Source organism: Coregonus lavaretus, assembly GCF_964263955.1.
Source record: "Coregonus lavaretus genome assembly, contig: HAP1_SCAFFOLD_891, whole genome shotgun sequence".
In the NCBI taxonomy this organism is placed as follows: Eukaryota; Metazoa; Chordata; class Actinopteri; order Salmoniformes; family Salmonidae; genus Coregonus; species Coregonus lavaretus.
Window position 1 is genome coordinate 392 of NW_028165241.1, and position 72089 is coordinate 72480.

The following is a 72089-nucleotide window of genomic DNA, read 5'->3' on the forward strand; positions in this document are numbered from 1 at the left end:
ACCAATAGAACTAGCATGGAACACTACACTACATGGGGCTGTCAGTATACCACTGTCTTGATGAACTAGAATGGAACACAACACTACATGGGGCTGTCAGTATACCACTGTCTTGATGAACCAATAGAACTAGCATAGAACACAACACTACATGGGGCTGTCAGTATACCACTGTCTTGATGAACTAGAATGGAACACAACACTACATGGGGCTGTCAGTATACCACTGTCTTGATGAACCAATAGAACTAGCATAGAACACAACACTACATGGGGCTGTCAGTATACCACTGTCTTGATGAACTAGAATGGAACACAACACTACATGGGGCTGTCAGTATACCACTGTCTTGATGAACTAGAATGGAACACAACACTACATGGGGCTGTCAGTATACCACTGTCTTGATGAACCAATAGAACTAGAATGGAACACAACACTACATGGGGCTGTCAGTATACCACTGTCTTGATGAACCAATAGAACTAGCATGGAACACAACACTACATGGGGCTGTCAGTATACCACTGTCTTGATGAACTAGAATGGAACACAACACTACATGGGGCTGTCAGTATACCACTGTCTTGATGAACTAGAATGGAACACAACACTACATGGGGCTGTCAGTATACCACTGTCTTGATGAACTAGAATGGAACACAACACTACATGGGGCTGTCAGTATACCACTGTCTTGATGAACTAGAATGGAACACAACACTACATGGGGCTGTCAGTATACCACTGTCTTGATGAACTAGAATGGAACACAACACTACATGGGGCTGTCAGTATACCACTGTCTTGATGAACTAGAATGGAACACAACACTACATGGGGCGGTCAGTATACCACTGTCTTGATGAACTAGAATGGAACACAACACTACATGGGGCTGTCAGTATACCACTGTCTTGATGAACCAATAGAACTAGCATGGAACACTACACTACATGGGGCTGTCAGTATACCACTGTCTTGATGAACTAGAATGGAACACAACACTACATGGGGCTGTCAGTATACCACTGTCTTGATGAACTAGAATGGAACACTACACTACATGGGGCTGTCAGTATACCACTGTCTTGATGAACTAGAATGGAACACTACACTACATGGGGCTGTCAGTATACCACTGTCTTGATGAACTAGAATGGAACACTACACTACATGGGGCTGTCAGTATACCACTGTCTTGATGAACTAGAATGGAACACAACACTACATGGGGCTGTCAGTATACCACTGTCTTGATGAACTAGAATGGAACACAACACTACATGGGGCTGTCAGTATACCACTGTCTTGATGAACCAATAGAACTAGAATGGAACACAACACTACATGGGGCTGTCAGTATACCACTGTCTTGATGAACCAATAGAACTAGCATGGAACACAACACTACATGGGGCTGTCAGTATACCACTGTCTTGATGAACCAATAGAACTAGAATGGAACACAACACTACATGGGGCTGTCAGTATACCACTGTCTTGATGAACTAGAATGGAACACAACACTACATGGGGCTGTCAGTATACCACTGTCTTGATGAACTAGAATGGAACACTACACTACATGGGGCTGTCAGTATACCACTGTCTTGATGAACTAGAATGGAACACAACACTACATGGGGCTGTCAGTATACTACTGTCTTGATGAACTAGAATGGAACACAACACTACATGGGGCTGTCAGTATACCACTGTCTTGATGAACTAGAATGGAACACAACACTACATGGGGCTGTCAGTATACCACTGTCTTGATGAACTAGAATGGAACACAACACTACATGGGGCTGTCAGTATACCACTGTCTTGATGAACTAGAATGGAACACTACACTACATGGGGCTGTCAGTATACCACTGTCTTGATGAACTAGAATGGAAGACAACACTACATGGGGCTGTCAGTATACTACTGTCTTGATGAACTAGAATGGAACACAACACTACATGGGGCTGTCAGTATACCACTGTCTTGATGAACCAATAGAACTAGAATGGAACACAACACTACATGGGGCTGTCAGTATACCACTGTCTTGATGAACTAGAATGGAACACTACACTACATGGGGCTGTCAGTATACCACTGTCTTGATGAACTAGAATGGAACACAACACTACATGGGGCTGTCAGTATACCACTGTCTTGATGAACCAATAGAACTAGCATGGAACACAACACTACATGGGGCTGTCAGTATACCACTGTCTTGATGAACCAATAGAACTAGAATGGAACACAACACTACATGGGGCTGTCAGTATACCACTGTCTTGATGAACTAGAATGGAACGCTACACTACATGGGGCTGTCAGTATACCACTGTCTTGATGAACTAGAATGGAACACAACACTACATGGGGCTGTCAGTATACCACTGTCTTGATGAACTAGAATGGAACACAACACTACATGGGGCTGTCAGTATACCACTGTCTTGATGAACTAGAATGGAACACTACACTACATGGGGCTGTCAGTATACCACTGTCTTGATGAACTAGAATGGAACACAACACTACATGGGGCTGTCAGTATACCACTGTCTTGATGAACCAATAGAACTAGAATGGAACACAACACTACATGGGGCTGTCAGTATACCACTGTCTTGATGAACTAGAATGGAACGCTACACTACATGGGGCTGTCAGTATACCACTGTCTTGATGAACTAGAATGGAACACAACACTACATGGGGCTGTCAGTATACCACTGTCTTGATGAACTAGAATGGAACACAACACTACATGGGGCTGTCAGTATACCACTGTCTTGATGAACTAGAATGGAACACTACACTACATGGGGCTGTCAGTATACCACTGTCTTGATGAACTAGAATGGAACACAACACTACATGGGGCTGTCAGTATACCACTGTCTTGATGAACTAGAATGGAACACAACACTACATGGGGCTGTCAGTATACCACTGTCTTGATGAACTAGAATGGAACACAACACTACATGGGGCTGTCAGTATACCACTGTCTTGATTAACTAGAATGGAACACAACACTACATGGGGCTGTCAGTATACCACTGTCTTGATGAACTAGAATGGAACACAACACTACATGGGGCTGTCAGTATACCACTGTCTTGATGAACTAGAATGGAACACAACACTACATGGAGCTGTCAGTATACCACTGTCTTGATTAACTAGAATGGAACACAACACTACATGGGGCTGTCAGTATACCACTGTCTTGATGAACTAGAATGGAACACAACACTACATGGGGCTGTCAGTATACCACTGTCTTGATGAACTAGAATGGAACACAACACTACATGGGGCTGTCAGTATACCACTGTCTTGATGAACTAGAATGGAACACAACACTACATGGGGCTGTCAGTATACCACTGTCTTGATGAACTAGAATGGAACACTACACTACATGGGGCTGTCAGTATACCACTGTCTTGATGAACTAGAATGGAACACAACACTACATGGGGCTGTCAGTATACCACTGTCTTGATGAACCAATAGAACTAGAATGGAACACAACACTACATGGGGCTGTCAGTATACCACTGTCTTGATGAACTAGAATGGAACGCTACACTACATGGGGCTGTCAGTATACCACTGTCTTGATGAACTAGAATGGAACACAACACTACATGGGGCTGTCAGTATACCACTGTCTTGATGAACTAGAATGGAACACAACACTACATGGGGCTGTCAGTATACCACTGTCTTGATGAACTAGAATGGAACACTACACTACATGGGGCTGTCAGTATACCACTGTCTTGATGAACTAGAATGGAACACAACACTACATGGGGCTGTCAGTATACCACTGTCTTGATGAACTAGAATGGAACACAACACTACATGGGGCTGTCAGTATACCACTGTCTTGATGAACTAGAATGGAACACAACACTACATGGGGCTGTCAGTATACCACTGTCTTGATTAACTAGAATGGAACACAACACTACATGGGGCTGTCAGTATACCACTGTCTTGATGAACTAGAATGGAACACAACACTACATGGGGCTGTCAGTATACCACTGTCTTGATGAACTAGAATGGAACACAACACTACATGGAGCTGTCAGTATACCACTGTCTTGATTAACTAGAATGGAACACAACACTACATGGGGCTGTCAGTATACCACTGTCTTGATGAACTAGAATGGAACACAACACTACATGGGGCTGTCAGTATACCACTGTCTTGATGAACTAGAATGGAACACTACACTACATGGGGCTGTCAGTATACCACTGTCTTGATGAACTAGAATGGAACACAACACTACATGGGGCTGTCAGTATACCACTGTCTTGATGAACTAGAATGGAACACAACACTACATGGGGCTGTCAGTATACCACTGTCTTGATGAACTAGAATGGAACACAACACTACATGGGGCTGTCAGTATACTACTGTCTTGATGAACTAGAATGGAACACAACACTACATGGGGCTGTCAGTATACCACTGTCTTGATGAACTAGAATGGAACACAACACTACATGGGGCTGTCAGTATACCACTGTCTTGATGAACTAGAATGGAACACAACACTACATGGGGCTGTCAGTATACCACTGTCTTGATGAACTAGAATGGAACACAACACTACATGGGGCTGTCAGTATACCACTGTCTTGATGAACTAGAATGGAACACAACACTACATGGGGCTGTCAGTATACCACTGTCTTGATGAACTAGAATGGAACACAACACTACATGGGGCTGTCAGTATACCACTGTCTTGATGAACTAGAATGGAACACAACACTACATGGGGCTGTCAGTATACCACTGTCTTGATGAACTAGAATGGAACACAACACTACATGGGGCTGTCAGTATACCACTGTCTTGATGAACCAATAGAACTAGAATGGAACACAACACTACATGGGGCTGTCAGTATACCACTGTCTTGATGAACTAGAATGGAACACAACACTACATGGGGCTGTCAGTATACCACTGTCTTGATTAACTAGAATGGAACACAACACTACATGGGGCTGTCAGTATACCACTGTCTTGATTAACTAGAATGGAACACAACACTACATGGGGCTGTCAGTATACCACTGTCTTGATTAACTAGAATGGAACACAACACTACATGGGGCTGTCAGTATACCACTGTCTTGATGAACTAGAATGGAACACAACACTACATGGAGCTGTCAGTATACCACTGTCTTGATTAACTAGAATGGAACACAACACTACATGGGGCTGTCAGTATACCACTGTCTTGATGAACTAGAATGGAACACAACACTACATGGGGCTGTCAGTATACCACTGTCTTGATGAACTAGAATGGAACACTACACTACATGGGGCTGTCAGTATACCACTGTCTTGATGAACTAGAATGGAACACAACACTACATGGGGCTGTCAGTATACCACTGTCTTGATGAACTAGAATGGAACACAACACTACAAGGGGCTGTCAGTATACCACTGTCTTGATGAACTAGAATGGAACACAACACTACATGGGGCTGTCAGTATACCACTGTCTTGATGAACTAGAATGGAACACTACACTACATGGGGCTGTCAGTATGATAGACTAGCATCCTGTCCAGGGGCTTACTTGACTACTTACATTACTGCTTGTGTCTGAAGAGCAGGATCAACCTAATTTTATTTTTTAAATTTTTTATTTCACCTTTATTTAACCAGGTAAGCCAGTTGAGAACAAGTTCTCATTTACAACTGCGACCTGGCCAAGATAAAGCAAAGCAGTGCGATAAAAACAACACAGAGTTACATATGGGGTAAAAAACATAAAGTCAAAAATACAACAGAAAATATATATACAGTGTGTGCAAATGTAGCAAGTTATGGAGGTAAGGCAATAAATAGGCTATAGTGCAAAAATAATTACAATAGTATTAACACTGGAATGCTAGATGTGCAAGAGATTATGTGCAAATAGAGATACTGGGGTGCAAAAGAGCAAAATAAATAACAATATAGGAATGAGGTAGTTGGGGTGGGCTAATTTCTAATGGTCATAAGACTGCTATGCAACAGTAGGCTAATTTAACCTGAGAGACAGTGCTTGTCGAGAATGAACACAACAGTCTATTGTACACACACACACACACACACACACACACACCATGAATGGGCTGAACAAATAGCGTGGAGAGGGGGGGGGGCAGGGTTGTTCTGAACCACATTGACATTACCCGCCCCCCTTGCATGACGGGCTGTTCCCATTCAACGCAGAGCGTACGCGGGTCTACAGTGCAGCTGCTCGAAACAGACAACCAGGGGGGTGAAAAAAATACGCCAGCATTAAACTGTCAACCATCGTGTCTAACTATCTATCGCCATGATCATCATAATCGAAGATAAGGTGAGGTACCGTTCCTTGGATCGGGCCATTGGCCCATATCGATTTAGCTATGATATAGTTAGCGTTTGGCAAACGGCAAAAAAGTTTACAATCCAGTGTGCTGTAGCTAGTTAGATTTGGACGAGGACCAGACTTCCTGAACATGGTCAGGATATGCAGACACGTTGTTGCAAACCTCCCCCGCTGGACAGGTTCAGCATGTTTTGGTCTTTTTCAATAAAAAACTAACGTTAGCTAATTTCTTTAGTTAACGACTTGAGAGATGCACAATGACATTTTTGAATGTAAATGTATTAACATGTAACGTAGATAAGTGGCTATCAGCAGTCGTGTCGTAGCGCGGTTTCGGCCAAACCGTATTCGCCATGTTGAGAAATCACCATTTTAAAAACAACTTATACTCCAATCAAAACGATACTATTAAAAACACGCCAATTTATTTCATACACAAGTATTTAATACATCGCTTTTGTCGCGATGCATACAGCTAATAATGTGAGTCGGGTGTTATTGATATAAGAACAGTTATCTATAATGTGAGTCGGGTGTTATTGATATAAGAACAGTTATCTATAATGTGAGTCGGGTGTTATTGATATAAGAACAGTTATCTATAATGTGAGTCGGGTGTTATTGATATAAGAACAGTTATCTATAATGTGAGTCGGGGTGTTATTGATATAAGAACAGTTATCTATAATGTGAGTCGGGTGTTATTGATATAAGAACAGTTATCTATAATGTGAGTCGGGTGTTATTGATATAAGAACAGTTATCTATAATGTGAGTCGGGTGTTATTGATATAAGAACAGTTATCTAGAAAGACTGGAGATATGAGAGAAACGAGTCATCTTTCCTCGGTTATTATGTAAACGGGTTAAAACAGGAATACTGCAGAGTCATGGTGATACTTTGAGCCCCATCTAATCCATATATAACAGGCCGTTAAACTGCTAACTATATACAATGGGATGGCTGGTTGTGATTTTTAGCGAGGCATTTTTAATTAATTAACTAGTTGCATCTTTTTTTTCCGCTCTGTCTTTGCCATTTACAGCAAAGTTAAACTTGGGAGCCAGAACTAACTAACATGCTAACTAGCTGGTTTAGGTAGGTAGCTAACGGAAGTTAGCAGCAGTAGTTAGTAGTAGTTAGTTAGCTAGCTACCTAGAACTACCTAACTAACGAAACGTTTCAGGAAAGGCAACTAGCTAGTTAGCTAGCTACACGGTTTAGAATAATGTCTCCATCTTATGTCGCTCTGTACATTTTTAGAAAGATGGCTAACTATCTAAACCCCTTTACATGTGGCTCAAATTGCGGACACCACAAGATCAACGAATCGTGTGCCAAAGTGGGATGAGTATTTTAGCTAGTTAACCCTATCGTCAAAAGACAGAAGTAATAAGTCAAGATTTATCCCGATCCGACATTTATCCCGGTCTGTGGGCCTGCTGGCGGTCTCATTCATTCTATACTCTGTAGTACCATTCTTCTTCCATGAGGTTTAACGGCGGTCGGCATCCAATAAATGTTGCATTACCGCCCCCTACCGGTGTATACCTCCCTTATAATATGCTTTAAAAACAACAACAAATACCCTACCATCTAACCCTACACTCACTAAAAACCCACTACCCTGCTCCACTATTTTACATCTATTTAGTCGTACCTCAGGCTAACAGCCTGAAAAGCCAGGACACATGGTCCCTCTGTAGCTCAGCTGGTAGAGCACGGCGCTTGTAACGCCAGGGTAGTGGGTTCGATCACCGGGTCCACCCATACATAAAAATGTATGCGCACATGACTGTAAGTCGCTTTGGATAAAAGCGTCTGCTAAATGGCATATTATTATTATTACCACCACTCAACACACCCTGTAACTCTTCTGATGTCGTCTCCTACACCCAAATACCTCTCTGCAGCTGCCACCACAAACCTCCATTTTCTGCGACTTACGTTCCATCCCTGCAGTACAGTTGATAACCATTGCTATAAACGCAAAAAAATTCCAATCTTACTGAAGCATATATCCCTTGTTGTCCTATCCCTCTGTACTGGTACAGATCTACTACTCACCACCACTCCCCCCCCCCATTGACCCCTGACCCCCTTGACCCCATCTTCCTCTACTTTCTTCCCTGCCTCAGCATTCGACAACATCTGCACTACTCTAACCCTGGAAACCTCAACCTGCCTCTCTCTCGCACCAGACATTTCTGATCCCCAGCCCCCCGTGGGCACCCCTACAATTAACACACAATGAGATTCTTCTTGCATGCCACTACCTACTGCGCTGGGGTGTGATGTCACTCAATTTCATCATGACTGATTTCTATATTGCTCACGGTCTGACTAATTCTGTACATCATGGCTGATTCTGAGCCTCGAGCCTCTCTCTCTCTGTACCTGGCATCCACCAAACGCTGCACTGTGTTCTCCCCCCCCACAATTACAGCACTTAGCCTTCACATCACTTCCACATTCACTGTAATCATGTCCCCCTCCACACTTGGCACATCTTCTCTTTCCTTTACAATGAGCAGCTAGCTAACATGTCTCGTTCTTTGGCGTTTTTAAAACACCGCAGTGCATATATTGGACATATTCTCTTAGCATTGAAACTAAGGAATCCCATCTGTACTTTTTTTTTTCCTCCAGGCAAAACCTTCTCAAACCTCAGCATCACTGATAAGCTTTCACTTCTTTGACCCTCTTTCCTACTGATCAACCTTTTGGCCTCAACCACTCTGCCGCCCTTCATGTTTTCTTTAATGTCATCGATGGACGTGGATATTGAGACCCCAGTGATGACTCCCCTCGACCTAGCATAAGCACCAGGGACATGGCTTTTAACCTTCTTCCCATTTTACGTTTTTTTTTTCTCAATTTCCAGAATCTTCCCTTGCTGAGCCTGGCTACCACACAATATTAACATATATCTACAATTTTTCAATGAACCGGGCTAGTTTGACTTCACCTACCTCTTCCTCTACGGCATTAGTTAGTCGGATAGGGGTGTAAGTGAGGCTCTGTGGTCTCATCCAACACCATCACCACTTTCCACTCCCAACACATCACTACTCTTGCTTCCTACCTTGGCCCTCTTTAGGATTTCTTTACTAGATGCTCCACTGCTTTCTGTATCAGGATCTCTCTTCTTCCTGTGTCTTTCTGTATCTGGATCTCTCTTCTTCCTGTGTCTTTCTGTATCAGGATCTCTCTTCTTCCTGTGTCTTTGTGTATCAGGATCTCTCTTCTTCCTGTGTCTTTCTGTATCAGGATCTCTCTTCTTCCTGTGTCTTTCTGTATCAGGATCTCTCTTTTTCCTGTGTCTTTCTGTATCAGGATCTCTCTTCTTCCTGTGTCTTTGTGTATCAGGATCTCTCTTCTTCCTGTGTCTTTGTGTATCAGGATCTCTCTTCTTCCTGTGTCTTTCTGTATCAGGATCTCTCTTCTTCCTGTGTCTTTCTGTATCAGGATCTCTCTTCTTCCTGTGTCTTTCTGTATCAGGATCTCTCTTCCTGTGTCTTTGTGTATCAGGATCTCTCTTCTTCCTGTGTCTTTCTGTATCCGGATCTCTCTTCTTCCTGTGTCTTTCTGTATCATGATCTCTCTCTTCTTCCTGTGTCTTTCTGTATCATGATCTCTCTCTTCTTCCTGTGTCTTTCTGTATCAGGATCTCTCTTCTTCCTGTGTCTTTCTGTATCAGGATCTCTTCTTCCTGTGTCTTTCCACTACAGACCATTCGGATCCTGGACCCTCATCCTCCCGCTCCATATCATCAGAACGGTCTCCCCATATTGATCTCATTCCAGCACAGCTGTTGCTTCTCCAGCCTTTTCTCCCATGTCCTCCACTTCGTCCTCACTACTCGCCGCCGTTTCCTCCACTTCGTCCTCACTACTCACCGCCGTTTCCTCCACTTCGTCCTCACTACTCGCCGCCGTTTCCAACCCATCCCGTAACGTGAGATTCAACCGTAATAGCTGGAAATGTGGTCCGGAGGCTCCCTACAGAGGGTGTGACGTAATGTCAAATTCCCAGAGACTTGCGGAGGCCAAAAATCAAGCTCCATACCGCATCGCCATGTGCCTCCCAAATGTTTTAACGATGCGGAGGGTTCCGTATAGCTCCGCATTGACATGATTGGTTGAGGGTATGGTGGGGGGGCGGGAGGACCTGTCTAAAACACAAACTCACTTCCTTGACAACCTTCCTTGACAACAGCTCTGCTCCGCGAAGCGCGAATATGACTTCTGCGGAGTCCGTGTCGCCTGTAAATGCTGTTCAGCCGCTGCAGACGTCGGATTGACCAGTGTTGCTTCCGTCGTCCCTCTCCTCGCCCCTACCTGGGCTCGAACCAAGGGACCCTCTGCACACATCGACAACAGTCACCCTCGAAGCACCGTTACCCGTCGCTCCACAAAAAAAGCCGCGGCCCTTTGCAGAGCAAAGGGAAACAACTACTTCTAGGTCTCAGAGCGAGTGACGTCACCGATTTTGAAACGCTACTAGCGCGCACCGCTAACTAGCTAGCCGTTTAGCACCGGTTATACACATGTAGAGACTTTTACTCAGCACCGGCATCTCAATCCCTAGCCAGCAGGATCCGACCCACCTGCTTACAGCTGCACTAGGGTCAGACAGCCGTCCTGTGTAGATTTAAGACGCAGCAGAGCCAGCGTGAGATATGACTCGGGGAAAACGTTCCTCAATCCAGGGATGAGAAATGCGTTCTTACTCCGAATTATCCCAACTGTTACACCCAAGAAGATTTGAACGACTGCTCCGAAATCCCCCCCCCCCCATGCTTTAATCCCAGAGTGCTGGTAACATGATGATGTGGAGCCGCAACGTTAGCCTGCTCTCCTGTTGACGGTTCAGATTCAAATCTGTCATCTCTTTATTTCTATTCAAGGGATTGATGCTTGGGTTAGTACCTGTAGTGCTGATGTAACTAGTAGTTATCTTGGTGTGTGTGTGTGTGTGTGTGTTTCCCAGGAGGGCTTTGACAAGGCCCTGGAGGAGGCAGGAGATAGACTGGTGGTAGTGGACTTCACAGCCACGTGGTGTGGCCCCTGTCAGAGCATCGCCCCCTTCTTCAAGGTGACGTTCTAAACCACCATGCAGCCGTTATGGAAACCCTTACTGAGGTGGTGGAGGAGTGTTGATGAGTTCAGGGAAACAGGATGTGGAGTTTCATCTGACGTGTTCATCTTCCTCCTCCTCTTCTTCTTTTCTCTCCATTCTTATCCTTTCTCTACCTCTCTGTCTCTCTCTCTCCTACACTCTCTCTCTCTCTCTCTCCTACACACTCTCTCTCTCTCTCTCTCCTACACACTCTCTCTCTCTCCTACACACTCTCTCTCTCTCCTACACACTCTCTCTCTCCCCTACACACTCTCTCTCTCCCCTACACACTCTCTCTCTCCCCTACACACACTGTCTGTCTGTCTGTCTGTCTGTCTGTCTGTCTGTCTGTCTGTCTGTCTGTCTGTCTGTCTGTCTGTCTGTCTGTCTGTCTGTCTGTCTGTCTGTCTGTCTGTCTGTCTGTCTGTCTGTCTGTGTCTCTCTCTGTCTGTCTGTGTCTCTCTCTGTCTGTCTGTGTCTCTCTCTGTCTGTCTGTGTCTCTCTCTGTCTGTCTGTGTCTCTGTCTGTCTGTGTCTCTCTCTGTCTGTCTGTGTCTCTCTCTGTCTCTCTCTCTCTGTCTCTCTCTGTCTCTCTCTCTCTGTCTCTCTCTGTCTCTGTCTCTCTCTCTCTGTCTCTCTCTCTCTGTCTCTCTCTCTCTGTCTCTCTCTCTCTGTCTCTCTCTCTCTGTCTCTCTCTCTCTGTCTCTCTCTATGCTCTCAATTCAATCGCTCTCTCTTTCTTCTCTCTCCAGGGTCTGTCTGAGACATACCAGAGCGTGGTCTTCCTGAAGGTTGACGTGGACGACGCTCCGGTGAGCAACAGATCTGGGATTAGCCTTTAACCATACAGCAACATTAATAACACTGGTCTGATGTAACCAACTTCTCATTCTCTGTCCTTCCGTTCTCTCTCTCTCTCTCCTCCCCCTCTGTCCTTCTATATCTCTCTCCTCCCCCCTCTGTCCTTCTATATCTCTCTCCTCCCCCTCTCTGTCCTTCTATATCTCTCTCCTCCCCCCTCTGTCCTTCTATATCTCTCTCCTCCCCCTCTCTGTCCTTCTATATCTCTCTCCTCCCCCTCTCTGTCCTTCTATATCTCTCTCCTCCCCCTCTCTGTCCTTCTATATCTCTCTCCTCCCCCTCTGTCCTATATCTCTCTCCTCCCCCTCTGTCCTTCTATATCTCTCTCCTCCCCCTCTGTCCTTCTATATCTCTCTCCTCCCCCTCTGTCCTTCTATATCTCTCTCCTCCCCCTCTGTCCTTCTATATCTCTCTCCTTCCCCTCTCTGTCTTTCTATATCTCTCTCCTCCCCCTCTGTCCTATATCTCTCTCCTCCCCCTCTGTCCTTCTATATCTCTCTCCTCCCCCTCTCTGTCCTTCTATATCTCTCTCTCTCCTCCCCCCTCTCCTCTCTTTCCTTCTCCTCAGGATGTGGCCAGTTTCTGTGACATCAAGTGTATGCCAACATTCCACTTCTACAAGAACAAGAACAAGGTAGGAACCTGCTTGTAATCTTAAAGCGGCGGTCAGCACTTCCTCATCTTAACCACCTCGCGACACATTCTGCTGTAAAAAGGCTCTGTTGAAACCGAGTCTCAGAGATCTGAGGTGAGACGACGCTACAGCGTGACAGGAAACAGCAGAGACGTTTACTCACGCTTCAAATCTCGTAGTTGTGGAAATCAACCCCGTATTGCTGTTTTACTTCGTACATTGCTGGCTCTACTTATGCATACAATTGGTTGATTTTTGATTTGTTGAATAAGTGATTTGATTCATTGATTGGTTGATATTGAATGGTTTTATTGATTGATTGGTTGTTGTGTTCCAGGTGGAGGAGTTCTCAGGGTCCAATCAGACCAAGCTGGAGGAGCTGGTTAACACTCACAAATAAATACACAACTGTCTGAGGATATCCTGAAGCCTTCCACCCTCCTCTCCTCCTCCCACCCTCCTCTCCTCCTTCCACCCTCCTCTCCTCCTTCCACCCTCCTCTCCTCCTCCCACCCTCCTCTCCTCCTCTCCTCTCCTCCTCCCTCCCACCCTCCTCTCCTCCTCCCTCCCACCCTCCTCTCCTCCTCCCTCCCACCCTCCTCTCCTCCTTCCACCCTCTCCTCTCCTCCTTCCACCCTCTCCTCTCCTCCTTCCACCCTCTCCTCTCCTCCTTCCACCCTCTCCTCTCCTTCTTCCACCCTCTCCTCTCCTTCTTCCACCCTCCTCTCCTCCTTCCACCCTCCTCTCCTCCTTCCACCCTCTCCTCTCCTCCTTCCACCCTCTCCTCTCCTCCTTCCACCCTCTCCTCTCCTCCTTCCACCCTCTCCTCTCCTCCTTCCACCCTCCTCTCCTCCTTCCACCCTCTCCTCTCCTCCTTCCACCCTCTCCTCTCCTCCTTCCACCCTCTCCTCTCCTCCTTCCACCCTCATCTCCTCCTTCCACCCTCCTCTCCTCCTTCCACCCTCTCCTCTCCTCCTTCCACCCTCTCCTCTCCTCCTTCCACCCTCTCCTCTCTCTCGATTCACCTGAGACCCTGAAGCCTTCCAGCCTCTCCTCAACTGATTTGACAGGATGCCTGAAGCCTTCCAGCCTCTCTCACCCCCCCCCCATCGAAATAGCCTGATTCTATCTAAATAGAATATGCCTTTCACCTTCCTCTGTTCTCCCCCCCCGTCTCCCCCCCCCCCCCCCCTCCCTCTCTCCTACCCAGGGATGGATCAATAATGTATGATAATAAACCATTTGTATTAAAATTCAGTCTCTTTCCTTAAACTTATATTTTCATTAATGTACATAGTGCTATACATTTTAATTAATTTTGGATTTGCAAAAGAATGTAACCAACAATGATATCATGCTATTACCACAGATACAGATATAACCGTCTAGTGTCATTCTGCCAAACCTGGTTGTTGTCACACTGCCCTCTCCTGGTAGCACTGCAAAACATCACTTAATCAAATAAAATAATAAAAATCCACTTTTACCAGATGGAATATGAATTTATGGGCTGAATACTTAACCTTGCATTAAGTGTACGAAGACTTGTATATGAAACCAAATGTTTGACTCCATTCCAATAATTCCATTCCAGCCATTAGAAGGAGCCCTTCCTCCTATAGCTCCTCCCACCAGCCTCCTCTGCCACAGACTACTGAAATAGGAAGTACATTTATAAGGAAGTATGGTTGAAGAAATTTTTTTTGAGGTTTGTAACGTTCATTTACAATTTAATGTAAAAAAGTGTTTTTGAGAAGTTATACTATTATAGAGAGTTGATTTAGGGGGTAAAGCATCCGCAGAATTGTAAAGTTATACAATACTGATATCAACTTTCAAGAATAATAATTTTAGGTATATGTTGATTAATATATTGGTTAGCCTAATCAATATGATGTGATAGACTAGTAGGGTATTATTGTTATAAGTGATTGACAGCACATTATCATGATTACGCATGATACACAAGACGGTCAAAACTTTAATTTCTTTAACTTCCTGAAGGAAGACGTGCATCGGATTTCTTTGTAAAGCTTTCGCTAAAGAAACTAGTCCGTCTGGTCAAGTAAAAGTCACATGCAGCTATGGGCATAAAAACTAAACCATACGGGTTACTAAACGATACGGGTTACTAAACCATACGGGTTACTAAACCATACGGGTTACTAAACCATACGGGTTACTAAACGATACGGGTTACTAAACCATACGGGTTACTAAACCATACGGGTTACTACTAAACCATACGGGTTACTAAACGATACGGGTTACTAAACCATACGGGTTACTAAACCATACGGGTTACTAAACCATACGGGTTACTAAACCATACGGGTTACTAAATGATACGGGTTGGGAGCTACCTACATATGTTCAATAGAAACTCTCGCTGTCGTCCAAAAACCTTTTCTGTTGCGAAATGTTTTGGTACTGTCGTATCGGGTGAATGCTGCCAATTATTGCCGATAAACAAAGGAGTCCGCTCATACTGAACTTGGATCATAAGGTTTATTCATATCACAAGCTTCAGCATAAGTGACAGATGTCATGACATCCGGAGAACGGCGTCCCAGATTGCAATGGCCGTTCTGCCCTCTCTTTGTCTAGCCCCTATTTATAAACAATGCAAAAAGATGGATGCTCCCTCTTGACCAGTCACCTGTCTCCCCTGGGGCGTCACCCTCCAAACGGCTACATTTGACCCCGACCCTGACTATGTATTGGTTTACCAACCTTTCTCAATATATTTTTCAATGATGAATTCTCACACACAGGGGCCATTTTGAGGCAGAACCATTCTGTGTCAGTTTTGAGCCACAGCACTTGTCAGTTGCACTGCAGAGACTGGGTTAAGATGTCAACAAACCTGTCTTGGGGTTGATGAACATGGCAGGTGGCATGTTGAGACAGTCAACCTGTCTCTTAAAGTCATCCAGTTCAGCAGTGGTGAGCTCCCTTCACTTACCTGGAACATTAAGTCATTATAGTGAATACACATGACTTCATTTAGTGAATTACATGACTCATTTCTTTATTTTATTCAGTTCAATCCAATTCAATTAAACTGAATCCAATCCATGCAATTCAATTCAACAGAGTCCAATCAATTCAATTCCAATCCATTCAATATGATTCAATTCAGTTGTTACTGGAGATTTCCAGAGAGGTGTAGGTGTGTCCATGGATGGTGGTTGTAGTCTGGGTCAGATAACAGTCTGGACAGGTAGACAGGAAGATGGTGGTGGAAGAGACAACGAACACTGTGAAGACAGACAGACAGACAGACAGACAGACAGACAGGCAGGCAGGCAGGCAGGCAGGCAGGCAGGCAGGCAGGCAGGCAGGCAGGCAGGCAGGCAGGCAGGCAGGCAGGCAGGCAGGCGCACACAGAGACAGGTCTAAAGTAGTGCACTATAAAGGGAATAGGGTTCCAGGTCTAAAGTAGTGCACTATAAAGGGAATAGGGTTCCAGGTCTAAAGTAGTGCACTATAAAGGGAATAGGGTTCCAGGTCTAAAGTAGTGCACTATAAAGGGAATAGGGTTCCAGGTCTAAAGTAGTGCACTATAAAGGGAATAGGGTTCCAGGTCTAAAGTAGTGCACTATAAAGGGAATAGGGTTCCAGGTCTAAAGTAGTGCACTATAAAGGGAATAGGGTTCCAGGTCTAAAGTAGTGCACTATAAAGGGAATAGGGTTCCAGGTCTAAAGTAGTGCACTATAAAGGGAATAGGGTTCCAGGTCTAAAGTAGTGCACTATAAAGGGAATAGGGTTCCAGGTCTAAAGTAGTGCACTATATAGGGAATAGGGTTCCAGGTCTAAAGTAGTGCACTATAAAGGGAATAGGGTTCCAGGTCTAAAGTATTGCACTATAAAGGGAATAGGGTTCCAGGTCTAAAGTAGTGCACTATAAAGGGAATAGGGTTCCAGGTCTAAAGTAGTGCACTATAAAGGGAATAGGGTTCCAGGTCTAAAGTATTGCACTATAAAGGGAATAGGGTTCCAGGTCTAAAGTAGTGCACTATAAAGGGAATAGGGTTCCAGGTCTAAAGTAGTGCACTATAAAGGGAATAGGGTTCCAGGTCTAAAGTAGTGCACTATAAAGGGAATAGGGTTCCAGGTCTAAAGTAGTGCACTATAAAGGGAATAGGGTTCCAGGTCTAAAGTAGTGCACTATAAAGGGAATAGGGTTCCATTTGGGACAACATGTTCTACTAACTCCAGCTTAGCATGTGGTCTTCCAGAGTCAGGGGGAGGTTGTTACTACAACATCTGGAGCCCTGTCTAAAGAGAGGAGGAGGAGGAGGAGGAGGGGGAGGGGGGGGGAGGAGGAGGAGGAGGAGGGGGAGGGGGAGGAGGGGGAGGAGGAGGAGTCTGGGAGGAGGAGGAGGAGGAAGAGTCTGAGGAGGAGGAGTCTGGTCAGGAGGAGGAGGAGGAGAACGAAAAGAGGTTAGTTCAATACCTGCTGGCGTCCAGAAAGAAAACAAATACTATTTCGGTAAGGTCTGGCAAACACACGTCCAAAACACACACGTATGTAAATACCAACACAGCCTGTATCCGCAAAATCATCACACACAGGTAAGTCGATTAGTATTTAGTGTAAATGGAGAATATGATGGACAAGCTTATTCATAACAATAAAAAGGTTGATAACAAGATGCAATCATTTGCCGTTAGAGATAAAATATATTTAGTTTCTTTGCATTTAAAAATAATTACAAATAGCCATCTATTTCCTAGGCTATTATTTATTTCGTTTCCATGATCATTGCATAATAAATTCCTCACCTTTTCTGTGATGGTTTCATACTCACGTGGTAGCATATAGACCTACAACAAGGTTACTGTTCCAACCATCTCTCGTTTAATTGGACCCACTTCACAGCAGTAAATAGATCAGCTATTCCAAGTATTTTGCTCTATAATACCAGGGGTCTCATTTATAAACGTTGCCTACACACAAAATATACCACAAAACATGCATGTGGCACTTTTCACGCAAATGTTGTCATTTATAAAAACTGAACTTGACCTGAGAATTTGCTGCAAACTTTAGACCATGCGTGCGCACAGTTTCTAGTGGTTGAAGTCTTGCATATTAAGAAGGCAAAAGTAGCCTAGTAGCTTTGTGCAGATGGGGAATATATGACGAGACTCTTATTCAGAACAAAACAACCGGTAGGCCTAGCTAAATATAATAACAAGATGCAATCATTTGCTGCTAGTGAAAATCCATTTATCTTTACATTCTAAAATAATTAGAAATAGGCATACATTTCCTGTTATTGCAGAATAAAGCCTATACTCGCGAAATAGCCTATAGGCCTACAACAAGTTCGGATTGGCTACCATTCGTCCCATCTCTCATTTAATAGGACCCACTTCACAGTAGTAAATAGATCAGCTACAGTATTTCCAGCAGCCTATTTTGCTCTATGCGATCCGATCCGAAGCGCAGTTTAACGTTAGAACAGACGATTCACCTTTTCCATTGACGTTTGTAGGCGACGTCTGAATGATGTAATGTGACATTTCTTGCGTAGACAATATTTCATTTACAAACATAACACATTATCATAATCATTGCATAATAAATTCCTCCCCTTTTCTGGCCATGATGAGTTCATATTCCCGATGTAGCCATACAACAAATTACCATGCGCATTTCTCATTTAATTGGGCCTATTAGATAGGTCAGATTACAGCAAATGTCACTGTAAAAGAAAACATTCTGCCAACATCTTCAAAGACATTTGATCAATGGATATTTCCTTTAGATATACTGTCTGGGCCTAATTCCAATCCTTCCAAAGTATACAGCAAATAAGGGCGTTATTGTCACCATAAAAGATTGATGATGGGTGTATTTCATAACGCTAGTTCATGCAGGCACCGTTTTACAACAGGTCTGATTTATAACTGCAAACATGAATGCGCCAAGTTTCTACATCTCAATGCTTTTGTGCACATTTATCAATTTATAAATATTGTGTAGAAACTATCCTAAAAGACTACTTATAAACGCTATTTTAAATGTTGGTTTGCATAGAAAAAGTGTGATGTATCAACCAATCATATGACGCAAACGTAGGAGGTCGCCATTGATAAATACCAGTTGTTCTCAGCCTCAGTTCTTGTGTATTACTTTGGCTATTTAGCATTTAGAAACGCCCCTAATTAACCAGATATGGTCAAAATCATCCCTTTAAAGCCCGTGGGGAATGTACAAAGCCTTACAATGAAATGAAACAACAACAAAAGCTAAGAAAAAACTTTTCCTAGACTGAAATAGAGGTGCTAGTGTCAGATATTTAATACAACCAAAAGGTTCTGCTGAATGAACAAGTCGTGCTTTCCACCTGGCCACCACATTCAGTAGCGTCTTTTGCACATAACATCACCTATCACCTGCTCATTAAGAGTAGAAGCCTTCTCTGTTCACATAGCCTAGTTGAACTCGTTTTGGGATGGTGCTTTTATGGCGATGTGGGGGCCGTCTATTTCTCCGTTCGTATTTGGGAACCCATTGATGGCAAAGAAACCCCTCTTAACCTGTTGCGTGATGGTGGAAATTGTATGTTACAGTACGTTTTGCTGATGATTGCGTCCAAAACATTGACTCATCGAGGGATGTGAGATGCCGCCGCTGGCCGATCGGAAAGCTCCGGCTGAAAAGTGCCCTGTTGCCAAAAACCCGAGGATGGATGAGGATGGATAACACTTTGACGTGCACCCGAATGGCATGGGTTTGCCTTTCTAAAGTAGGTCTTAAATCCTCTCAAAGATCCTATAAGATTGGTTTTGGGAAACGATATCTGATGAGCCAATCTGTACTTTCTGCTAAAAAGTCCCACCTGTCTCTAAAAACGTGCTCTCTGTGAAATGCAGATCTTCCAACAGAGCAGATCAGCCACCTCTCATTGGATTTCCATTATCTCAGTCTTTTATAGGATTTACACAATAGTTTCACTTTCACACCTACCTCTAATTTAACAAATGACTGTACTTTATATGGATTATTATCGTTACAAATGCACCAATGTGGTCAAAATTATTTATAGCCTGTCAAGACACGTTGCATGAATTCACAATGTCAATATAATTACATAAAATAATGTCATTATTACTCTCACAATTTCACACATTTTCAACATACAGTATATTTTGGGGCGGCAGGTCGCCTGGCGGGTAGGAGCGTTGGGCCAGTAACCGAAAGGTTGTTGGATCGAATCCCCAAACTGACCAGGTAAACAGACTCTTACCCTGCCCCCACCACCCAACAGACTCTTACCCTGCCCCCACCACCCAACAGGCTCTTACCCTGCCCCCACCACCATCCAACAGACTCTTACCCTGCCCCCACCACCACCCAACAGACTCTTACCCTGCCCCCACCACCCAACAGACTCTTACCCTGCCCCCCCACCACCCAACAGACTCTTACCCTGCCCCCACCACCCAACAGACTCTTACCCTGCCCCCACCACCCAACAGACTCTTACCCTGCCCCCCCCCACCACCCAACAGACTCTTACCCTGCCCCCACCACCACCCAACAGACTCTTACCCTGCCCCCACCACCACCCAACAGACTCTTACCCTGCCCCACCACCACCCAACAGACTCTTACCCTGCCCCCACCACCACCCAACAGACTCTTACCCTGCCCCCACCACCCAACAGACTCTTACCCTGCCCCCACCACCACCCAACAGACTCTTACCCTGCCCCCACCACCACCCAACAGACTCTTACCCTGCCCCCACCACCACCCAACAGATTCTTACCCTGCCCCCACCACCCAACACTCTTACCCTGCCCCCCCACCACCCAACAGACTCTTACCCTGCCCCCCCCATCAACAGACTCTTACCCTGCTCCCCACCACCCAACAGACTCTTACCCTGCCCCCACACCACCCAACAGACTCTTACCCTGCCCCCCCACCACCCAACAGACTCTTACCCTGCCCCCCCCATCAACAGACTCTTACCCTGCTCCCCACCACCCAACAGACTCTTACCCTGCCCCCACACCACCCAACAGACTCTTACCCTGCCCCCCCACCACCCAACAGACTCTTACCCTGCCCCCCCACCACCCAACAGACTCTTACCCTGCCCCCACCACCCAACAGACTCTTACCCTGCCCCACCACCACCCAACAGACTCTTACCCTGCCCCCACCACCACCCAACAGACTCTTACCCTGCCCCCACCACCACCCAACAGACTCTTACCCTGCCCCCACCACCATCCAACAGACTCTTACCCTGCCCCCACCACCCAACAGACTCTTACCCTGCCCCCACCACCACCCAACAGACTCTTACCCTGCCCCCACCACCCAACAGACTCTTACCCTGCCCCCACCACCACCCAACAGACTCTTACCCTGCCCCCACCACCATCCAACAGACTCTTACCCTGCCCCCACCACCCAACAGACTCTTACCCTGCCCCCACCACCCAACAGACTCTTACCCTGCCCCCACCACCCAACAGACTCTTACCCTGCCCCCACCACCCAACAGACTCTTACCCTGCCCCCACCACCCAACAGACTCTTACCCTGCCCCCACCACCACCCAACAGACTCTTACCCTGCCCCCACCACCCAACAGACTCTTACCCTGCCCCCCCACCACCCAACAGACTCTTACCCTGCCCCCACCACCCAACAGACTCTTACCCTGCCCCCACCACCCAACAGACTCTTACCCTGCCCCCCCCACCACCCAACAGACTCTTACCCTGCCCCCACCACCACCCAACAGACTCTTACCCTGCCCCCACCACCACCCAACAGACTCTTACCCTGCCCCACCACCACCCAACAGACTCTTACCCTGCCCCCACCACCACCCAACAGACTCTTACCCTGCCCCCACCACCCAACAGACTCTTACCCTGCCCCCACCACCACCCAACAGACTCTTACCCTGCCCCCACCACCACCCAACAGACTCTTACCCTGCCCCCACCACCACCCAACAGACTCTTACCCTGCCCCCACCACCCAACAGACTCTTACCCTGCCCCACCACCACCCAACAGACTCTTACCCTGCACCACCACCCAACAGACTCTTACCCTGCCCCCACCACCACCCAACAGACTCTTACCCTGCCCCCACCACCATCCAACAGACTCTTACCCTGCCCCCACTACCCAACAGACTCTTACCCTGCCCCCACCACCACCCAACAGACTCTTACCCTGCCCCCACCACCCAACAGACTCTTACCCTGCCCCCACCACCACCCAACAGACTCTTACCCTGCCCCCACCACCATCCAACAGACTCTTACCCTGCCCCCACCACCCAACAGACTCTTACCCTGCCCCCACCACCCAACAGACTCTTACCCTGCCCCCACCACCCAACAGACTCTTACCCTGCCCCCACCACCCAACAGACTCTTACCCTGCCCCCACCACCCAACAGACTCTTACCCTGCCCCCACCACCACCCAACAGACTCTTACCCTGCCCCCACCACCCAACAGACTCTTACCCTGCCCCCCCACCACCCAACAGACTCTTACCCTGCCCCCACCACCCAACAGACTCTTACCCTGCCCCCCCCCACCACCCAACAGACTCTTACCCTGCCCCCCCCCACCACCCAACAGACTCTTACCCTGCCCCCACCACCACCCAACAGACTCTTACCCTGCCCCCACCACCACCCAACAGACTCTTACCCTGCCCCACCACCACCAACAGACTCTTACCCTGCCCCCACCACCACCCAACAGACTCTTACCCTGCCCCCACCACCACCCAACAGACTCTTACCCTGCCCCCACCACCACCCAACAGACTCTTACCCTGCCCCCACCACCACCCAACAGACTCTTACCCTGCCCCCACCACCACCCAACAGACTCTTACCCTGCCCCCACCACCACCCAACAGATTCTTACCCTGCCCCCACCACCCAACACTCTTACCCTGCCCCCCCACCACCCAACAGACTCTTACCCTGCCCCCCCCATCAACAGACTCTTACCCTGCTCCCCACCACCCAACAGACTCTTACCCTGCCCCCACACCACCCAACAGACTCTTACCCTGCCCCCCCACCACCCAACAGACTCTTACCCTGCCCCCCCACCACCCAACAGACTCTTACCCTGCCCCCACCACCCAACAGACTCTTACCCTGCCCCACCACCACCCAACAGACTCTTACCCTGCACCACCACCCAACAGACTCTTACCCTGCCCCCACCACCACCCAACAGACTCTTACCCTGCCCCCACCACCACCCAACAGACTCTTACCCTGCCCCACCACCACCCAACAGACTCTTACCCTGCCCCCACCACCACCCAACAGACTCTTACCCTGCCCCCACCACCACCCAACAGACTCTTACCCTGCCCCCACCACCCAACAGACTCTTACCCTGCCCCCACCACCCAACAGACTCTTACCCTGCCCCCACCACCCAACAGACTCTTACCCTGCCCCCACCACCCAACAGACTCTTACCCTGCCCCCACCACCACCCAACAGACTCTTACCCTGCCCCCACCACCCAACAGACTCTTACCCTGCCCCCCCACCACCCAACAGACTCTTACCCTGCCCCCACCACCCAACAGACTCTTACCCTGCCCCCACCACCCAACAGACTCTTACCCTGCCCCCCCCCACCACCCAACAGACTCTTACCCTGCCCCCACCACCACCCAACAGACTCTTACCCTGCCCCCACCACCACCCAACAGACTCTTACCCTGCCCCACCACCACCCAACAGACTCTTACCCTGCCCCCACCACCACCCAACAGACTCTTACCCTGCCCCCACCACCACCCAACAGACTCTTACCCTGCCCCCACCACCACCCAACAGACTCTTACCCTGCCCCCACCACCACCCAACAGACTCTTACCCTGCCCCCACCACCACCCAACAGACTCTTACCCTGCCCCCACCACCACCCAACAGATTCTTACCCTGCCCCCACCACCCAACACTCTTACCCTGCCCCCCCACCACCCAACAGACTCTTACCCTGCCCCCCCCATCAACAGACTCTTACCCTGCTCCCCACCACCCAACAGACTCTTACCCTGCCCCCACACCACCCAACAGACTCTTACCCTGCCCCCCCACCACCCAACAGACTCTTACCCTGCCCCCCCACCACCCAACAGACTCTTACCCTGCCCCCACCACCCAACAGACTCTTACCCTGCCCCACCACCACCCAACAGACTCTTACCCTGCACCACCACCCAACAGACTCTTACCCTGCCCCCACCACCACCCAACAGACTCTTACCCTGCCCCCACCACCACCCAACAGACTCTTACCCTGCCCCACCACCACCCAACAGACTCTTACCCTGCCCCCACCACCACCCAACAGACTCTTACCCTGCCCCCACCACCACCCAACAGACTCTTACCCTGCCCCCACCTGCGCTGTTGGAGCCCAGAGCACAAGATTTTGCGTCCCTCTCCATGTGACTAATAAACTCATCTAATCTAATTAACGATGGGATTTTAAAGTGTTTTCTAAAATTGATTATTATAATAATAATATTATTATTATTAATAGTAGCATCATAAATAATGTTATATGTATTACTGCTGTTACCATGACAACTATCTAGTAATCATTACTTTCAATGCTGTTAACAAACGTCAATGCTATAATATTATTTGTGCTATAAAGGCGGTTGACTTTATTGCTTTTTCCATATTGTTAAACAACATTCTAAGTCACAATACATTCCTTTTAATTGACATGTACAACATGTATTTGACAGGGATACTGCACATCAATCAACATTTCTGTAAATGTGCCAGATTTAGCTGTAGTCCCTGGGCAGGTAGATACACATAGAAAAATACAACGTTATAAAACATTTAGTAAAACATTGTGTATAGATGGGGGCTGATTGGTCCTTCAGCCACTCTCAAGTCATTGGTAAAGGGGAGAGAGGTTGAACAGCTCCTTATATGTCCTTCAGCCACTCTCAAGTCATTGGTAAAGGGGAGAGAGGTTGAACAGCTCCTTATATGTCCTTCAGCCACTCTCAAGTCATTGGTAAAGGGGTGAGAGGTTGAACAGCTCCTTATATGTCCTTCAGCCACTCTCAAGTCATTGGTAAAGGGGTGAGAGGTTGAACAGCTCCTTATATGTCCTTCAGCCACTCTCAAGTCATTGGTAAAGGGGTGAGAGGTTGAACAGCTCATTATATGTCCTTCAGCCACTCTCAAGTCATTGGTAAAGGGGTGAGAGGTTGAACAGCTCATTATATGTCCTTCAGCCACTCTCAAGTCATTGGTAAAGGGGAGAGAGGTTGAACAGCTCCTTATATGTCCTTCAGCCACTCTCAAGTCATTGGTAAAGGGGTGATAGGTTGAACAGCTCCTTATGTCTGTCAATGGTCAATGTGCTCTCACTGAGAAAACTGCTGATAGACTGAGGTGGTTGTGTTGATATCCAGCCCCTCTCATTAACCTCTATCAGGCCAACACTGTACAATATATTCATAAAATACGTTTCTGTGGTTTTAAGTTGAATGCCAAATTCTCAGAGCCATTTTCCCAGACACATTCACAGTGAGTATGCAAAAACAGTAAGTCAATTCCAATAACATCACAATACATGTTTACAATGCGTATACAATACATGCTTACAATACGTATACAATACATGTTTACAATGCGTATACAATACATGTTTACAATGCGTATACAATACATGTTTACAATGCGTATACAATACATGTTTACAATGCGTATACAATACATGTTTACAATGCGTATACAATACATGCTTACAATGCGTATACAATACATGTTTACAATACGTATACAATACATGTTTACAATGCGTATACAATACATGCTTACAATGCGTATACAATGAAATTTAAAATCTAAAGTTTAAAATACACAGACATCAGGTAGGTAGGTGTGTTGGTGTGAGAGAGAGACAGAGTTGTATCAACATGTTCTGCTAGATAGGGGTCCATACCTAGGTACCTAGTGGAGGACTAACTGACCCTCCTGCTAGATAGGGGTCCATACCTAGGTACCTAGTGGAGGACTAACTGATCCTCCTGCTAGATAGGGGTCCAGCTAGGTACCTAGTGGAGGACTATCTGATCCTCCTGCTAGATAGGGGTCCAGCTAGGTACCTAGTGGAGGACTAACTGACCCTCCTGCTAGATAGGGATCCAGCTAGGTACCTAGTGGAGGACTAACTGACCCTCCTGCTAGATAGGGGTCCAGCTAGGTACCTAGTGGAGGACTAACTGATCCTCCTGCTAGATAGGGATCCATACCTAGGTACCTAGTGGAGGACTAACTGATCCTCCTGCTAGATAGGGGTCCAGCTAGGTACCTAGTGGAGGACTAACTGACCCTCCTGCTAGATAGGGGTCCAGCTAGGTACCTAGTGGAGGACTAACTGACCCACCTGCTAGATAGAGGTCCAGCTAGGTACCTAGTGGAGGACTAACTGACCCTCCTGCTAGATAGGGGTCCATACCTAGGTACCTAGTGGAGGACTAACTGACCCTCCTGCTAGATAGGGGTCCAGCTAGGTACCTAGTGTAGGACTAACTGACCCTCCTGCTAGATAGGGGTCCAGCTAGGTACCTAGTGGAGGACTAACTGATCCTCCTGCTAGATAGGGGTCCAGCTAGGTACCTAGTGGAGGACTAACTGATCCTCCTGCTAGATAGGGGTCCATACCTAGGTACCTAGTGGAGAACTAACTGACCCTCCTGCTAGATAGGGGTCCAGCTAGGTACCTAGTGGAGGACTAACTGATCCTCCTGCTAGATAGGGGTCCAGCTAGGTACCTAGTGGAGGACTAACTGACCCTCCTGCTAGATAGGGGTCCAGCTAGGTACCTAGTGGAGGACTAACTGACCCTCCTGCTAGATAGGGGTCCAGCTAGGTACCTAGTGGAGGACTAACTGACCCTCCTGCTAGATAGGTGTCCAGCTAGGTACCTAGTGGAGGACTAACTGTCCCTCCTGCTAGATAGGGGTCCAGCTAGGTACCTAGTGGAGGACTAACGGACCCTCCTGCTAGATAGGGGTCCAGCTAGGTACCTAGTGGAGGACTAAATGTCCCTCCTGCTAGATAGGGGTCCAGCTAGGTACCTAGTGGAGGACTAACTGACCCTCCTGCTAGATAGGGGTCCAGCTAGGTACCTAGTGGAGGACTAACTGACCCTCCTGCTAGATAGGGGTCCATACCTAGGTACCTAGTGGAGGACTAACTGACCCTCCTGCTAGATAGGGGTTCAGCTAGGTACCTAGTGGAGGACTAACTGACCCTCCTGCTAGATAGGGGTCCAGCTAGGTACCTAGTGTAGGACTAACTGACCCTCCTGCTAGATAGGGGTCCAACTAGGTACCTAGTGGAGGACTAACTGACCCTCCTGCTAGATAGGGGTCCATACCTAGGTACCTAGTGGAGGACTAACTGACCCTCCTGCTAGATAGGGGTCCAGCTAGGTACCTAGTGGAGGACTAACTGACCCTCCTGCTAGAAGATCCACACCTCCAGGAGGCTGCAGAAGGAGAGAGGCTGTGTGGCTGGACCTTTGGTTAGTTTATTGCTATTATAGTGGTCATGTTTGATTGACATTTTCTGTACATTTTTAGGAGCCTGAATTAAAGCAACAGACAACAAGAACATGTTGAACCACCCTGCCTGTCTATTCTGCCTGGTCTCCCCACACCCAGGGGTTGGCTACAACTGTTGTTCTGAAGCTGTGACCAAAGACAGGGGTCCAGCTCCCCAAGAAGGTTGATCATCCTGGAACATGGCTCAGTTCCTTTTCTCAACACCATGTCGATGATGTCACGTGCCTTCTCTGCCCTCTCAGCTATCACCTTTACTGATTCCATTTCCTCCTGGTTGATGACTGTGTGTTGCAGGAGTCCGTCCAGCAGACCATCCAGGACAGGTCCTGACACTCGTCTAACAAACTCTGTCCGTACAGAACGCAGCTGCTGCTCTGCAGAACCAGTCAGACTGCTCTCAGCCGGACGCCCTGCCCCCAACACAGCACCTGAGAGAGGCAGGTTATAAAATAACTACATTTGTTCATTCACATTTCAGACATTTAGAAACAGACGTCTTTCAGAGTGACCTACAGTAAAAGTCTTCATTGTATTATTAATCTTTGCATTAAGAACACATTCTGTAACAATAACAACCTGCATCAATGAACACATCACACCACTACTGTTTCATTCATATTTAGGGTCGGTTTTCACAGACGTAGAAAAAGATGCTGGGGAATTCAGAACCAGGCTAATCTACATCAAGTCCTGGAGGAGATGAGTCTAATCTACAGTAGGTACACTTCAACTGTGAGAGACGGAATCTAGAAAATCACATTATGATTTTTAAGTAATTAATTTGCATTTTATTGCATGACATAAGTATTTGATCACCTACCAACCAGTAAGAATTCCGGCTCTCACAGACCTGTTAGAAGCCCTCCTGTTCTCCACTCATTACCTGTATTAACTGCACCTGTTTGAACTCGATATCTGTATAAAAGACACCTGTCCACACACTCAATCAAACAGACTCCAACCTCTCCATAATGGCAAAGACCAGAGAGCTGTGTAAGGACATCAGGGATAAAATTGTAGACCTGCACAAGGCTGGGATGGGCTACAGGACAATAGGCAAACAGCTTGGTGAGAAGGCAACAACTGTTGGCGCAATTATTAGAAAATGGAAGAAGTTCAAGATGACGGTCAATCACCCTTGGTCTGGGGCTCCATGCAAGATCTCACCTCTTGGGGCATCAATGATCGTGAGGAAGGTGAGGGATCAGCCCAGAACTACACAACAGGAGCTGGTCAATGACCTGAAGAGAGCTGGGACCACAGTCTCAAAGAAAACCATTAGTAACACACTACGCCGTCATGGATTAAAATCCAGCAGCGCACGCAATGTCCCCCTGCTCAAGCCAGCGCATGTCCAGGCCCGTCTGAAGTTTGCCAATGACCATCTGGATGATCCAGAGGAGGAATGGGAGAAGGTCATGTGGTCTGATGAGACAAAAATATAGCTTTTTGGTCTAAACTCCACTCGCCGTGTTTGGAGGAAGAAGAAGGATGAGTACAACCCCAAGAACACCATCCCAACCGTAAAGCATGGAGGTGGAAACATCATTCTTTGGGGATGCTTTTCTGCAAAGGAGACAGGACGACTGCACCGTATTGAGGGGAGGATGCATGGGGCCATGTATCGCGAGATCTTGGCCAACAACCTCCTTCCATCAGTAAGAGCATTGAAGATGGGTCGTGGCTGGGTCTTCCAGCATGACAACGACCCGAAACACACAGCCAGGGCAACTAAGGAGTGGCTCCGTAAGAAGCATCTCAAGGTCCTGGAGTGGCCTAGCCAGTCTCCAGACCTGAACCCAATAGAAAATCTTTGGAGGGAGCTGAAAGTCCGTATTGCCCAGCGATAGCCCCGAAACCTGAAGGATCTGGAGAAGATCTGTATGGAGGAGTGGGCCAAAATCCCTGCTGCAGTGTGTGCAAACCTGGTCAAGACCTACAGGAAACGTATGATCTCTGTAATTGCAAACAAAGGTTTCTCTACCAAATATTAAGTTCTGCTTTTCTGATGTATCAAATACTTATGTCATGCAATAAAATGCATATTAATTACTTAAAAATCATACAATGTGATTTTCTGGATTTTTTTTTTAGATTCCGTCTCTCACAGTTGAAGTGTACCTATGATAAAAATGACAGACCTCTACATGCTTTGTAAGTAGGAAAACCTGCAAAATCGGCAGTGTATCAAATACTTGTTCTCCCCACTGTACATCAAGTCCTGGAGGAGATGTCATTCAGAACCAGGCTAATCTACATCAAGTCCTGGAGGAGATGTCATTCAGAACCAGGCTAATCTACATCAAGTCCTGGAGGAGATGTCATTGGGGCATTCAGAACCAGGCTAATCTACATCAAGTCCTGGAGGAGATGTCATTGGGGCATTCAGAACCAGGCTAATGTACATCAAGTCCTGGAGGAGATGTCATTGGGGAATTCAGAACCAGGCTAATCTACATCAAGTCCTGGAGGAGATGTCATTCAGAACCAGGCTAATCTACATCAAGTCCTGGAGGAGATGTCATTGGGGAATTCAGAACCAGGCTAATCTACATCAAGTCCTGGAGGAGATGTCATTCAGAACCAGGCTAATGTACATCAAGTCCTGGAGGAGATGTAATTGGGGCATTCAGAACCAGGCTAATCTACATCAAGTCCTGGAGGAAATGTCATTCAGAACCAGGCTAATCTACATCACGTCCTGGAGGAGATGTCATTGGGGCATTCAGAACCAGGCTAATGTACATCAAGTCCTGGAGGAGATGTCATTCAGAACCAGGCTAATCTACATCAAGTCCTGGAGGAGATGTCATTCAGAACCAGGCTAATCTACATAAAGTCCTGGAGGAGATGTCATTCAGAACCAGGCTAATCTACATCAAGTCCTGGAGGAAATGTCATTCAGAACCAGGCTAATGTACATCAAGTCCTGGAGGAGATGGCATTCAGAACCAGGCTAATCTACACCTGTCTATATAAGGTCCCACAGTTGACAGTGCATGTCAGAGCAAAAACCAAGCCATGAGGTCGAAGGAATTGTCCTTTGAGCTCCGAGACAGGATTATGTCAAGGCCCAGATATGGGGAAGGGTACCGAAAAAGTTCTGCAGCATTGAAGGTCCCCAAGAACACAGTGGCCTCCATCATTCTTAAATGGAAGAAGTTTGGAACCACCAAGACTCTTCCTAGAGCTGGCTGCCCGGACAAACTGAGCAAGCGGGGAAGAAAGGCCTTGGTCAGGGAGGTGACTAAGAACCCGATGGTCACTCTGACAGAGCTCCAGAGTTCCTCTGTGGAGATGGGAGAACCTTCCAGAAGGACAACCATCTCTGCAGAACTCCACCAATCAGGCCTGTATGGTAGTGTGGCCAGACAGAAGCCACTCCTCAGTAAAAGGCACATGACAGCCCGATTGGAGTTTGCCAAAAGGCACCTAAAGGACTCTCAGACCATGAGAAACAAGATTCTCTGGTCTGATGAAACTAAGATTGAACTCTTTGGCCTGAATGCCAAGCGTCACATCTGGAAGAACCCTGGCACCATCCCTACGGTGAAGCATGGTGGTGGCAGCATCATGCTGTGGGGATGTTTTTCAGCGGCAGGGACTGGGAGACTAGTCAGGATCGAGGGAAAGATGAACTCAGCAAAGTACAGAGAGACCCTTAATGAAAACCTGATCTAGAGCGCTCAGGACCTCAGACTGGGGCCAAGGTTCACCTTCCAACAGGACAACTACCCTAAGCACATAGACAAGACAACGCAGGAGTGGCTCAGGGACAAGTCTCTGAATTTCCTTGAGTGGCCCAGCCAGAGCCCGGACTTGAACCCGATCGAACATCTCTGGAGAGACCTGAAAATAGCTGTGCAGCGACACTCCCCATCCAACCTGAGAGAGCTTCTGCAGAGACGAATGGGAGAAACTCCCCAAATACAGGTGTGCCAAGCTTGTAGCGTCATACCCAAGAAGACTCAAGGCTGTAATCGCTGCCAAAGGTGCTTCAACAAAGTTCTGAGTAAAGGGTCTGAATACTTATGTAAATGTGATATTTCAGGGTTTTTTTATATATACATTTGCAACAATGTCTAAAAACCTGTTTTTGCTTTGTCATTATGGGGTATTTTGTGCAGATTGATGAGGGGAAAAAACGATTTAATCCATTTTATAATAAGGCTGTAACGTAACAAAATGTGGAACAATTCAAGGGGTCTGAATACTTTCTGAATGCACTGTAACTCATGTTTACTTACTTGTTGAATGGGTGGCAGTGATGTATTCATCTGAAAGATAAACAAAATGAGGTTATATCACTCTAAATAGCATCTGTTACAAAAGTACAAAGTTATGATTGACATATGCTCCTACCTTGTGATACCACTTCTTTCCATGCAATCCTCTCATCATCACCGAATAACTCCATCTCAATGTCAACCCCTGTCATTTTCAAAACCGCCTTGAAAAAGCTTGGTGTGGAGTCTCTATGTATGAGATGAATCTTCTGGAGAGAGATGGAGAGAGCGAGAGATTGCTTGCAATGTAAACATATGTTTCCCATGCCAATAAAGCCATTTGAATTGAGAGCCATCGAGCGAGAGAGAGCAATGGATAGAAATGTGACTTAAATGTCAGATTCATGTTCTTAGTCTACTAAAACTGTACCGGTGGATTGATGTAGGTAGAACAGGGAATGTTCAGTCTGAAGTAACTATTCAGTTTGAAGGCCTGCTCTGGTCTTGTGATGAGAACCCTTGAAGACCCTTGAGACTTTTCCTGTTGTTCCACAGCCTGCGAAACGAGGCATGAAATACACAGCCAGTCAATGTATAGTCTTATTCAAACATTATTCAGAAAACTAGCAACACACTATTATCTTCATGTTATGAGTGTCAACATAAACCGTACCACTGCTTAGTTAAGGTCACCTCTAAAATAATGGTACCTCACCTGTATTTGGCTGGGGTTACTGGGGAACAGGTATAGGCGTGGAATTAGTGTTTGCTTTTTCACTGACAGATAGAGCATCAGCTCACAGTGGACATCTATGTTCCGCGTAAAGATATAGCTCAGTATAACAGAAATAACTGAGAACTTGGGATGGAGAATCTTAGCATGGAATCTGGTGACCTCATGCACTTCCTCAACAGACACTCCATGTTCCTCTACATGAAGAATCTTCATCTCATTCCTCAGGGAAGGGTTGGTCCCTGAACAACACAATAAAAAGGAGACAGAAAGACAAATATTGTATTATTCAAACAACTAAAACACAAAGAATATGCGGTACCAGATCACAGTAAACTCAAACTCCCAGAATATAATAATAATAAGCCATTTAGCAGACGCTTTTATCCAAAGCGACTTACAGTCATGTGTGCATACATTTTTGTGTATGGGTGGTCCCGGGGATCGAACCCACTACCTTGGCGTTACAATCTCTACCAGCTGAGCTACAGAGGACCATATTCATTTCACAGATCAGATCACAGTAAACTCAAACTCCCAGAATATTCATTCATTCATTCAGGAAGTGAAACTCAGTTACATGGAAATGTCTTTCTGAATACTATGTCTATATGGTTTTACCTAAACAGACAAAGTGTGGCAGATGAACTTCCTCCAGTTCACCTAACTCCATAGTGATGTCCAGCAATGGACCACCTTGTCCGTACTGCATGTCTTTCAGAAGGTGACTGTAGGGTTCCCAGTTCCTGAAGTGATACTTCAGAATGACATCTCTGTCACACACCCAGCGGAGCCCAGACACTGTGCACTCATAACGCCCTTTGGGTGTCCTGTGCCTGAGGGCAACAACAAGATATGGTAGAGAGGGTCAATCGTCAAATGGAGAGGTTGGATTAGAAGCCTATTCAATCAATTTTATTTTATATAGCCCTTCATACATTAGCTAATATCTCGAAGTGCTGTACAGACACCCAGCCTAAAACCCCAAACAGCTAGTAATGCAGGTGTAGAAGCACGGTGGCTAGGAAAAACTCCCTAGAAAGGCCAAAACCTAGGAAGAAACCTAGAGAGGAACCAGGCTATGAGGGGTGGCCAGTCCTCTTCTGGCTGTGCCGGGTGGAGATTATAACAGAACCATGCCAAGATGTTCAAAAATGTTCATAAGTGACAAGCATGGTCAAATAATAATCAGGAATAAATCTCAGTTGGCTTTTCATAGCCGATCATTAAGAGTTGAAAACAGCAGGTCTGGGACAGGTAGGGGTTCCATAACCGCAGGCAGGACAGTTAAAACTGGAATAGCAGCAAGGCCAGGCGGACTGGGGACAGCAAGGAGTCACCACGGCCGGTAGTCCCGACGTATGGTCCTAGGGCTCAGGTCTCTCAGTTGGCTTTTCATAGCCGATCATTAAGAGTTGAAAACAGCAGGTCTGGGACAGGTAGGGGTTTCGTAACCGCAGGCAGAACAGTTGAAACTGGAATAGCAGCAAGGCCAGGCGGACTGGGGACAGCAAGGTGTCAGCATGCCCGGTAGTCCTGACGTATGGTCCTAGGGCTCAGGTTCTCAGAGAGAAAGAGAGAACGAGGGAATTAGAGAGAGCATACTTAAATTCACACAGGACACTGGATAAGACAGGAGAAGTACTCCAGGTATAACCAACTAACCCCAGCCCCCCGACACATAAACTACTGCAGCATAAATACTGGAGGCTGAGACAGGAGCGGTCCGGAGACACTGTGGCCCCATCCGAAGACTCCTGGGCCAGACTACACTCAATCATATGACCTACTGAAGAGATAAGTCTTCAGTAAAGACTTAAAGGTTGAGACCGAGTCTGCGTCTCTCACATGGGTAGGCAAACTGTTCCATAAAAATGGAGATCTATAGGAGAAAGCCCTGCCTCCCGCTGTTTGCTTAGAAATTCTAGGGACAATTAGGAGGCCTGCGTCTTGTGACCGTAGCGTACGTATTGGTATGTACGGCAGGACCAACTCGGAAAGATAGGTAGGAGCAAGCCCATGCAACGCTTTATAGATTAACAGTAAAACCTTGAAATCAGCCCTTGCCTTAACAGGAAGCCAGTGTAGGGAAGCTAGCACTGGAGTAATATGATCAAATTTCTTGGTTCTAGTCAGGATTCTAGCAGCCGTATTTAGCACTAACTGAAGTTTATTTAGTGCTTTATCCGGGTAGCCGGAAAGTAGAGCATTGCAGTAGTCTAACCTAGAAGTAACAAATGCATGGATTAATTTTTCTGCATCATTTTTGGACAGAAAATTTCTGATTTTTGCAATGTTACGTAGATGGAAAAAAGCTGTCCTTGAAACAGTCTTGATATGTTCGTCAAAAGAGAGATCAGGGTCAAGAGTAACGCCGAGGTCCTTCACATTTTTATTTGAGACGACTTTACAACCATCAAGATGAATTGTCAGATTTAACAGAAGATCTCTTTGTTTCTTGGGACCTAGAACAAGCATCTCTGTTTTGTCCGAGTTTAAAAGTAAAAAGTTTTCAGCCATCCACTTCCTTATGTCTGAAACACAGGCTTCTAGCGAGGGCAATTTTGGGGCTTCACCATGTTTCATTGAAATGTACAGCTGTGTGTCATCCGCATAGCAGTGAAAGTTAACATTATGTTTTCGAATAACATCCCCAAGAGGTAAAATATATAGTGAAAACAATAGTGGTCCTAAAACGGAACCTTGAGGAACACCGAAATGTACAGTTGATTTGTCGGAGGACAGACCATTCACAGAGACAAACTGATATCTTTCCGACAGGTAAGATCTAAACCAGGCCAGAACTTGTCCGTGTAGACCAATTTGGGTTTCCAGTCTCTCCAAAAGAATGTGGTGATCGATGGTGTCAAAGGCAGCACTAAGGTCTAGTAGCACGAGGACAGATGCAGAGCCTCGGTCTGACGCCATTAAAAGGTCATTTACCACCTTCACAAGTGCAGTCTCAGTGCTATGATGGGGTCTAAAACCAGACTGAAGCATTTCGTATACATTGTTTGTCTTCAGAAAGGCAGTGAGTTGCTGCGCAACAGCTTTTTCAAAAATTTTTGAGAGGAATGGAAGATTCGATATAGGCCGATAGTTTTTTATATTTTCCGGGTCAAGGTTTGGCTTTTTCAAGAGAGGCTTTATCACTGCCACTTTTAGTGAGTTTGGTACACATCCGGTGGATAGAGAGCTGTTTATTATGTTCAACATAGGAGGGCCAAGCACAGGAAGCAGCTCCTTCAGCAGTTTAGTAGGAATAGGATCCAGTATGCAGCTTGAAGGTTTAGAGGCCATGATTATTTTCATCATTGTGTCAAGAGATATAGTATTAAAACACTTAAGTGTCTCTCCTGATCCCAGGCCCTCGCAGAGCTGTGCAGATCCAGGACAGCTAAGCCCTGGATTCAAAGAGGAGTCCGTAATTTGCTTTCTAATGGTCATGATCTTTTCCTCAAAGAAGTTCATGAATTTATTACTGCTGAAGTAAAAGCCATCCTCTCTTGGGGAATGCTGCTTTTTAGTTAGCTTTGCAACAGTATCAAAAATAAATTTTGGATTGTTCTTATTTTCCTCGATTAAGTTGGAAAAGTAGGATGATCGAGCAGCAGTGAGGGCTCTTCGGTACTGCACGGTACTGTCTTTCCAAGCTAGTCGGAAGACTTCCAGTTTGGTGTGGCGCCATTTCCGTTCCAATTTCCTGGAAGCTTGCTTCAAAGCTCGGGTATTTTCTGTATACCAGGGAGCTAGTTTCTTATGACAAATGTTTTTCGTTTTTAGGGGTGCAACTGCATCTAGGGTATTGCGCAAGGTTAAATTGAGTTCCTCAGTTAAGTGGTTAACTGATTTTTGTCCTCTGACGTCCTTGGGTAGGCAGAAGGAGTCTGGAAGGGCATCAAGGAATTTTTGTGTTGTCTGAGAATTTATAGCACGACTTTTGATGCTCCTTGGTTGGGGTCTGAGCAGATTATTTGTTGCGATTGCAAACGTAATAAAATGGTGGTCCGATAGTCCAGGATTTTGTGGAAAAACATTAAGATCTACAACATTTATTCCATGGGACAAAACTAGGTCCAGAGTATGACTGTGGCAGTGAGTAGGTCCAGAGACATGTTGGACAAAACCCACTGAGTCGATAATGGCTCCGAAAGACTTTTGGAGTGGGTCTGTGGACTTCTCCATGTGAATATTAAAATCACCAAAAATTAGAATATGATCTGCTATGACTACAAGGTCTGATAGGAATTCAGGAAACTCAGAGAGGAACGCTGTATATGGCCCAGGAGGCCTGTAAACAGTAGCTATAAAAAGTGATTGAGTAGGCTGCATAGATTTCATGACTAGAAGCTCAAAAGACGAAAACGCCATTTTTTTTTTTGTAAATTGAAATTTGCTATCGTAAATGTTAGCAACACCTCCGCCTTTGCGGGATGCACGGGGAATATGGTCACTAGTGTAACCAGGAGGTGAGGCCTCATGTAACACAGCAAATTCATCAGGCTTAAGCCATGTTTCAGTCAGGCCAATCACATCAAGATTATGATCAGTGATTAGTTCATTGACTATGACTGCCTTTGAAGTGAGGGATCTAACATTAAGTAACCCTATTTTGAGATGTGAGGTGTCACGATCTCTTTCAATAATGGCAGGAATGGAGGAGGTCTTTATCCTAATAAGATTGCTAAGGCGAACACCGCCATGTTTAGTTTTGCCCAACCTAGGTCGAGGCACAGACACAGTCTCAATGGGTATGGCTGAGCTGACTACACTGACTGTGCTATTTGCAGACTCCACTAAGCTGGCAGGTTGGCTAACAGCCTGCTGCCTGGCCTGCACCCTATTTCACTGTGGGGCTAGAGGAGTTAGAGCCCTATCTATGTTGGTAGATAAGATGAGAGCACCCCTCCAGCTAGGATGGAGTCCGTCACTCCTCAGCAGGTCAGGCTTGGTCCTGTTTGTGGGTGAGTCCCAGAAAGAGGGCCAATTATCAACAAATTCTATTTTTTTGGGAGGGGCAGAAAACAGTTTTCAACCAGCGATTGAGTGCTGAGACTCTGCTGTAGAGCTCGTCACTCCCCCTAACTGGGAGGGGGCCAGAGACAATTACTCGATGCCGACACATCTTTCTAGCTGATTTACACGCTGAAGCTATGTTGCACTTGGTGACCTCTGACTGTTTCATCCTAACATCGTTGGTGCCGACGTGGATAACAATATCTCTATACTCTCTACACTCGCCAGTTTTAGCTTTAGCCAGCACCATCTTTAGATTAGCCTTAACGTCGGTAGCCCTGCCCCCTGGTAAACAGTGTATGATCGCTGGATGATTCGTTTTAAGTCTAATACTGCGGGTAATGGAGTCGCCAATGACTAGGGTTTTCAATTTGTCAGAGCTAATGGTGGGAGCCTTCGGCGTCTCAGACCCCGTAACGGGAGGAGTAGAGACAAGGGAAGACTCAGACTCAGACTCGCTACATAATGGGGAAAACCGGTTGAAAGTTTTTGTCGGCTGAATGAGCGACACCGGTTGAGCATTCCAACGGTATTTCCCTCCAGAAGCCATGAGAAAGTTGTCCGGCTGCGGGGACTGTGCGGGGGGATTTATACTAACGTTACTATCTGTACTTACTGGTGGCACAGACGCTGTTTCTTCCTTTCCTACACTGAAATTACCCTTGCCTAACGATTGCGTCTGAAGCTGGGCTTGTAGCACAGCTATTCTCGCCGTAAGGCGATCGTTCTCCTGTATATTATGAGTACAGCGACTGCAATTAGAAGACATCATGTTAATGTTACTACTTAACTTCGGCTGTTGAAGATGTTGACGAACCATGTCCAGATAAAGCGTCCGGAGTGAAAAAGTTGAATGAGGGAAAAAAAGTTGCGATGGAAAAAAAAGGAAAATAAAGTAAAGTTGGCAGCAAAAAAACGAAAAAGTTTAACGAAAAAAGATGAGTGAGGACAAAACTAAAAAGTTGGTAAATTTGTTGAACACAGAGATTGATTAAACGTTTATTAAAAGTAAAACGTGAACAGTTTGGCAGGTAGCCAAGTAGCAACAAACAGCACAGCAGCACGGAGACAATGTTCCCAAAGGTAATGGGGAAATACACTAGCAAGTGGAATGAAATGTTAAAAGTAGTTATTTTACCTGAACATTTTCACTCCCTGGACAGTGGAAGTCAAGGGTTCAATCGGAAGCCAGTGTGTGGAGTCCTGAACAAGGACAAGCATGTTAGTTATACATATGGGGCCAGTTTCCTGGACACAGATTGAGTCTAGTGCTGGACTTAAAGCATGATCAATGGAAGTTTCAATAGAAAGTTATTTAAGGTCCAAGACTAGGCTTAATCTTTGTCCGGGAAACTGGCCCATTAAATGAACAAAGTAATTTATCTAATGTATTTATTCAATGTTACATGGAATGCTGGTGATTGATCCAATTAAACTGTCTAATGACAAAATATGACAGCAGTTAAAATCCTGCATTCCTACAAGCAGAACACAGGACTGTCTATATCCCAGTATGAATGGTTGGTCAGTACACACCTGGCTTTCAGACTGTGTTTATATTACTAAAGCAGAACACAGGACTGTCTATATCCCAGTATGAATGGTTGGTCAGTACACACCTGGCTTTCAGACTGTGTTTATATTACTAAAGCAGAACACAGGACTGTCTATATCCCAGTATGAATGGTTGGTCAGTACACACCTGGCTTTCAGACTGTGTTTATATTACTAAAGCAGAACACAGGACTGTCTATATCCCAGTATGAATGGTTGGTCAGTACACACCTGGCTTTCAGACTGTGCCTGACTCCTGAAGGTATGTAAAAGTGAGAATTGACATTATGACTTACCTCAACATGTTCACAAGTCTTACAGCTCTGAGAAATCCCTGAAGTCAAAAGTAGTTGTTATTTAAAACGGACAATCTCATGTAATAATGAATTAATAAATATTAAACAGACTTGTAATAAAAATGAATGTAAGTGAGCAACAGTCTCAGAATGTACACTCATTATCATACCATAATCTGACATTAGTGTTATATTAATGAATGTTTGTGGAAGCAGGAAACAACATGGTTCTGGTCCATGTTTTGGAGATGTTGGGGGCCTGATTTCTGGTAGATCCCAGGATGAGAGCTTAAAGATAGAGTCAGCTAAATGATGTTGTACGAGCAGCACCGCAGATATTGTGATGAGCAAGATGCCTGACTTCTCTCTCACACAGTATCTGCCCATGTGCACGGGTTCTCTTCACACTCTTACAGCGTGGTAGCCACGGGACCAAAACAGAGAAGTTTAGCATCGCGCTCCAACGCCCTTAGTTGTTGTAGAAGTTTACCCACTATGATGTTTACTATGTGCATCTACATCATATTGCTGACTCTACCTTTAAGTTTGTTTTGACCAAATAGATCATGATTGTGTTCCTTGCCTGGGATTCAAGAACGCTTTAATCGTATTTTGATTTTAAAACAATTATCAGTTAACACTCACATATCTGGTCTCTGGTGTTCTCAGGTCCAGGCTTGATACAACACTCTCCACCATGGTCTCTGGTGTTGGGAAAGCAGAAGGATAGACTGTGATTAAACTAAATACAACTTATAAAGGTTTTATATAGCATACAAACAGTCTTCATAAGCAATACAAAGGGTGTATAAAGGGTGACAGAACAGCTCCCTATGTAGGGTGCATTGCCTAATGTGACATAACACTATGTCAACTTCCATGGAGTCAATACTGATGGTGACATTACAGGTGACATTGCTTATCTTGATGAAAGCCCCTAGAGACGTGAAGTCACCAGGTATCATTTTAACAGGTTCTGATGCCCTCTTGTGGTTAGAGTGAAACTGACACTTAAAACACACCACTACTAATCTAACTGTCTGTAGGTCCAACAGAACACATTAAAACACACCACCACTACTAATCTAATTGTCTGTAGGTCCAACAGAACACATTAAAACACACCACCACCACTAATCTAACTGTCTGTAGGTCCAACAGAACACATTAAAACACACCACCACCACTAATCTAACTGTCTGTAGGTCCAACAGAACACATTAAAACACACCACCACCACTAATCTAACTGTCTGTAGGTCCAACAGAACACATTAAAACACACCACTACTACTAATCTAACTGTCTGTAGGTCCAACAGAACACATTAAAACACACCACCACCACTAATCTAACTGTCTGTAGGTCCAACAGAACACATTAAAACACACCACCACCACTAATCTAACTGTCTGTAGGTCCAACAGAACACATTAAAACACACCACCACCACTAATCTAACTGTCTGTAGGTCCAACAGAACACATTAAAACACACCACCACCACTAATCTAACTGTCTGTAGGTCCAACAGAACACATTAAAACACACCGCTACTACTAATCTAACTGTCTGTAGGTCCAACAGAACACATTAAAACACACCACCACCACTAATCTAACTGTCTGTAGGTCCAACAGAACACATTAAAACACACCGCTACTACTAATCTAACTGTCTGTAGGTCCAACAGAACACATTAAAACACACCACCACCACTAATCTAACTGTCTGTAGGTCCAACAGAACACATTAAAACACACCGCTACTACTAATCTAACTGTCTGTAGGTCCAACAGAACACATTAAAACACACCACTACGAATCTAATTGTAGGAATGATTCCAGAGGAAAACACATGATAAAACATTGCTATGACTCACCTTTGAATGTGTTGGTCATCTATCTGACACAGGGTCACTGAGGAGGAGGAGGAGGAAACCCCAAACCCAAACCCAACCCCAACCCCAGGATAGAGGGGTTCAGTGAATGTGGTGTGTTCTGTGTAAAGGTGTGTCAGTGTACCAGAGGAGGACACACTATAGAAGGACAAAGTACCAGCTGGCCAGTCCAGATACACTCCAACTCTGTTAGAAACAGGACCAGAGATGGATCTGCTGACTCCAGCATGGTGAAAGTAATATCCACTGTCAGAGCAGAATAAACCCCAGGACTTCCTATTGTCTCCAATCCAACTGTCATTCTCCTCTCCCTTCCTCTTCATTCCTTTGTACGCCACACCAATGTGAGCCATGTCACCATCCCTCTCCACCTCCCAGTAATAACGAGATCCAGATAAGCCTTCTCTGCAGAGAACTTGGGGATGACCGTCAAATCTGTCTGGATGGTCTTCATAATGCTGCTTCTCCTCCACCCGTGTCACCTTCCTGTTCCCCTCAGACAGTATCAGGTATGGGTTTGCTGTATTTGGGTCCAGGGTGAGATGACAGGCATCTGTAGACAAAAGGAGAGTTTAATCAAACCACATCTTCATATAAAATGTTGTTTTGTAGGTAGAGAACAAGTATTGATTAGTTACTATGTTACTGTAGTTCTGAATATGTAGTTGATTAGGATTGAAGAGACTTACATTTCCTCAGCCCTGGGTTCAGCCTGAACTCTCCACCATGATCCACACTGTTGGAGAAACAGGTTATTGACTGACAAAGACTTAATAAAGCAGTCAACATTTAAACCATATTGTTGTGTTCTGGTGCACTATCCAAGTTCATTACTAGAGAAATACAGGTATTATATCCTACCTACTGCATACAGAACAGAGTACAATTCATTACTAGAGACATACAGGTATTCTATCCTACCTACTGCATACAGAACAGAGTACAATTCATTACTAGAGACATACAGGTATTATATCCTACCTACTGCATACAGAACAGAGTACAATTCATTACTAGAGACATACAGGTATTCTACCCTACCTACTGCATACAGAACAGAGTACAATTCATTACTAGAGACATACAGGTATTCTATCCTACCTACTGCATACAGAACAGAGTACAATTCATTACTAGAGAAATACAGGTATTCTATCCTACCTACTGCATACAGAACAGAGTACAATTCCAACAGGATATCAGAGATGCAGAAGAAGAGTATTCATGTGGTGATGATGTATGCTGTGTTGGAGTGCTAAGCCTGCTGGGTAAACGTCCCCTTAATTCTACCATCATGTCCTCATGTTACTGAACCTACTACACTTCATAGGACACAACCACTGCTCACACTATTAGGACATCTATTCTGACTTACTTCAGCTTCATCAGTTTATCTGTGGGATCCACCAGAGCAGCTGAAAGCAGTCCCCCTGCAGAGTCTCCTGGGTGATTGTAGCTCAGGTCCAGCTCTTTCAGGTGGGAGGGGTTTGACCTCAGAGCTGAAGACAGAGCAGCACAGCCCTCCTCTGTGACCAGACAGCCAGACAGCCTACAGAGAGACACAACAGCTGTCTAGGTTGGTGGACTGGTGTCAATCATCTTGTAGGACACCCATATATTTGTCCATGACACAAACATTGACATGAAACATCAGATGTTCAGAGTATTTGTTTTACTAAGCTCAGTACCGACCTGACTGAAACAGCTGTACTTACCCCAGTGTGTGTAGTTTACAGTCTGGATCCTCCAGTCCAGCAGAGGGCAGTGTAACTCAGCTCAGTACCGACCTGACTGAAACAGCTGTACATACCCCAGTGTGTGTAGTTTACAGTCTGGATCCTCCAGTCCAGCAGAGGGCAGTGTAACTCAGCTCAGTACCGACCTGACTGAAACAGCTGTACATACCCCAGTGTGTGTAGTTTACAGTCTGGATCCTCCAGTCCAGCAGAGGGCAGTGTAACTCAGCTCAGTACCGACCTGACTGAAACAGCTGTACATACCCCAGTGTGTGTAGTTTACAGTCTGGATCCTCCAGTCCAGCAGACAGCAGTGTAACTCCTGAGTCCTGTAGGTCATTGTCTCTCAGCTCCAGTTGTTTCAGTTGTGAGTTGGGTGAACTCAGGACTGAGGCCAGATCTGAACAGCAACCCGCTGTCAGACCACACTGACCTAGACTAGAGGACAGAAGAGCACATGATTAACAAATGTTTAAAACATCCACATAATAACTCATACTGAAGATAGTTAACTCACACTAGTGTCTGTATGTTGCAGAGTGGACTGGTTAGTCCAACACAGAGCAGCTCCACTCCTCTGTCTCCCAGGTCATTGTAGCTGAGGTCCAGTTCTCTCAGGGGGGAGTTTGGTGTCTGCAGAGCTGAGGCCAGAGTCTCACAGGATTCATATGTGAGTTTACAGTCAGCCAGTCTGGAGAGAGGAGATATGTTGATACACTGTTAAATATGCAAAGCTTTAAGAATAATGAGATGCATTAATACAATAACAGAAGGACACATGATTAACCAATGTTAAAAACATACTAACTCACTCAAGATATTTACCTTAGTTTTATATATGTTATGTATGTTGCTGGATATGTCCCAAAAATGTTAAAATAATGTTAAAAACATACACATACTAACTATACTGAACAGAAATATAAACCCAACATGTAAAGTGTTGGTCCCACGTTTCATGAGCTGAAATAAAAGATCCCAGATATGTTCCATACGCACAAAAGCTTATTTCTCTCAAATGTTGTGCATAAATTTGTTTAGATCCCTGTTAGTGAGCATTTCTCCTTTGTTAAGATAATCCATTCACCTGACAGGTGTGGTATATCAAGAAGCTGATTAAACAGCATGATCATTACACAGGTGCACCTTGTGCTGGGGACAATAAAAGGCCACTCTGAAATGTGCAGTTTTGTCACACAACACAATGCCACAGATGTCTCAAGTTTTGAGGGAGCGTGCAATTGGCATGATGACTGCAGGAATGTCCACCAGAGCTGTTGCTAGAGAATTGAATGTTAATTTCTCTTCCATAAACCGCCTCCAACATCGTTTTAGAGAATTTGGCAGTACATCCAACCGGCCTCACAACCACAGACCACATGTAACCACGCCAGTCCAGGACCTCCACATCCGGCTTCTTCACCTGCAGGATGGTCTGAGACAAGCCACCAGGACAGCTGATTTAACTGTGGGTTTTCACAACCAAATACTTTCTGCACAAACTGTCAGAAACCGTCTCAGGGAAGCTCATCTGCGTGCTCGTCATCCTCACCAGGGTCTTGACCTGACTGCAGTTCAGAGTCGTAACCGACTTCAAAGGGCAAATGCTCACCTTCGATGGCCACTGGCACACTGGAGGACTGTGCTCTTCACGGATGAATCCCAGTTTCAACTGAACCGGGAAGATGGCAGAAAGCATGTATGGCGTCGTGATGGTATTGTGTGTACGAGCGGTTTGCTGATTTCAACGTTGTGAACAGAGTGCCCCATGGTGACGGTGGGGTTATGGTATGGGCCGGCATAAGCTACGGACAATGAACACAATCACATTTTATCGATGGCAATTTGAATGCACAGAGATACCGTGACGAGATCCTGAGGCCCATTGTCGTGCCATTCAACCGCCGCCATCACCTCATGTTTCAGCATGATAATGCATGGCCCTGTGTCGCAAGGATCTGTATATAATTCCTGGAAGCTGAAAATGTCCCAGTTCTTCCATGGACTGCATACTCACCAGACATGCATGTTTGGGATGCTCTGGATCGACGTGTACGACAGCGTCTTCCAGTTCCCGGAAGTTTCCAGCAATGTCGCACAGCCATTGAAGAGGAGTGGGAGAACATTCCACAGGCCACAATCAACAGCCTGATCAACTCTATGTGAAGGAGATGTGTCGCGCTGCATGAGGCAAATGGTGGTCACACCAGATACGGACTGGTTTTCTGATACACACCCATACTTTTTTTTAAGGTATCTGTGACCAACAGATGCATATCTGAATTCCCATTTTTGTGAAATCCATAGATTAGGGCCTAATGAATTTATTTCAATTGACTGATTTCCTCATATGAACTGTAACTCAGTAAAACCTTTGAAATTGTTGCATGTTGCATTTATATTTTTGTTCAGTATATAGTACATACAGAATATATAAACACTCACAGTGGATACTGAAGATAGTTAACTCACACTAGTGTCTGTATGTTGCAGAGTGCACTGGTTAGTCCAACACAGAGCAGCTCCACTCCTCGGTCTCCCAGGTCATTGTAGCTGAGGTCCAGTTCTCTCAGGGGGGAGTTTGGTGTCTGCAGAGCTGAAGCCAGAGTCTCACAGGATGTATATGTGAGTTCACAGCGATCCAGTCTGGAGAGAGGAGATAATCTGTTAGATATACAAATCCTTCAGAATAATGATACTGTATACATCTTCAAGAGAGCGAGAGTTGCACCCCTTCTCAAAAAACCAACACTCGATCCCTCTGATGTCAACAACTACAGACCAGTATCCCTTCTTTCTTTTCTTTCCAAAACTATTGAGCGTGCCGTCTTTAGCCAACTCTCTTGCTATCTCTCTCAGAATGACCTTCTTGATCCTAACCAGTCAGGTTTCAAGACTGGTCATTCAACTGAGACTGCTCTTCTCTGTGTCACGGAGGCTCTCCACACTGCTAAAGCTAACTCTCTCTCCTCTGCTCTTGTCCTTCTAGACCTGTCTGCTGCCTTTGATACTGTGAACCATCAGATCCTCCTCTCCACCCTCTCCGAGCTGGGCATCTCCGGCCCTGCTCACTCTTGGATTGCGTCCTACCTGACCGGTCGCTCCTACCAAGTGGCGTGGCGAGAATCTGTCTCCGCACCACGTGCTCTCACCACTGGTGTCCCCCAGGGCTCAGTTCTAGGACCTCTCCTATTCTCCCTATACACCAAGTCACTTGGCTCTGTCATATCCTCACATGGCCTCTCCTATCATTGCTACGCTGACGACACACAACTAATCTTCTCCTTTCCCCCTTCTGATAACCAGGTGGCGAATCGCATCTCTGCATGTCTGGCAGACATATCAGTATGGATGACGAATCACCACCTCAAGCTGAACCTTTGCAAGACGGAGCTGCTCTTCCTCCCGGGGAAGGACTGCCTGTTCCATGATCTCGCCATCAGTGTTGACAACTCCGTTGTGTCCTCCTCCCAGAGTGCGAAGAGCCTTGGCGTGACCCTGGACAACACCCTGTCGTTCTCCGCTAACATCAAGGCGGTGACCCGATCCTGTAGGTTCATGCTCTACAACATTCGGAGAGTACGACCCTGCCTTACACAGGAAGCGGCACAGGTCCTAATCCAGGCACTTGTCATCTCCCGTCTGGATTACTGCAACTCGCTGTTGGCTGGGCTCCCTGCCTGTGCCATTAAACCCCTACAACTCATCCAGAATGCTGCAGCCCGTCTGGTGTTCAACCTTCCCAAGTTCTCTCACGTCACCCCACTCCTCCGCACACACCACTGGCTTCCAGTTGAAGCTCGCATCTGTTACAAGAACATGGTGCTTGCCTATGGAGCTGTGAGGGGAACGGCACCTCCGTACCTTCAGGCTCTGATCAGTCCCTACACCCAAACGAGGGCATGGTGTTCATCCACCTCTGGCCTGCTGGCTCCCCTTCCTCTGCGGAAGCATAGTTCCCGCTCAGCCCAGTCAAAACTGTTCGCTGCTCTGGCACCCCAATGGTGGAACAAGCTCCCTCACGACGCCAGGACAGCGGAGTCACTCACCACCTTCCGGAGACATTTGAAACCCCACCTCTTTAAGGAATACCTGGGATAGGATAAAGTAATCATTCTACCCCCCCTTACCCCAACCCACCCCCCCCCAAAAAAATAATAAAAATAATAAAAATAATAACATTGTAAAGTGGTTATCCCACTGGCTATAGGGTGAATGCACCAATTTGTATGTCGCTCTGGATAAGAGCGTCTGCTAAATGACGTAAATGTAAATGTAAAAACTCAATAGCAGAACTTACAGTGCTCTCTTGCAGGTTTTCACTACCGGCAGCAACCTCTGATAAACTTCCTCTGATGTGGTGTATGTCTTCAGGTCAAACTCCTCCAGCACCTCCTCTGACATCAGTAACAGGTAGGCCAGGGCTGAACATTGGTGAGGTTTTAGTATTGTTTCTGAAAGAGTTCCTGATCGCAGGGAGGTTTGCATGTCTTCAACTAGAGAGTTGGCACCAAGTTCATTCAGACAGTGGAACAAGTTGATGATCCTTTCTGGTGAGGATTCCCTTTCGATCTTGTCTGAAAGGTACCTGACTGTTCTCTCAACTGTTTCCTCATTGCTCTGTGTTGTACTTCCTGTCTGTGTCAGAAGGCCTCGTAACAGATTCTGATTGGACTCCAGTGAGAGACCCAGAAGGAAGCGGAGGAACAGGTCCAGGTGTCCATTCTCACTCTTCAAGGCCTGGTCCACTGCTCTCCTGTGTAAGTCAAACAACTGGATTGACTCCTCCTCTTCATCCTCACTAGTGGTGGAAAAAACATTTACCTTCTTGTCCAGACATGATTCTGAAGCATGCACTGCTGCTAGAAACTCCTGCATGCTCAGATGCACAAAGCTGTAGACCTTCTCTTGGTTCAGCCCAGATTCTTCTTTAAAGATCTCTGTACACAATGCTGAGTACTCTGATGCCTCTGTGACATCAAGGCCACACTCTCTCAGGTCCTCCTCATAGAAGATCAGGTTGCCCTTCTGCAGCTGTTGGAAAGCCAGCTTTGCCAGTTTCAGGATCATCTCTTTGTCTGACTGAGACAGTTCCTTTGGGTTTGTCTCTGTGGCTTTGTTGTACTTCTTGTTCTTCACAATGATTTGGATGAGCGTGAAGTGTGTGAACATCTGGGTCAGAGTTTTGGGGACTTCATCCTTCTCTGCCTCTTTCAGCATCATCTCAAGGACAGTGGCTGATATCCAACAGAAGACTGGCATGTGGCACATTATGTGGAGGCTCCTTGATGTCTTCATGTGTTTGATGATTTCATTGGCCAGATTCTGATCTGTGATTTTCTTCCTGAAGTACTCCTCCTTCTGTGGATCATTGAACCCTCGTACCTCTGTCACCTGGTCAACACACTCAGGTGGGATCTGATTGGCTGCTGCAGGCCGTGAGGTTATCCAGAGGAGAGCAGAGGGAAGCAGATTCCCCTTGATGAGGTTTGTCAGCAGCACGTCCACCGAGGTTGGCTTCGTGACATCACAGCACCTCTCATTGTTTTTGAAGTCTAGAGGAAGTCGACACTCATCCAGACCATCAAAAATGAAAACAGTTTTGGTTTCACCATCTTCAATGTTGTCAATCTCTTTCAGCTCTGAGAAGTAGTCGGAAAGAAGTTGCATCAGACTGTATTGGTCCTTTTTCAGGTTCAGATCACGGAAAGGAAGAGGAAACATGAAATGAACGTCCTGATTTGCTTTTCCCTCTGCCCAGTCAAGGATGACCTTCTGCACAGAGACTGTTTTTCCAATGCCAGCGATTCCTTTTGTCAGCACAGTTCTGATAGGTTTGTCTTGTCCAGCTAAAGGCTTGAAGATGTCGTTGCATTTGATTGGTGTCTCTTGTGTGATTTGTTTCTTGGATGCCATCTCTATCTGTCTCACCTCATGTTCATTATTGACCCCTCCACTTCCACCCTCTGTGATGTAGAGCTCTGTGTAGATGTCCTTTAACAGACTTTGGTTTCCATGGTGTCCAATTCCTTCAGATATGTGTTGATACTTGTGTTTCAGTTTAGCCTTAATGTCTTGTTGGACTGTCAGAAGAGTTTGACCTGTAGGAAAACAATGAGAGTTGGGACTCATAAGTTTGTGTGTGTGTGTGTGTGTGTGTGTGTGTGTGTGTGTGTGTTTTAGAGGGGCCTTTGTCCCGTTCTTTGTAATATTGTATGAAACACAGTCTTACTTCTTCTGTCCAGAAGGTTGTGTGTGATCTTTAATGCATCCTCACTGTCCAAACTCTCCACTTCCTTATTGTCATCTGGTAATGGTTCCTGGCTGAAAGCAGGTGGCTGATCACTCTTCATTGATAGCAGGCTGGGGGCAGGTGACTCTGCTCTGGGCTTCTGGACACTGAACAAAACAGGGAGGCAGATCACCTCATCAATATCTCATCAGTACCTCATCTACATCATTTCAACAACTGTATAGCTGAACTCATAGAAATCCTAATGTTTCTTTATAAAGCTACAGTCTGCAATTGGTAAATCGGTTTGGGGACTTTTAAATTAATGATGTAGAACTACATTTGATGTAATTTTGGAAAACCTTTCCCTTTAGTTTTATATTTTTAAGAGAACTGTATATTTTACATGTCATCTCTTACCTCTTAGAACTGGTGTCTTGAGTCATTTTAGAGGCAGTGGTCCCCTCCTCTCTCTCCCCAGAGAGACTCATTTTAGAGGCAGTGGTCCCCTCCTCTCTCTCCCCAGAGAGACTCATTTTAGAGGCAGTGGTCCCCTCCTCTCTCTCCCCAGAGAGACTCATTTTAGAGGCAGTGGTCCCCTCCTCTCTCTCCCCAGAGAGACTCATTTTAGATGTAAGTCACAGTTCACTCAGCTACAATAAGAAATAACAGAACAGTCAATATTTCTGAACACTGTTGAAGTATCATTAACAATGACAACACTTTTACTGTCTGTGATCAAAGTTCAAACAGAGACTTCATGTTGCATTTAAAAATGCACAGTCCAATGTGTTATTAATTTGATTTGGATCTCCATTAGCTGACTCCATAACAACAGCTAGTCTACCTGGTTGGATCCCCATTAGCTGACTCCATAACAACAGCTAGTCTACCTGGTTGGATCCCCATTAGCTGACTCCATAACAACAGCTAGTCAACCTGGTTGGATCCCCATTAGCTGACTCCATAACAACAGCTAGTCTACCTGGTTGGATCCCCATTAGCTGACTCCATAACAACAGCTAGTCTCCCTGGTTGGATCCCCATTAGCTGACTCCATAACAACAGCTAGTCTCCCTGGTTGGATCCCCATTAGCTGACTCCATAACAACAGCTAGTCTACCTGGTTGGATCCCCATTAGCTGACTCCATAACAACAGCTAGTCTACCTGGTTGGATCCCCATTAGCTGACTCCATAACAACAGCTAGTCTACCTGGTTGGATCCCCATTAGCTGACTCCATAACAACAGCTAGTCTACCTGGTTGGATCTCCATTAACTGACTCCATAACACCTGGGGTCCAAACACAACTAAAAGATATTACAGACATCGACTTTCCAGTTGACATTGAAAGACGGTAGTAGAAATTATAAAACATTTACCAAGTAGACATTACAGCCAGTTAAAATAGCTGACAGGTATTTCTTCCTAACCCTTTAAGAGAATCCAGGCTACACACCACTGTTTCTTGTTCTGGTTTAGTAGTAGCCTACAAGGTGACACGCATTGCTTTGTTATGGGCAATTCTACGGTAACGGAATTACACTGAGACTCAGATTTATCCCTTTAAAATGTATCCCAAACAAAAAGCATTTATTTTCTAAGTTTAGCTTTGGTTTTACCATTACAACAACTGTATATGCACAAGGACTCGTTCAAACAATTTACACAGAAACTGGAAGAACTGCAGATGCAAAGTTTGGTAACAGAGTTACAGTAAATTCTCCCTCAGTTTTTTATGCGACCATGTTTTCCAAAAACAAAAGATTTCTTCAGAACAAATGGGGTGTCAGCTATGACATGACACCTTGAGTTTGAAAAATATATATTTTGGTTATTGAACTACAGTAAGTGAAGTGGATTTACACCCGGTAACAGAATTACGGTAAAGGAATTTCATCATGGGTCCCTGATCTGTACTACACAGAAATGCATAATGATGATATGAATGTAATTCTCTTCATGGTGATGTATCCTAACTAGGTACACAAAGGTAGAAATAACCACAATCATCCTGTTGCATATATGGCTATTATTCTATCCCCCAACAAGGCCGAATTTGGTTGGTCCGGACCAGACCAAATCTAACCGAATCATAAGACGTCTATGTTTCACAAGTTTGGACATCCCAGTACAGCCCAGTAGTGGACAGTAGAGGAGAGGACATCCCAGTACAGCCCAGTAGTGGACAGTAGAGGAGAGGACATCCCAGTACAGACCAGTAGTGGACAGTAGAGGAGAGGACATCCCAGTACAGCCCAGTAGTGGACAGTAGAGGAGAGGACATCCCAGTATAGCCCAGTAGTGGACAGTAGAGGAGAGGACATCCCAGTACAGCCCAGTAGTGGACAGTAGAGGAGAGGACATCCCAGTACAGCCCAGTAGTGGACAGTAGAGGAGAGGACATCCCAGTACAGCCCAGTAGTGGACAGTAGAGGAGAGGACATCCCAGTACAGCCCAGTAGTGGACAGTAGAGGAGAGGACATCCCAGTACAGCCCAGTAGTGGACAGTAGAGGAGAGGACATCCCAGTACAGCCCAGTAGTGGACAGTAGAGGAGAGGACATCCCAGTACAGCCCAGTAGTGTCCAGTAGAGGAGAGGACATCCCAGTACAGCCCAATAGTGGACAGTAGAGGAGAGGACATCCCAGTACAGCCCAGTAGTGGACAGTAGAGGAGAGGACATCCCAGTACAGCCCAGTAGTGTCCAGTAGAGGAGAGGACATCCCAGTACAGCCCAGTAGTGGACAGTAGAGGAGAGGACATCCCAGTACAGCCCAGTAGTGGACAGTAGAGGAGAGGACATCCCAGTACAGCCCAGTAGTGGACAGTAGAGGAGAGGACATCCCAGTACAGCCCAGTAGTGGACAGTAGAGGAGAGGACATCCCAGTACAGCCCAGTAGTGGACAGTAGAGGAGAGGACATCCCAGTACAGCCCAGTAGTGGACAGTAGAGGAGAGGACATCCCAGTACAGCCCAGTAGTGTCCAGTAGAGGAGAGGACATCCCAGTACAGCCCAGTAGTGGACAGTAGAGGAGAGGACATCCCAGTACAGCCCAGTAGTGGACAGTAGAGGAGAGGACATCCCAGTACAGCCCAGTAGTGGACAGTAGAGGAGAGGACATCCCAGTACAGCCCAGTAGTGGACAGTAGAGGAGAGGACATCCCAGTACAGCCCAGTAGTGGACAGTAGAGGAGAGGACATCCCAGTACAGCCCAGTAGTGGACAGTAGAGGAGAGGACATCCCAGTACAGCCCAGTAGTGGACAGTAGAGGAGAGGACATCCCAGTACAGCCCAGTAGTGGACAGTAGAGGAGAGGACATCCCAGTACAGCCCAGTAGTGGACAGTAGAGGAGAGTAGAGCAGTGCTCAACTGGTTTTGCCTCGGCACCCAAATTGAAAACCAGGTTGTCTCAGTCGCGACCCAATATTCGCATCGCGAAAAAGAATCGTCAAAATACAATCTGGAAAACTATTTTGCTATATTGATAGTAAAGGTAGCAATTATATGACTAGGGAACAACACTCCCACTTCTTTCATTGTCAATAATTAACATTTTGCCCATATTCTTGATGAAGAATGTTAATAAACTCACTGGTTTGAGACACAAAATCAACCCAAATAGTGCTGCTAATATATATTGAAAATGATGTGATTAAATTATTCAAAAATTAAGTTCATTATCATTGATACACACTTTTTTTATAACTTGTGAGTGAGAGAGAGAGAGAGAGAGAGAGAGAGAGGGGTAACATTACCTGGAGAGAGAAGAGAGAGGCAAAGAGAGAGAGAGAGAGAGAGAGGGGGAGGGGTGACATTACCTGGAGAGAGAAGAAAGAGGCAAAGAGAGAGAGAGAGGGGGAGGGGTGACATTACCTGGAGAGAGAAGAGAGAGGCAAAGAGAGAGAGAGAGAGAGGGAGGGGTAACATTACCTGGAGAGAGAAGAGAGAGGCAAAGAGAGAGAGGGAGGGAGAGAGAGAGAGAGAGAGAGGTGTAACATTACCTGGAGAGAGAAGAGAGAGGCAAAGAGAGAGAGAGAGAGAGAGAGAGAGAGAGGGGGAGGGGTGACATTACCTGGAGAGAGAAGAGAGAGGCAAAGAGAGAGAGAGAGGGGGAGGGGTGACATTACCTGGAGAGAGAAGAGAGAGGCAAAGAGAGAGAGAGAGGGGGAGGGGTGACATTACCTGGAGAGAGAAGAAAGAGGCAAAGAGAGAGAGGGAGGGAGAGGGGTTGTCCAGACAGTGTTCACACTCTCGATCTGACCACCAGACCAAGCTTATTATAGTTTGGTGTTTTTATATTAGTTCCTTCTATTCGTATTTCGATATTTATTTGAAATTCAGTTTAGTTTCAAACTTGATTTACTTGTTTCTATTCAGTTTTAGTTTGACAAAAACATTTTCTATTTTTGTTTTTAAATGATTTAGTTTCAGTTTCATTGTGAGGGACAGGAAGTAGCCATGTTGGAGGCTAAGAGCCATTTATGTTTTGTCTGTCGCCACGACAACACAGTACAGAGGAAAGGCAGAAACTGCTGCTCCAATAGAAATCCCCGATTACACTTGTAGGCGATGTCATGACGACGGTGGCTGGCTAAGCCAACGCAGAAACACGTCATCTGGTCTAATGGTCGTCTCGCACCGAACTGTGCATGTGCAGGCCTTCAAAATCAAAAGCACTCCTTCGATATAAAGTTGTTTTTGACAAAAATGAAAACGTATCAGTTTGTCACTTTCACGAGGCTGTAGTAACAACGTGTTCAACTACTGAAGACATTGGCTCTAATCTGTGCTGTGCCTTTACATTTTGAGGAGATTAACAACTACTGAAGACATTGGCTCTAATCTGTGCTGTGCCTTTACATTTAGAGAAGATGAACAACTACTGAAGACATTGGCTCTAATCTGTGCTGTGCCTTTACATTTAGAGAAGATTAACAACTACTGAAGACATTGGCTCTAATCTGTGCTGTGCCTTTACATTTAGAGAAGATTAACAACTAATGAAGACATTGGCTCTAATCTGTGCTGTGCCTTTACATTTAGAGAAGATTAACAACTACTGAAGAACCTTTCACTTCTCTCATCGACTTCTCAAACCCCGGCCTGGTCTGTTTGGTCTCTTTTCTCCATGTTGCGCCTCTGGGGTTAGAAACTCTGTGCCTACAGTGTATTCGGAAAGTATTCAGACCCCTTGACTTTTTCAACATTTTGTTACGTTACAGCCTTATTATAAAATGGAATAAATAAATAAAAATCCTCATCAATCTACACACAATACCCCATAATGACAAAGTGAAACGTTATTTTTTTTGTGTGTGTGCAAATGTATTCAAAATAAAAAACTGAAATATTTACACCCTTTGCTATGAGACTAGACATTGAGCTCAGGTGCTTCCTGTTTCCATTGATCATTCTTGAGATGTTTCTATAACTTGATTGAAGTCCACCTGTGGTAAATTCAGTTGATTGGACATGATTTGGAAAGGCACACACCTGTCTATATAAGGTCCCAACAGTTGACAGTGCATATCAGAGCAAAAACCAAGCCATGAGGTCGAAGGAATTGTCCGTAGAGCTCCGAGACAGGATTGTGTCGGGGAAGGGTACCGAAAAATGTCTGAAGCATTGAAGGTCCCCAAGAACACAGTGGCCTCCATCATTCTTAAATGGAAGAAGTTTGGAAATACCCAGACTCTTCCTAGAGCTGGCGGTCCGGCCAAACTGAGCAATCGGGGGAGAAGGGACTTGGGAGGTGACCAAGAACCCAATGGTCACTCTGACAGAGCTCCAGAGTTCCTCTGTGGAGGACAACCATCTCTGCAGCACTCCACCAATCAGGCCTTTATGGGATGTTTTTCAGCAGCAGGGACTGGGAGACTAGTCAGGATTGAGGGAAAGATGAACGGAGAAAAGTACAGAGAGATCCTTGATGAAAACCTGCTCCAGAGCGCTCAGGACCTCAGACTGGGGTGAAGGTTCACCTTCTAACAGGACAACAACCCTAAGCACACTGCCAAGACAAAGCAGGAGTGGCTTCGGGACAAGTCTCTGAATGTCCTTGAGTGACCCAGCCAGAGCCCGGACTTGAACCTGATCGCACATCTCTGAAAATAGCTGTGCAGCGACGCTCCCCATCCAACCTGACAGAGCTTCTGCAGAGAAGAATGGGAGAAACTCCCCAAATACAGGTGTGCCAAGCTTGTAGCGTCATACCCAAGAATACTCAAGGCTGTAAATGTGATATCCGTTTTTTAAATTTTTTATAAAGTAGCAAACATTTATAAAAACCTGTTTTTGCTTTGTCATTCAAATCAAATCAAATTGTATTGGTCACATGCGCCGAATACAACAGGTGCAGACATTACAGTGAAATGCTTACTTACAGCCCTTAACCAACAGTGCATTTATTTTTTACAAAAAAAGTAAAAAATAAAACAACAACAAAAGTGTTTAGAGAAAAAAGAGCAGAAGTAAAATAAAGTGACAGTAGGGAGGCTATATATACAGGGGGGTACCGTTGCAGAGTCAATGTGAGGGGGCACCGGCTAGTTGAGGTAGTTGAGGTAATATGTACAAGTGGGTAGAGTTAAAGTGACTATGCATAAATAATTAACAGAGTAGCAGCAGCGTAAAAAGGATGGGGTGGGGGGGCAGTGCAAATAGTCCGGGTAGCCATGATTAGCTGTTCAGGAGTCTTATGGCTTGGGGGTAGAAGCTGTTGAGAAGTCTTTTGGACCTAGACTTGGCACTCCGGTACCGCTTGCCGTGCGGTAGCAGAGAGAACAGTCTATGACTAGGGTGGCTGGAGTCTTTGACAATTTTGAGGGCCTTCCTCTGACACCGCCTGGTATGGAGGTCCTGGATGGCAGGAAGCTTTGCCCCAGTGATGTACTGGGCCATACGCACTACCCTCTGTAGTGCCTTGCGGTCGGAGGCCAAGCAGTTGCCATACCAGGCGGTGATGCAACCAGTCAGGATGCTCTCAATGGTGCAGCTGTAGAATTTTGAGGATCTGAGGACCCATGCCAAATCTTTTTAGTCTCCTGAGGGGGAATAGGCTTTGTCGTGCCCTCTTCACGACTGTCTTGGTGTGTTTGGACCATGATAGTTCGTTGGTGATGTGGACACCAAGGAACTTGAAGCTCTCAACTTGTTCCACTACAGCCCCGTCGATGAGAATGGGGGCGTGCTCAGTCCTCTTTTTTTTCCTGTAGTCCACAATCATCTCCTTTGTCTTGGTCACGTTGAGGGAGAGGTTGTTGTCCTGGCACCACACGGCCAGATCTCTGACCTCCTCCCTATAGGCTGTCTCATCGTTGTCGGTGATCAGGCCTACCACTGTTGTGTCGTCGGCAAACTTAATGATGGTGTTGGAGTCGTGCCTGGCCATGCAGTCATGGGTGAACAGAAAGTACAGGAGGGGACTGAGCACGCACCCCTGAGGGGCCCCCGTGTTGAGGATCAGTGTGGCAGATGTGTTGTTACCTAACCTTACCACCTGGGGGCGGCCCATCAGGAAGTCCAGGATCCAGTTGCAGAGGGAGGTGTTTAGTCCCAGGATCCTTAGCTTAGTGATGAGCTTAGAGGGCACTATGGTGTTGAATGCTGAGCTGTAGTCAATGAATAGCATTCTCACGTAGGTGTTCCTCTTGTCCAGGTGGGAAAGGGCAGTGTGGAGTGCAATAGAGATTGCATCATCTGTGGATCTGTTGGGGCGGTATGCAAATTGGAGTGGGTCTAGGGTGTCTGGGATAATGCTGTTGATGTGAGCCATGACCAGCCTTTCAAAGCACTTCATGGCTACAGACGTCAGTGCTACGGGTCGGTAGTCATTTAGGCAGGTTATCTTAGAGTCCTTGGGCACGGGGACTATGGTGGTCTGCTTGAAACATGTTGGTATTACAGAATCAGTCAGGGACATGTTGAAAATGTCAGTGAAGACACTTGCCAGTTGGTCAGCACATGCTCGGAGTACACGTCCTGGTAATCCGTCTGGCCCTGCGGCCTTGTGAATGTTGACCTGCTTAAAAGTCTTACTCACATCGGCTACGGAGAGCGTGATCACATAGTCATCCGGAACAGCTGGTGCTCTCATGCATGCTTCAGTGTTGCTTGCCTCGAAGCGAGCATAGAAGTGGTTTAGCTCGTCTGGTAGGCTTGTGTCACTGGGCAGCTCGCGGCTGTGCTTCCCTTTGTAGTCTGTAATAGTTTTCAAGCCCTGCCACATCCGACGAGCGTCAGAGCCAGTGTAGTACGATTCAATCTTAGTCCTGTATTGACTCTTTGCCTGTTTGATGGTTCGTCAGAGGTCATAGCGGGATTTCTTATAAGCGTCCGGGTTAGAGTCCCGTTCCTTGAAAGCGGCAGCTCTACCCTTTAGCTCAGTGCGGATGTTTCCTGTAATCCATGGCTTCTGGTTGGGGTATGTACGTACGGTCACTGTGGGGACGACATCATCGATGCACTTATTGATGAAGCCAGTGACTGATGTGGTGTACTTCTCAATGCTGTCTGAAGAATCCCGGAACATGTTCCAGTCTGTGCTAGCAAAACATTATGGGGTATTGTGTGTAGATTGTTGATGGGGGGGGGGGACGACGACTATTTAATCCATTTTAGAATAAGGCTGTAACGTAACAAAATGTGGGGAAAAATCAAGGGGTCTGAATGCTTTCCGACTGCACTGTAAATATGTTTTTGGGGGGATGCCACTCCTTGCCACTGGGGGGCAGTAATACATAAGGTAATGCATCAGGCGATAGGTCAGGTTAGGTTTAAATTATACATTGGTTAATGGACCAATAACAAACCTCTCTACCAATGGAGAGCAATAGTAATAGTGTATTTCTGTAGGTACTAACTCCGCCATGGTTCATTGGACAAAGCCTATGGGGAAATGAATGGAATTGATGTAGTGTGGTTGGATAAAAGGCTGTCAATAAGGTCTGTGGTAAACACAGGCTTAGAAGATCTTATACGTTTTGTTCTATGAGATCATTTTCATCAGCTTCATTCATTTATGTAATCAGATAAAAAAATAAAAAAAATCTCCATTTGAATGGAAATCTATTACAGTAAAGTACTTCATTAATTGTTAACCAGAAATGATTTGATATTGATGTAAAAATGCCTGCATTGGTTCTTTAAAGCTAGAATCCTTAGTTGCTACATCCATTTTTGGACTATGAATTAATGATATACTGTATACTGATTTATTCTTGAAGTACCTGGTCAATATAATGGATAATCTGATAGAGCAGCCACTATAGTACCTGGTCAATATAATGGATAATCTGATAGAGCAGCCACTATAGTACCTGGTCAATATAATGGATAATCTGATAGAGCAGCCACTATAGTACCTGGTCAATATAATGGATAATCTGATAGAGCAGCCACTATAGTACCTGGCCAATATAATGGATAATCTGATAGAGCAGCCACTATAGTACCAGGTCAATATAATGGATAATATGATAGAGCAGCCACTATAGTACCTGGTCAATATAATGGATAATCTGATAGAGCAGCCACTATAGTACCTGGTCAATATAATGGATAATCTGATAGAGCAGCCACTATAGTACCAGGTCAATATAATGGATAATATGATAGAGCAGCCACTATAGTACCTGGTCAATATAATGGATAATCTGATAGAGCAGCCACTATAGTACCTGGTCAATATAATGGATAATCTGATAGAGCAGCCACTATAGTACCTGGTCAATATAATGGATAATCTGATAGAGCAGCCACTATAGTACCTGGTCAATATAATGGATAATCTGAGAGCAACCACTATAGTACCTGGCCAATATAATGGATAATCTGAGAGCAGCCACTATAGTACCTGGTCAATATAATGAATAATCTGATAGAGCAGCCACTATAGTACCTGGTCAATATAATGGATAATCTGATAGAGCAGCCACTATAGTACCTGGTCAATATAATGGATAATCTGATAGAGCAACCACTATAGTACCTGGTCAATATAATGGATAATCTGTGCACTAGAGCAACAAGCGGATATAGCGGTGACGCGTCCCATTTCCGACTCCTTCTCTCTGTCATATATTATCTATGATATTGACAAGATAGCCGAGTGACCTCTCTAACAATGGAAATATATTACATATATGGGGCAAACCATCAGAGGAGGAGAACTAACAGAGCAGGTTAGGAGGAGAACTATCACAGCAGGTTAGGAGGAGAACTAACACAGCAGGTTAGGAGAACTAACACAGCAGGTTAGGAGGAGAAAAAACACAGCAGGTTAGGAGGAGAACTAACACAGCAGGTTAGGAGGAGAACTAACACAGCAGGTTAGGAGGAGAACTAACACAGCATGTTAGGAGAACTAACACAGCAGGTTAGGAGGAGAACTAACACAGCAGGTTAGGAGAACTAACACAGCAGGTTAGGAGAACTAACACAGCAGGTTAGGAGGAGAACTAACACAGCAGGTTAGGAGAACTAAAACAAGCAGGTTAGGAGGAGAACTAACACAGCAGGTTAGGAGGAGAACTAACACAGCAGGTTAGGAGGAGAACTAACACAGCAGGTTAGGAGGAGAACTAACACAGCAGGTTAGGAGAACTAACACAGCAGGTTAGGAGGAGAACTAACACAGCAGGTTAGGAGAACTAACACAGCAGGTTAGGAGAACTAACACAGCAGGTTAGGAGGAGAACTAACACAGCAGGTTAGGAGAACTAACACAGCAGGTTAGGAGGAGAACTAACACAGCAGGTTAGGAGGAGAACTAACACAGCAGGTTAGGAGGAGAACTAACACAGCAGGTTAGGAGGAGAACTAACACAGCAGGTTAGGAGAACTAACACAGCAGGTTAGGAAGACTAACACAGCAGGTTAGGAGGAGAACTAACACAGCAGGTTAGGAGAACTAACACAGCAGGTTAGGAGGAGAACTAACACAGCATGTTAGGAGAACTAACACAGCAGGTTAGGAGGAGAACTAACACAGCATGTTAGGAGAACTAACACAGCAGGTTAGGAGGAGAACTAACACAGCAGGTTAGGAGAACTAACACAGCAGGTTAGGAGAACTAACACAGCAGGTTAGGAGGAGAACTAACACAGCAGGTTAGGAGAACTAACACAGCAGGTTAGGAGGAGAACTAACACAGCAGGTTAGGAGGAGAACTAACACAGCAGGTTAGGAGGAGAACTAACACAGCAGGTTAGGAGGAGAACTAACACAGCAGGTTAGGAGAACTAACACAGCAGGTTAGGAGGAGAACTAACACAGCAGGTTAGGAGAACTAACAAAGCAGGTTAGGAGAACTAACACAGCAGGTTAGGAGGAGAACTAACACAGCAGGTTAGGAGAACTAACACAGCAGGTTAGGAGGAGAACTAACACAGCAGGTTAGGAGGAGAACTAACACAGCAGGTTAGGAGGAGAACTAACACAGCAGGTTAGGAGGAGAACTAACACAGCAGGTTAGGAGAACTAACACAGCAGGTTAGGAGAACTAACACAGCAGGTTAGGAGAACTAACACAGCAGGTTAGGAGGAGAACTAACATAGCAGGTTAGGAGGCAAACTAACACAGCAGGTTAGGAGGCAAACTAACACAGCAGGTTAGGAGAACTAACACAGCAGGTTAGGAGGAGAACTAACACAGCAGGTTAGGAGGAGAACTAACACAGCAGGTTAGGAGAACTAACACAGCAGGTTAGGAGAACTAACACAGCAGGTTACGAGAACTAACACAGCAGGTTAGGAGAACTAACACAGCAGGTTAGGAGAACTAACACAGCAGGTTAGGAGAACTAACACAGCAGGTTAGGAGGAGAACTAACACAGCAGGTTAGGAGGAGAACTAACACAGCAGGTTAGGAGGAGAACTAACACAGCAGGTTAGGAGGAGAACTAACACAGCAGGTTAGGAGAACTAACACAGCAGGTTAGGAGAACTAACACAGCAGGTTAGGAGAACTAACACAGCAGGTTAGGAGAACTAACACAGCAGGTTAGGAGGAGAACTAACACAGCAGGTTAGGAGGCAAACTAACACAGCAGGTTAGGAGGATAACTAACACAGCAGGTTAGGAGGAGAACTAACACAGCAGGTTAGGAGGAGAACTAACATAGCAGGTTAGGAGAACTAACACAGCAGGTTAGGAGGAGAACTAACACAGCAGGTTAGGAGGATAACTAACAGAGCAGGTTAGGAGGAGAACTAACACAGCAGGTTAGGAGGAGAACTAACACAGCAGGTTAGGAGGAGAACTAACATAGCAGGTTAGGAGAACTAAAACAGCAGGTTAGGAGGAGAACTAACACAGCAGGTTAGGAGGAGAACTAACACAGCAGGTTAGGAGGCAAACTAACAAAGCAGGTTAGGAGGAGAACTAACACAGCAGGTTAGGAGAACTAACACAGCAGGTTAGGAGAACTAACACAGCAGGTTAGGAGAACTAACACAGCAGGTTAGGAGGAGAACTAACACAGCAGGTTAGGAGGAGAACTAACACAGCAGGTTAGGAGAACTAACACAGCAGGTTAGGAGGAGAACTAACACAGCAGGTTAGGAGGAGAACTAACACAGCAGGTTAGGAGAACTAACACAGCAGGTTAGGAGAACTAAAACAGCAGGTTAGGAGAACTAACACAGCAGGTTAGGAGGAGAACTAACACAGCAGGTTAGGAGGAGAACTAACACAGCAGGTTAGGAGGAGAACTAACACAGCAGGTTAGGAGGAGAACTAACATAGCAGTTGAGGAGAACTAACACAGCAGGTTAGGAGGCAAACTAACACAGCAGGTTAGTAGAACTAACACAGCAGGTTAGGAGGAGAACTAACACAGCAAGTTAGGAGGAGAACTAACACAGCAGGTTAGGAAAACTAACACAGCAGGTTAGGAGGAGAACTAACACAGCAGGTTAGGAGAACTAACACAGCAGGTTAGGAGGAGAACTAACACAGTAGGTTAGGAGAACTAACACAGCAGGTTAGGAGAACTAACACAGCAGGTTAGGAGAACTAACACAGCAGGTTAGGAGGAGAACTAACACAGGTTAGGAGAACTATCACAGCAGGTTAGGAGAACTAACACAGCAGGTTAGGAAGAGAACTAACACAGCAGGTTAGGAGGAGAACTAACACAGCAGGTTAGGAGGAGAACTAACACAGCAGGTTAGGAGAACTAACACAGCAGGTTAGGAGGAGAACTAACACAGCAGGTTAGGAGGAGAACTAACACAGGAGGTTAGGAGGAGAACTAACACAGCAGGTTAGGAAGAGAACTAACACAGCAGGTTAGGAGGAGAACTAACACAGCAGGTTAGGAGGCAAACTAACACAGCAGGTTAGGAGGCAAACTAACACAGCAGGTTAGGAAGAGAACTAACACAGCAGGTTAGGAGAACTAACACAGCAGGTTAGGAGAACTAACACAGCAGGTTAGGAGAACTAACACAGCAGGTTAGGAGAACTAACACAGCAGGTTAGGAGGAAAACTAAGACAGCAGGTTAGGAGGAGAACTAACACAGTAGGTTAGGAGAACTAACACAGCAGGTTAGGAGAACTAACACAGCAGGTTAGGAGAACTAACACAGCAGGTTAGGAGGAGAACTAACACAGCAGGTTAGGAGAAGTAACACAGCAGGTTAGGAGAACTAACACAGCAGGTTAGGAGAACTAACACAGCAGGTTAGGAGGAGAACTAACACAGCAGGTTAGGAAAATTAACACAGCAGGTTAGGAGAACTAAAACAGCAGGTTAGGAGGATAACTAACACAGCAGGTAAGGAGGAGAACTAACACAGCAGGTTAGGAGAACTAACACAGCAGGTTAGGAGAACTAACACAGGTTAGGAGAACTAACACAGCAGGTTAGGAGGATAACTAACACAGGTTAGGAGAACTAACACAGCAGGTTAGGAGAACTATCACAGTAGGTTAGGAGGAGAACTAACACAGAAGGTTAGGAGGAGAACTAACACAGCAAGTTAGGAGGAGAACTAACACAGCAGGTTAGGAGGAAAACTAAGACAGCAGGTTAGGAGAACTAACACAGCAGGTTAGGAGAACTATCACAGCAGGTTAGGAGAACTATCACAGCATGTTAGGAGAACTAACACAGCAGGTTAGGAGGAGAACTAACACAGCAGGTTAGGAGAACTAACACAGCAGGTTAGGAGGAGAACTAACACAGCAGGTTAGGAGGAGAACTAACACAGCAGGTTAGGAGAACTAACACAGCAGGTTAGGAGAACTAACACAGCAGGTTAGGAGAACTAACACAGCAGGTTAGGAGAACTAACACAGCAGGTTAGGCGAACTAACACAGCAGGTTAGGAGAACTAACACAGCAGGTTAGGAGAACTAACACAGGTTAGGAGAACTAACACAGCAGGTTAGGAGAACTAACACAGCAGGTTAGGAGAACTAACACAGCAGGTTAGGAGGATAACAAACACAGCAGGTTAGGAGGAGAACTATCACAGCAGGATAGGAGGAGAACTAACAGAGCAGGTTAGGAGAACTAACACAGCAGGTTAGGAGAACTAACACAGCAGGTTAGGAGAACTAACACAGCAGGTTAGGAGGAGAACTAACACAGCAGGTTAGGAGGAGAACTAACACAGCAGGTTAGGAGGAGAACTAACACAGCAGGTTAGGAGGAGAACTAACACAGCAGGTTAGGAGAACTAACACAGCAGGTTAGGAGGAGAACTAACACAGCAGGTTAGGAGAACTAACACAGCAGGTTAGGAGAACTAACACAGCAGGTTAGGAGGAGAACTATCATAGCAGGTGAGGAGAACTAACACAGCAGGTTAGGAGGCAAACTAACACAGCAGGTTAGGAGAACTAACACAGCAGGTTAGGAGGAGAACTAACACAGCAAGTTAGGAGGAGAACTAACACAGCAGGTTAGGAGAACTAACACAGCAGGTTAGGAGGAGAACTAACACAGCAGGTTAGGAGAACTAACACAGCAGGTTAGGAGGAGAACTAACACAGCAGGTTAGGATAACTAACACAGTAGGTTAGGAGAACTAACACAGCAGGTTAGGAGAACTAACACAGCAGGTTAGGAGAACTAACACAGCAGGTTAGGAGGAGAACTAACACAGGTTAGGAGAACTATCACAGCAGGTTAGGAGAACTAACACAGCAGGTTAGGAGGAGAACTAACACAGCAGGTTAGGAGGAGAACTAACACAGCAGGTTAGGAGGAGAACTAACACAGCAGGTTAGGAGAACTAACACAGCAGGTTAGGAGGATAACTAACACAGCAGGTTAGGAGGAGAACTAACACAGCAGGTTAGGAGGAGAACTAACACAGCAGGTTAGGAGGAGAACTAACATAGCAGGTTAGGAGGAGAACTAACACAGCAGGTTAGGAAGAGAACTAACACAGCAGGTTAGGAGGAGAACTAACACAGCAGGTTAGGAGGCAAACTAACACAGCAGGTTAGGAGGCAAACTAACACAGCAGGTTAGGAAGAGAACTAACACAGCAGGTTAGGAAGAGAACTAACACAGCAGGTTAGGAGAACTAACACAGCAGGTTAGGAGGAGAACTAACACAGCAGGTTAGGAGAACTAACACAGCAGGTTAGGAGAACTAACACAGCAGGTTAGGAGAACTAACACAGCAGGTTAGGAGGAGAACTAACACAGTAGGTTAGGAGAACTAACACAGCAGGTTAGGAGAACTAACACAGCAGGTTAGGAGAACTAACACAGTAGGTTAGGAGAACTAACACAGCAGGTTAGGAGAACTAACACAGTAGGTTAGGAGGATAACTAACACAGCAGGTAAGGAGGAGAACTAACACAGCAGGTTAGGAGAACTAACACAGCAGGTTAGGAGAACTAACACAGGTTAGGAGAACTAACACAGCAGGTTAGGAGGAGAACTAACACAGTAGGTTAGGAGAACTAACACAGCAGGTTAGGAGAAGTAACACAGCAGGTTAGGAGAACTAACACAGCAGGTTAGGAGAACTAACACAGCAGGTTAGGAGGAGAACTAACACAGCAGGTTAGGAAAATTAACACAGCAGGTTAGGATAACTAAAACAGCAGGTTAGGAGGATAACTAACACAGCAGGTAAGGAGGAGAACTAACACAGCAGGTTAGGAGAACTAACACAGCAGGTTAGGAGAACTAACACAGGTTAGGAGAACTAACACAGCAGGTTAGGAGGATAACTAACACAGCAGGTTAGGAGAACTAACACAGCTGGTTAGGAGAACTATCACAGTAGGTTAGGAGGAGAACTATCACAGCAAGTTAGGAGGAGAACTAACACAGCAGGTTAGGAGGAGAACTAACACAGCAAGTTAGGAGGAGAACTAACACAGCAGGTTAGGAGGAGAACTAACACAGCAAGTTAGGAGGAGAACTAACACAGCAGGTTAGGAGAACTAACACAGCAGGTTCGGAGAACTATCCCAGCAGGTTAGGAGAACTATCACAGCATGTTAGGAGAACTAACACAGCAGGTTAGGAGAACTAACACAGCAGGTTAGGAGGAGAACTAACACAGCAGGTTAGGAGGAGAACTAACACAGCAGGTTAGGAGAACTAACACAGCAGGTTAGGAGAACTAAAACAGCAGGTTAGGAGAACTAACACAGCAGGTTAGGAGGAGAACTAACACAGCAGGTTAGGAGGAGAACTAACACAGCAGGTTAGGAGGAGAACTAACACAGCAGGTTAGGAGGAGAACTAACATAGCAGTTGAGGAGAACTAACACAGCAGGTTAGGAGGCAAACTAACACAGCAGGTTAGTAGAACTAACACAGCAGGTTAGGAGGAGAACTAACACAGCAAGTTAGGAGGAGAACTAACACAGCAGGTTAGGAAAACTAACACAGCAGGTTAGGAGGAGAACTAACACAGCAGGTTAGGAGAACTAACACAGCAGGTTAGGAGGAGAACTAACACAGTAGGTTAGGAGAACTAACACAGCAGGTTATGAGAACTAACACAGCAGGTTAGGAGAACTAACACAGCAGGTTAGGAGGAGAACTAACACAGGTTAGGAGAACTATCACAGCAGGTTAGGAGAACTAACACAGCAGGTTAGGAAGAGAACTAACACAGCAGGTTAGGAGGAGAACTAACACAGCAGGTTAGGAGGAGAACTAACACAGCAGGTTAGGAGAACTAACACAGCAGGTTAGGAGGAGAACTAACACAGCAGGTTAGGAGGAGAACTAACACAGGAGGTTAGGAGGAGAACTAACACAGCAGGTTAGGAAGAGAACTAACACAGCAGGTTAGGAGGAGAACTAACACAGCAGGTTAGGAGGCAAACTAACACAGCAGGTTAGGAGGCAAACTAACACAGCAGGTTAGGAAGAGAACTAACACAGCAGGTTAGGAAGAGAACTAACACAGCAGGTTAGGAGAACTAACACAGCAGGTTAGGAGAACTAACACAGCAGGTTAGGAGAACTAACACAGCAGGTTAGGAGAACTAACACAGCAGGTTAGGAGGAGAACTAACACAGTAGGTTAGGAGAACTAACACAGCAGGTTAGGAGAACTAACACAGCAGGTTAGGAGAACTAACACAGTAGGTTAGGAGAACTAACACAGCAGGTTAGGAGAACTAACACAGCAGGTTAGGAGGAGAACTAACACAGCAGGTTAGGAGAAGTAACACAGCAGGTTAGGAGAACTAACACAGCAGGTTAGGAGAACTAACACAGCAGGTTAGGAGGAGAACTAACACAGCAGGTTAGGAAAATTAACACAGCAGGTTAGGAGAACTAAAACAGCAGGTTAGGAGGATAACTAACACAGCAGGTAAGGAGGAGAACTAACACAGCAGGTTAGGAGAACTAACACAGCAGGTTAGGAGAACTAACACAGGTTAGGAGAACTAACACAGCAGGTTAGGAGGATAACTAACACAGCAGGTTAGGAGAACTAACATAGCTGGTTAGGAGAACTATCACAGTAGGTTAGGAGGAGAACTAACACAGAAGGTTAGGAGGAGAACTAACACAGCAAGTTAGGAGGAGAACTAACACAGCAGGTTAGGAGGAAAACTAAGACAGCAGGTTAGGAGAACTAACACAGCAGGTTAGGAGAACTATCACAGCAGGTTAGGAGAACTATCACAGCATGTTAGGAGAACTAACACAGCAGGTTAGGAGAACTAACACAGCAGGTTAGGAGGAGAACTAACACAGCAGGTTAGGAGAACTAACACAGCAGGTTAGGAGGAGAACTAACACAGCAGGTTAGGAGGAGAACTAACACAGCAGGTTAGGAGAACTAACACAGCAGGTTAGGAGAACTAACACAGCAGGTTAGGAGAACTAACACAGCAGGTTAGGCGAACTAACACAGCAGGTTAGGAGAACTAACACAGCAGGTTAGGAGAACTAACACAGGTTAGGAGAACTAACACAGCAGGTTAGGAGAACTAACACAGCAGGTTAGGAGGATAACTAACACAGCAGGTTAGGAGAACTAACACAGCAGGTTAGGAGGAGAACCAACACAGCAGGTTAGGAGAACTAACACAGCAGGTTAGGAGGAGAACTAACACAGCAGGTTAGGAGAACTAACACAGGTTAGGAGAACTAACACAGCAGGTTAGGAGGATAACAAACACAGCAGGTTAGGAGGAGAACTAACAGAGCAGGTTAGGAGAACTAACACAGCAGGTTAGGAGAACTAACACAGCAGGTTAGGAGAACTAACACAGCAGGTTAGGAGGAGAACTAACACAGCAGGTTAGGAGGAGAACTAACACAGCAGGTTAGGAGGAGAACTAACACAGCAGGTTAGGAGGAGAACTAACACAGCAGGTTAGGAGGAGACCTAACACAGCAGGTTAGGAGAACTAACACAGCAGGTTAGGAGGAGAACTAACACAGCAGGTTAGGAGGAGAACTAACACAGCAGGTTAGGAGGAGAACTAACACAGCAGGTTAGGAGGAGAACTAACACAGCAGGTTAGGAGGAGAACTAACACAGCAGGTTAGGAGAACTAACACAGCAGGTTAGGAGAACTAACACAGCAGGTTAGGAGAACTAACACAGCAGGTTAGGAGAACTAACACAGCAGGTTAGGAGAACTAACACAGCAGGTTAGGAGGAGAACTAACACAGCAGGATAGGAGGAGAACTAACACAGCAGGTTAGGAGGAGAACTAACACAGCAGGTTAGGAGGAGAACTAACACAGCAGGTTAGGAGAACTAACACAGCAGGTTAGGAGGAGAACTAACACAGCAGTTTAGGAGGAGAACTAACACAGCAGGTTAGGAGGAGCACTATCACAGCAGGTTAGGAGGCAAACTAACACAGCAGGTTAGGAGAACTAACACAGCAGGTTAGGAGGCAAACTAACACAGCAGGTTAGGAGAACTAACACAGCAGGTTAGGAGGCAAACTAACACAGCAGGTTAGGAGGCAAACTAACACAGCAGGTTAGGAGGCAAACTAACACAGCAGGTTAGGAGAACTAACACAGCAGGTTAGGAGGCAAACTAACACAGCAGGTTAGGAGGCAAACTAACACAGCAGGTTAGGAGAACTAACAGAGCAGGTTAGGATAACTAACACAGCAGGTTAGGAGAACTAACACAGCAGGTTAGGAGGAGAACTAACACAGCAGGTTAGGAGGAGAACTAACACAGCAGGTTAGGAGGAGAACTAACACAGCAGGTTAGGAGAACTAACACAGCAGGTTAGGAGGTGAACTATCACAGCAGGTTAGGAGGAGAACTAACAGAGCTGGTTAGGAGAACTAACACAGCAGGTTAGGAGAACTAACACAGCAGGTTAGGAGAACTAACACAGCAGGTTAGGAGAACTAACACAGCAGGTTAGGAGAACTAACATAGCAGGTTAGGAGAACTAACACAGCAGGTTAGGAGGAGAACTAACACAGCAGGTTAGGAGGAGAACTAACACAGCAGGTTAGGAGGAGAACTAACATAGCAGGTTAGGAGGCAAACTAACACAGCAGGTTATGAGGCAAACTAACACAGCAGGTTAGGAGAACTAACACAGCAGGTTAGGAGGAGAACTAACACAGCAGGTTAGGAGAACTAACACAGCAGGTTAGGAGGAGAACTAACACAGCAGGTTAGGAGGAGAACTAACACAGCAGGTTAGGAGAACTAACACAGCAGGTTAGGAGAACTAACACAGCAGGTTAGGAGAACTAACACAGCAGGTTAGGAGAACTAACACAGCAGGTTAGGAGGAGAACTAACACAGCAGGTTAGGAGGAGAACTAACATAGCAGGTTAGGAGGCAAACTAACACAGCAGGTTAGGAGGCAAACTAACACAGCAGGTTAGGAGAACTAACACAGCAGGTTAGGAGCAGAACTAACACAGCAGGTTAGAAGAACTAACACAGCAGGTTAGGAGAACTAACACAGCAGGTTAGGAGGAGAACTAACACAGCAGGTTAGGAGGCAAACTAACACAGCAGGTTAGGAGGATAACTAACACAGCAGGTTAGGAGGAGAACTAACACAGCAGGTTAGGATGAGAACTAACACAGCAGGTTAGGAGGAGAACTAACATAGCAGGTTAGGAGAACTAACACAGCAGGTTAGGAGGAGAACTAACACAGCAGGTTAGGAGGCAAACTAACACAGCAGGTTAGGAGGATAACTAACACAGCAGGTTAGGAGGAGAACTAACACAGCAGGTTAGGAGAACTAACACAGCAGGTTAGGAGAACTAACACAGCAGGTTAGGAGGAGAACTAACACAGCAGGTTAGGAGGAGAACTAACACAGCAGGTTAGGAGAACTAACACAGCAGGTTAGGAGGAGAACTAACACAGCAGGTTAGGAGGAGAACTAACACAGCAGGTTAGGAGAACTAACACAGCAGGTTAGGAGAACTAAAACAGCAGGTTAGGAGAACTAACACAGCAGGTTAGGAGGAGAATTAACACAGCAGGTTAGGAGGAGAACTAACACAGCAGGTTAGGAGGAGAACTAACACAGCAGGTTAGGAGGAGAACTAACATAGCAGGTGAGGAGAACTAACACAGCAGGTTAGGAGGCAAACTAACACAGCAGGTTAGGAGAACTAACACAGCAGGTTAGGAGGAGAACTAACACAGCAGGTTAGGAGGATAACTAACACAGCAGGTTAGGAGGAGAACTAACACAGCAGGTTAGGAGAACTAACACAGCAGGTTAGGAGAACTAACACAGCAGGTTAGGAGAACTAACACAGCAGGTTAGGAGGAGAAATAATACAGCAGGTTAGGAGGAGAACTAACATAGCAGGTTAGGAGGCAAACTAACACAGCAGGTTAGGAGGCAAACTAACACAGCAGGTTAGGAGAACTAACACAGCAGGTTAGGAGGAGAACTAACACAGCAGGTTAGGAGAACTAACACAGCAGGTTAGGAGAACTAACACAGCAGGTTAGGAGGAGAACTAACACAGCAGGTTAGGAGGCAAACTAACACAGCAGGTTAGGAGGATAACTAACACAGCAGGTTAGGAGGAGAACTAACACAGCAGGTTAGGAGGAGAACTAACATAGCAGGTTAGGAGAACTAACACAGCAGGTTAGGAGGAGAACTAACACAGCAGGTTAGGAGGAGAACTAACAGAGCAGGTTAGGAGGAGAACTAACACAGCAGGTTAGGAGGAGAACTAACACAGCAGGTTAGGAGGAGAACTAACATAGCAGGTTAGGAGAACTAACACAGCAGGTTAGGAGGAGAACTAACACAGCAGGTTAGGAGGCAAACTAACACAGCAGGTTAGGAGGAGAACTAACACAGCAGGTTAGGAGGAGAACTAACACAGCAGGTTAGGAGAACTAACACAGCAGGTTAGGAGAACTAACACAGCAGGTTAGGAGGAGAACTAACACAGCAGGTTAGGAGGAGAACTAACACAGCAGGTTAGGAGAACTAACACAGCAGGTTAGGAGGAGAACTAACACAGCAGGTTAGGAGGAGAACTAACACAGCAGGTTAGGAGAACTAACACAGCAGGTTAGGAGAACTAAAACAGCAGGTTAGGAGAACTAACACAGCAGGTTAGGAGGAGAACTAACACAGCAGGTTAGGAGGAGAACTAACACAGCAGGTTAGGAGGAGAACTAACACAGCAGGTTAGGAGGATAACTATCATAGCAGGTGAGGAGAACTAACACAGCAGGTTAGGAGGCAAACTAACACAGCAGGTTAGGAGAACTAACACAGCAGGTTAGGAGGAGAACTAACACAGCAAGTTAGGAGGAGAACTAACACAGCAGGTTAGGAGAACTAACACAGCAGGTTAGGAGGAGAACTAACACAGCAGGTTAGGAGAACTAACACAGCAGGTTAGGAGGAGAACTAACACAGCAGGTTAGGAGAACTAACACAGTAGGTTAGGAGAACTAACACAGCAGGTTAGGAGAACTAACACAGCAGGTTAGGAGAACTAACACAGCAGGTTAGGAGGAGAACTAACACAGGTTAGGAGAACTATCACAGCAGGTTAGGAGAACTAACACAGCAGGTTAGGAGGAGAACTAACACAGCAGGTTAGGAGGAGAACTAACACAGCAGGTTAGGAGGAGAACTAACACAGCAGGTTAGGAGAACTAACACAGCAGGTTAGGAGGATAACTAACACAGCAGGTTAGGAGGAGAACTAACACAGCAGGTTAGGAGGAGAACTAACACAGCAGGTTAGGAAGAGAACTAACACAGCA

At 45.7% G+C, this 72089-nt stretch overlaps 4 protein-coding genes across 4 annotated transcripts; 1 reads left to right on the plus strand and 3 right to left on the minus strand.

Moving 5' to 3' along the window:
- Positions 1-6278: 6278 nt before the first annotated feature.
- On the plus strand, positions 6279-14534 carry LOC311116087 (thioredoxin-like). Its single transcript, XM_084191217.1, has 5 exons — positions 6279-6420; positions 11426-11530; positions 12306-12365; positions 12983-13048; positions 13386-14534. Exons 1-5 carry the CDS (start codon positions 6397-6399, stop codon positions 13446-13448), a joined length of 318 nt encoding a protein of 105 aa, XP_084047343.1. The 5' UTR covers positions 6279-6396; the 3' UTR covers positions 13449-14534.
- A 10206-nt stretch (positions 14535-24740) lies between these two features.
- LOC311116079 (NACHT, LRR and PYD domains-containing protein 1 homolog) lies at positions 24741-32894 on the minus strand. The gene is made up of 6 exons (XM_084191213.1): positions 32625-32894; positions 32340-32465; positions 32046-32178; positions 31931-31960; positions 26118-28111; positions 24741-26056 (listed from the first exon to the last, which is right to left on the minus strand). Exons 1-5 carry the CDS (start codon positions 32856-32858, stop codon positions 27711-27713), a joined length of 924 nt encoding a protein of 307 aa, XP_084047339.1. The 5' UTR covers positions 32859-32894; the 3' UTR covers positions 24741-26056; positions 26118-27710.
- Positions 32895-33249: 355 nt separating this feature from the next.
- LOC311116082 (stonustoxin subunit beta-like) lies at positions 33250-42965 on the minus strand (the record flags this gene model as incomplete). The annotated part of the gene is made up of 4 exons (XM_084191214.1): positions 42783-42965; positions 42097-42143; positions 41390-41960; positions 33250-33478 (listed from the first exon to the last, which is right to left on the minus strand). Exons 1-4 carry the CDS (start codon positions 42791-42793, stop codon positions 33250-33252), a joined length of 858 nt encoding a protein of 285 aa, XP_084047340.1. The 5' UTR covers positions 42794-42965.
- A 4474-nt stretch (positions 42966-47439) lies between these two features.
- On the minus strand, positions 47440-49911 carry LOC311116073 (protein NLRC3-like; the record flags this gene model as incomplete). Its single annotated transcript, XM_084191209.1, has 3 exons — positions 47440-49244; positions 49376-49542; positions 49796-49911. 3 exons carry the CDS (start codon positions 49909-49911, stop codon positions 47440-47442), a joined length of 2088 nt encoding a protein of 695 aa, XP_084047335.1.
- Between the last annotated feature and the right edge of the window lie 22178 nt (positions 49912-72089).

Coding starts and splice junctions, on each gene's coding strand:
- LOC311116087 (XM_084191217.1), top strand. CDS start 6,397: ATGATCATCATAATCGAAGATAAG. Junction 6,421..11,425: donor TCATCATAATCGAAGATAAG/GTGAGGTACCGT, acceptor TGTGTTTCCCAG/GAGGGCTTTGACAAGGCCCT. Junction 12,366..12,982: donor TTGACGTGGACGACGCTCCG/GTGAGCAACAGA, acceptor CCTTCTCCTCAG/GATGTGGCCAGTTTCTGTGA.
- LOC311116079 (XM_084191213.1), bottom strand. CDS start 32,858: ATGAAGATTCTTCATGTAGAGGAACATGGAGTGTCTGTTGAGGAAGTG. Junction 32,466..32,624: donor GTAACCCCAGCCAAATACAG/GTGAGGTACCAT, acceptor CTCGTTTCGCAG/GCTGTGGAACAACAGGAAAA. Junction 28,112..31,930: donor CACTGCCACCCATTCAACAA/GTAAGTAAACAT, acceptor TGCCTCTCTCAG/GTGCTGTGTTGGGGGCAGGG.